The sequence below is a fragment of the Python bivittatus genome, unplaced genomic scaffold (assembly GCF_059951505.1).
Source record: "Python bivittatus isolate LINGU-HERP-01145 unplaced genomic scaffold, Pbiv_v1 ctg000580_np1212, whole genome shotgun sequence".
Taxonomy (NCBI): Eukaryota; Metazoa; Chordata; class Lepidosauria; order Squamata; family Pythonidae; genus Python; species Python bivittatus.
The window spans coordinates 22,690,107-22,762,195 of NW_028277087.1; the positions used below are offsets into that span (position 1 = coordinate 22,690,107).

Sequence of the window (72,089 nt, forward strand, 5' to 3'; positions counted from 1 at the left end):
TTCTCTCACTAGGCTAGCCAAGAGTCAGAAATGGGAAACTGAATTCATCAAAATTTGGAAGCTCTTAAGCTTCTAGTCTAAAGAATTTGAGCTTGCTAAATTCCAATTAAGAGCAGTTCTCCCATGTTATCCCTCTCATTCTCAGAGGTGATTTGAAAGAGATCAATTTGTGCTGGTTGCTACATGGCAAACTTACAGGGAGGTAGCTCCAGACAAAAAGTCCCATTCATGAGACTTTTGAGACTTCAGAGCAATTGATGCTTCTATTCTTGCTTGGTTCATTCAAGCCAGCTAGCTGTCAGAACTCTGGGATGACCAAGAGAATCTGATCTAAGTGAGAGGACTATAGAGAACTAAAATCCATTCAGAAGCAAGTTGTACTGCATTCCCAGAAGTTTATTCTTATTATTCTTTAATATTTATATTAAAGTATTAAGGATTGAAGCTATATTCAAGAAAGTTGAACTTGATTCTGGATTGTTATACCTTTGGGATGTGTGAATATTTATGAGTGTTTGGGGGAGGTGCAATTTTAAGCTGTTTAAAAATGTACTTTAGTCATTGTTGCTGACATGTGGTCTGGGGGATGCTGGAAAATGTAAACAGGGCTAGGCTGTTAACCCAGGAGTGGCAGCAAAACACCAGTGGTAGCAGTGTAGCAAAACAAGCAACTTCGGAAAAAGAAGTTGTGCAATTACAACTGGTGAGTCCTACTTCCAAAGAACAGTTGGAGAATTCCCTCCCCCTGGTGAAATCAGTGAAACAATTTCCTTTTAATATTGCCTGTGGACTAGGAGGAGAAATTTGAGAGACCACTTGTACACTAAGCCTATTGCTGAAAAACAGCCCTTTCTCTTTAATATTTCTTTATAGGCACCCTGGTGCAAAGACACTGGAGAACCATGGTGTGCCATGATAGTTGGGACAGCAAGTTCTTTCTTTCTCGGCAGCCATCTCTCACTTTCCTTTCTACAAGCTGAACAGATAACTCATAACTTCTGAGTGTTCGGAAGCTTCAACTGGTGCAAAATGTGGCAGCACGAGCAGTTATGTGTGCCTCCAAAACAGCATGTTACACCTCTACTCTGCAGGATTGGTTGCCAGTTTGCTTCCGGGTCCAATTCAGGGTGCTAGTTTTGATTTTTAAAGCCCTTCATAGCATGAGGCCAGGGTATTTGAGGGATCGCCTCTTCCTGATTACATCTACATGTCCATCAGGTAAGGCAGGACAGTCCTATCTGATAGGACCCAGGAGATGAGCCTTTTCTGCCATGGCACCTGCCCTTTGGAATATCATCCCCCCTGAGATGAGATTATCCCTGAACCTTTTGGTCTTCTGGAAACTTCTCAAGACATGGTTTTCCAGGAGACCTGGGAATCCCTTGGAAACAGGGAGCCTGCGAGATGGCTTTATTATGTATGAGGTTTTTAACATTGACCGATGATCTATTTATTTGTATGTCTCTCTTGTTTTTAATTACTATTTAAGACGTGTTTTTGTTCATTTTACTGTACACCACCCAGAGTCACATTAGTGAGATGGGTGGCTATATAAATTTAATAAATAAATAAATAAACTTCATTTAATTTTAATATGAGCTGTGGAAGGATGCATTTGAAAGTGAGCAGAAGACACATCCTTTCTACATGCAGGTATCATTTTTAAGAGGGAGGTATCTCTCTTTTGCTTGACTTTCCTGAGTGGAGCATTGAATACCAAGGAATATGATGTAACATGAAAGTTGCCAGGGTTCAAACCTTTGCAAGACTTTCTCTGTGAACATTATTGAAGGGCACTGCTTATGCTCAGCAGCAATCTCATTTTCTGGGCAATACTCAAATAAAGGTTTTAGTAATTATGCATTAGAGAGAGAAATAAGAAGCCAGGAGAAGGAATTCCAAGAATTTTCCCAAGACTGTTAGAAGCAGTGGCATATATATGTTGGGGGAATCCGTCAGAAAGAAAATAAGATACCGCTCAAAAAACAATCCTTAACCCTGGAATGTATAAATTGGTGAGAGAGATACCTTTGCAGTCTTAGGCTATTTGTCTAGCTTAAAGCATCTTCACAGCATCACCCAGCCATAATTTAAATGACATGGAGACTGTCCTCACTGCTGTTATTTTAGCACAGTGATGGTTGGATGACTCTAGAAGATACTGTAAATCATTACCATAGAAGCAACTTATCAGTTCTCAAATAGCTGAAAGAAAAATCTAAGGCATCAAAATGCCTTCCAGGAGTATCTTGAGCAGTACTATCCCATTAATAGATCAATTATGGACTTTTTTAAAAAAATCAGAGTTGTAAAAGCAAAAACTGAATAAAAACAAGGAAGAAATAAAAAAGAGAAGCAAATGAGAAAGGTCTTAAAGCTATTCTCTACTAAAAATATAAGCTGCAATTTCTGAAAACCTTTTTCAAAATACTGTATATTTATTCTAATGTATCAGGATTACAACTCCCAAAATTCCCAGGCATCATGGCTAAAAATCTGGAGGTTAGATCTACATTTTACTATAGGCAATTGATTCTATGCAGTTTGGTTTTGCTCAGCTGCTCATTTTTCAATCCTGAAATTTGTCCCAGGGCAACTCAAGATCAGTTTGCAATTTTCTGACGGAATCAAGATTGTAGCTTAGGAGTGTTATTAGGTCCATTTTTCAAAGGAAGAATAGATTCCTTTGTGGAACAAAGCTGGTGTGATGACTATACTTAGTTAATAACAAGTTAATCTTGTTTTCACTTTTAAATGACTTTGACTGGTTTCCAGTTTATTTCCAATCTCAGTTCAAGAAGCTGGTATTAACCTTTAATATTCTTCATGGCTTAGGACTGTAGTATTTTACCAAACACCTCTTCCCATATGTGCCAACCTCTACCTTTTCAATCTTTCCCTAAGACCCCTTTTCAGCAGTCCTGTCCTTTCTCAGACGTGGTAAATGTATTAATTTATTATATAACATGCAACCCACCAAACTCAAAAGACTCCAGGTGACCTACATGAAAATCACAAACAACAAATACAACCTTAAATAAAAATTGAATTAAAGCAGAACAATTAAAATGAACAATACAATGATTAAAAATTCACAAAAACACTAAAAACAATCAACTAAAGATATTTAAGCCTCGAAGACACAATGGAAATTTAAAGAGGTTTTGCTTTTTTTAAGTGATACGAGTGTGGGGTCCATCTGGACTTTGGGGGACATGCTAGTCCACAGAAGACCCCCCACCTAACTCCTGGCTCCTGTTTCTCACGTCTTGGGAAGCAGGGACCTGAAACATCCCTTCCTGGGCTGAACACACAAATTTTACTCGGTGAAAAGATAATCTGGAACAAAGCCAGAAAGAGTTTATGGATTTAACCAGCACATTGATTTTTCCTTGGAAGCATGTAAACAGCCAATGCAGGCCAACAGACAAAATGGTTTTCAATCTGTCAGCAAGCTGGCTGCTACATTCTGCTGTAACTCAGTTTCATCTTCAAAGGCAGCTCCAAGTAAGGGACTCTGCAGTAGTCCGGCTGGGGTCATGAGTTACTGTGGCCCACATCCTGTAAATAAATGGCTACTCAGGAACGGCCTTTTCAGTAGTAGCATCTTGATTTTGAAATGCTTTCTGCAGCAAGGATTACCTGATGCCAACTTTATTACCTTTGCAACATAAGACGAAGTTTTCTTCCTCCAGACATTTTCATCAATTCATGGCTAAATTTTCATATTTGGTACTTAAAAACTTTAATTGCTACTTTTTAAAAAGTTTGGTTGTTATACATTTGTGTTACTTATTTTATGGCATCTACTGTAATTGTTTAGAATGTCGTTCGGTGATTTGATCTGTGGTAAAATCAGAGAAATTTAGGTTTGAAAGGCTTTGTATCAGTTTAAAAAAATAAATCAATAATTTAAAACAAATACTTGAAAAGTTTGCAACTGTTACATATATAGTGTTTACGTATCACTTTCATTTTGGCAAGTAATTTTCTTCATATACAGTTTTTGTACACCTATTTCCCAATATATGCGTTTTTTGTATATACTTTTTCTTATTGTGCACATTTTTGGCCTGCAGATGCTACTATATAATACTTGGGAAAGTGCGAATATAAATCTGTTTTCCATTAAAATGGGAAAATAATGTTTTTCTCACCTGCCCTTAAAACAGGAGACAATGTCTGAATAGTTAATAGAGTAGATCCAGGCTAAGCCATTTGGACTTAATTCCGAACGAAAGAATATACAGTGTGATCCTAAGCATATTTATTCAGAAGTTCATCCCACTGAGTCCCATATAATGTAGCCCCTACAAAACGTGCTTTGACTTGCTGCGTTAGTCTAGATTACCCTCAGTACGAATGAGTGAGAATGTGTGTATATTTCAATGCAGACCCAAATCAAAACAAATTTATCTCCATCTATTACTGCATTAACTTCAGCCATAAAATCCCGAATATGCTTGCACAACATTTCCAGGCTGACTCGCTTTGCAGAGAGAATGGCTTTCATTTTGCTGAATGCGCACAACGTCCTAATCGTATAAACTGCCCGTTTGCACCCGTAAGAAATGCCTGACTCCCAGCCTGCCTCAGACACAGCAGGAACGGTGTCCCGATCAAAGGGAAGGCTCCATATGGAGATGGGGTTTATGTCTTCTTGTTTTAGAACAACACAAAGGCCAACTGCAGCCTTTTGGGATTGTGGCTCACTTTTTTCAATGCTTATTGATTAGGGCAGAGTTAGTTGGAAGTGGGGTGGAGGGGACACCCCTTTCCATGGATTCCTGTCAGTGGCAAATCTGTAAAGGCCTTTGAGACAGCAGCTGTGTCGTCTCCCCCCCCCCCCCTCTCACCTCCTACTTTAGACCTCTGTATTCTCTGGACACAATAGAGAAGGAGGTGGGAGGGAGCGTAAGATGATGCTTCCTCAGGGAAGGATAAAGTTTCCATATGGCTCGTGCCTCAACAGATGCTCTTTCAGGGTGACCCCATCAACCCCCCTCCCTCCCACTGCCTGCCCCTCAATCACGGCACACTGGATGGGTCTTATTCAGAAACCCGGCTCCAGTGAGTCATTCTCGTGGGCCCCACTGAGCATGACAGAAACTCTCTGGGGAAAGCATGGTGGGACTGGGACTGACAGCAGCATTGGTTCCCCCTGCCTGTGATTCCACATATCTCCCCCATCATTCTTCTACAAGGCTTTTTTGTGGGGTGGTCCTCTTGATGCTGAAGACAAAGGAGAGATGTGACACTTGGAAAGTCCTATTAGTCTTGCTAACGGCTGCTTGCTTCAGATGCTCTCAGCCTTACTTCCTTCAAATTCTTAATGGAAAGTCAGAACCGTGAAAAACAGATGCATTTCTGAAGCCAAAAATTCCTTCAGCTGACCAGTTTTCTGCAAGTTCAAAGTTCTAAAAAAGGACAAGCATCTTTTCACTTTCTTGCTTTCTGTATTCTGGCAGCCAGGCTGATGCAGGGATTGACACAGCACTCTCTCTCCAGGTCAGTTGTGTGTATTTTCATCTCAAATCCTCATTTAAAAAATAAATAAATAAAATTTATATTTATTGACTTCAATAAGTATTTTAATACCATTTTTAGGACAATACACATTTTAACTGTATTTTCTCTTAACACATTTCTTTTCCCACATATTTGGGTACATTTTCTGCAAGATCTGGAGATGATTGAAATCTGGAGGATAATTATATTCTAATCTCCACGTTACACTGGGAGAAAATGGGACCGACCTATAAAGGAATACATTCCTCACCTTTCCATCAGGAGCTCAAGCTAGCATTCTCTTCAGTACTGGGCACTGAAAATCTTCTAACATTTCTTTCTCCAGTACCCATGCAGTTTCATGAAGGAGAATCTACTTCGAATATTTCTTTCACACAGAATCACAGGGTGGGAAGTGATCTTGGAGGCCTTCCAGTCCAACCCCATATTTCATGGGCAAAGTGTGAGGTAACTAATCATGTGCAAAAGCAAGGAAGCCAAGGAATAGATGTACATGTCTGCCAGAAGCGTCTGCAGCATCCTATGCTTTTGTCAAAATGATGACACACATATGTGCCAAACTTCTGCCCCTTTTGTATGTTCATGTGACATCACAACATAAGTATAAAAGGGGCGGAGCTTGCAGAGTAATGGTGCTTTCATCGTTTGCTCCTCCTTGAAACACACTCCCCCCTGCCCCCCGGACACCTCTGTCCCCTGCCTTTCATGGAAGAAACATCTCGGTTTGCAGCCTCTATTCTTCAATTCAATTCCAATGGAAAACGTAATGTGGGAACTCTCCCCATTGGGATTTTTCAGTAGTGGTGCTGCTAAGGAGGGAGTCCTGTCCTTTAGGGCATGGTGGAGGATTTCTCCCTCTACTGGCAACAACTTGGCAACATTTTTTTAAAAGATTCTTCTTTCTTTCTTTTTAAGTGGGAAGTTGGCTTACTTGCAAAGCAAAGCAAAACACTAACTTCAAGCATATTTTGTATTCCAATACATAAACTCTCCAGGCTCTATTGAGACATTTTTAGATAATAAAAAAGCTGGTAGATGTGGCCTACTGCTTGCTTGCTTGCTTGCTTGCTTGCTTGCTTGCTTCCTTCCTTCCTTCCTTCCTTCCTTCCTTCCTTCCTTCCTTCCTTCCTTTCTGTTTTGAGCAGGTGGACTAATTTGAAAAGAAAACTGAGATGGTAGAAAACATCTCTCTCATTTAAAAGGCTTGAGAGAGTGGCAGTGACAACCTCACCCATTTGCCTTCTATTAAATGGGGCTTTGCTACTGGCCACACCCACCAAGGCAGCCATTTTGTGAGAGTGCTCAGAACATGTTTTCAAATTCCGAATACTTCCATTGGTCCAAAAATGCTGGGCAGACCTTACACACTTGTGTAAAATAAAGCCCTTAGATCTGAAAGTCAGGTTCTTGTCCCTCTCTTATCTCTGTTGTCCCACCATTGTTGAATAGCTACAAGACTGTTAGCTTCCTGAGACATAGAGCTGTGCAATACTTCTGATTCCAAGGCACAAAGGTGTTTTGGAGCAGGTATGGGCATGCACACCCTGAAGCACCTGTCTGCAGCTCCTTAAACGAAATGCCCTTTGTCCTCCTGGGTTGCATGGCAGCTGCAGAAGACAATTGTGTTTTCTAAAACATGCACACCAATAGTGCTCAGTACAAAGGTAATATGCGACTGCACTGGTTCAGCTGTACCTCTGCATTATTCAAGATCCTGCAATTCTATTAAGAATCTCCCTAGCAGAACCACAGAGACTTCTATAGGTACTGCTAAATACTGTAAAAGCCCCAGACCTGTTGCAGGAAGCCCTTATGCCTTTCTTGGCACTGCAGCGTACTGGATTATTTGTTTCCTAGATAGTGCCCCAGGTTTTAATTTGGGATGATCATAGTCATTAGGAAGTTCTTCCCTCCCGCTGCCCTTGCCCGCATTTGCATTGGCTTGCATTCCTGTTTTATTCTTTGTCTCCTTTGCTTCCTGATGTTTTTCCTTTGTTTGAATTTCAGGAAGTACAGTTCCAGCAGGGGGCTGTTTGATTTAAATTTTGCAAATTGCCACGTGCATTAAAGGATGCAATATGCATAATTACTAACAATAGCAACAGTTTTCAGATTTTCTTTCTCTGCACTGCACTTGTTTGATGGATTCCTAATTTGTCAGCAAAAAGGGAGGATTAGGGATGAAGAAAGCCAATGCCTACCCAAGCCTAAATCTCAAGAATCACTACACACTCTGAAATAGGAATATGTGGATCCAGTAGATTGTCATTAGTGCACAAATTCATGACCTATTCCATTCAGTCTAATTTCTCAGAAAATCCAGTTTTAAGAAACATTTACAGAAACCACAGTTCCTGCCACATAATCATATGTGTGTATTTTCCACAATTTCCATATTGTTATGCGATTATCCCTAATAGATTCTCCATACTGTTCCTTAATTATATATTTTTTCTACACAATTTGTAACATATGCTGTATTAAAATATGCTAAGCCATGTCATATTTTAATGTCACTTTCCCAACTATAGATTTTTATGTAATTTTGTAGTACATAACTGATATTTATGAACTTTTCTAGGAAAGTACAACAGATAGTAGCGAACTCAATTCATTATTGCTCTTCACAATTCAATATAAAAGAAATCTGTACTGATTTTTTTAATATATCTATAATTCAGGCTACTCTCACCTGATTATTGTAGGGCCAAACAGCAGCTATGTGGAGGGAAGGATAAAGTACATGTCACTTTGACTTCCTCTGAAGATAAGATATTATATGTCATACATGAACACAGAGGAAAAGATTTACTACAAAAGTCTTCCTAATTTAATGTTCTCCAGGAGCACTATAGCTTCCATAATTTCTACTATAAGTAATACCTGTAAAAGAGCTTTGGGAATTATAATTCATCTGCAGAATACCAAAATGTTCTGCAACAGACTGAAGATGTAGTAAATCCCCCTTGATTCTTAACAATAACAGAACCATTGAGTTGGAAGAAGCCACTGCATTCAACCCCCTACTCAGTACATCCTCGAGACAGATGGAAATCTAGTTTCTGCTTGAACACACCCAGTGAAGGAGAACCCACACACCTCCTTGAGCAATTAGTTTCATTGTCAAACAGTTCTTACTGCTCACACATTTTCCTAACATTCAGCTGGAATCTAACTTCCTATAATTCAAATATATTGTTCTACGTCCTCACCTGGAATTAGTCAGATTTTGAACTTCTTCTGTGATATCCTTTCAGGTACTGGAAGAGTGTTATAGTGTTCCCATTAAGAGGTCTTTTCTAAGGCCAGACATACCCCATTCTTGTTACAACAGCCCAGGAACAGAATTTGGATTGGAAAAAGGATGAAATGGTGTATCTGTGGATTTAAACAACAAAAAACAAAACAGCCCAGCAAAAAGCAGTAGCTCAGGAAAAGGAGCATAATATAATTTAAAAAAAAAACACCTATACACATTCTTGCAGAGATTTGAGCCTGGGATCTTCTGCACATAAGGAAAGTGTTATGATCATTATATTAGTAAAGAAGACCTGATACAATAGAACCTGCAGCAGATGTTATTCAGGAAAAACAGGGAAAATGTAATAAGAGGGCATTTCTGCCTCTGCAAACTAGCCAATCAAAATGCAGAGGTTGGTCTAGAAGAAAGTAAAGTGCTGCAAACAGCAGTGTTTGAATTGACAGAAGCAGGAAAACATTACTTTGAAATGGGAGCAGAAAAATGTGCTGGCGACAGGGTCAACCTGGCAGTGCAGATAAGGCCTTAAGTAAAGTACACTTCAACTAGGCAACAACCAATTGCAACAGTAATTGTCATGTTAGCCATTCAACGTGAAATATATTGAAGTCGTTAATAATCAGGATGTACTAGTGTGTCTGTTAAAAAGCTGCATTATTTTAACAACACAGCAAGTCACAACGATGCCATTACAACTGAGATTCTTAAACTCTGCAGTACCATGGCCCCCTAAATTTTCAAATAGGATTGATCTCTCATATGAACTTTATATCACAAATTTAGGAATCTGCTCTAAATGAATTTGCTACAGATCCTTGAGAAATGCAGTGGTTTGGGAATCAAAGATTTCATATTAAAAATTCATTTGAGTTGGATGGCATTTCTTTATAATAAAAAGTCCTGTTTGTTTTACTCAAAGAACTGAAGATATAAGGGAAAATAGCTTAATATCCTTCTTGAGTGTGGATGCTGAAAATATGAGTGCTTGGAGAGAATATCTTTTCCCTAGTATAGCTCCCCCCTTCCTTTTTACATCACTGATATGATACACAGAAAAAATAAAAAATAAACCAATTTAAAAGCTTTATTACTTAAGAGGCATCAACTGCAACCCTAAACTCACTGGTCATACTTCTGTTTAGAACTAGGTTGATGTAATACAGTTTTGTGCCTTAAGTCCCACTTGAATTAAATAGATAAATGGACAGAATACACATGAATATTTGGTAGAAATTTTCATCCATAAACCATTATTGTTATTATTATTTTTATTATTTCTAATTATTTTGATCTATTGCAATGTACTATATGTATCTTATGCTGTAAGCCACTCAGAGTCATATGCTTGAAGTAATAAACATTTGTAATAAACAAAATAAACAGTTATGCATATCAAGTTATATTAAACAGGAATTAATAGAACATAAATTCTTTGTTAGGTGCTGAAGTCTTAGCTTTTCCACTGCAATTGGAGCAGTTAAGCCAAAACCTCTACTTTTCCTGCTCTGCCAGGATAAACTGGCTACCCTGAAACCCCAGAGCACAATCCTGTTCAGTCTATGGTTTTGCCTTTACCTGCAAAGCCCAATCCCGACCCAACAGACTCCAGTCTTTCCTTCCTGCTCTGCCTGGACAAGCAGGAAAAAGTTGTGGAGCTAATCTAAGGCATGCAAACATTTAGCAACTGATTCTCACAAACCCACTGAACTGGCTAACTAACTCCTCTAAAAGTACAGTACCAAAAGTGCTTCATGAAGCAAGGCAGTTCCATCTATTGCTAAGGGTGAGGAAACGTGGTCCAGCCATATTGCTTCCTTTTGCACTGATCTGAAGCTTCCTGCACAGCTTCCATAGTTACCTGCAAGAGCGCCAGTTGGAGCTTCAGGGTGAGATGAAGCGCCTTGTCAAGACCATCATGTTGCCTCTTTGCCTCAGTGAAGTACATCATGTCACTCCTGCAGCACAAATGGCCTTCTTGCACTAAGTCAAAACTGCCTCGCACAGACCTAGAAAACACCAGCATGCAAAGTTTCAAGTAGAAAACATAACAGTGTATCCATTACCGTATGCTATCATCCTACTTGGTTCTGCCATAATATTTTGCAATAGAAATTACAGCTGCAAAAACTATGAGGGTTGAATAAGAAGTCATGCCAACTATGTTCTAAGTCATCAATAGATGGCAGCTCTCATGCACTAGAAGCTCTGATGTTGTTTTTGGCATCTATTATTTCATTTTAATTGGCAACATGTTGCTGTGTGAAAAAGGTTGAATTTTTGGTTGCTGAAGGAGTTCCTCCAACTGAAATTCACCACCAAATGCAGGTTGTTTATGGCGATGACTGTTGACGTGAGTATTGTGCAACACTGGGCCAAAAAATGAAAGATGGTGAACCAGAAAGAGCTTATTTGTGTGATCAAGAACAAAGTGGATGGGATAGCAATTGATGAGTTTCATATGAGAAAGTCTGATAAACTGATTAAGGACAATTAGCAAATCAGTCAAAGGGAAATTGCTGTCAAGCTTGGCATTTTATAGGAACAATTTGGTTGCATTATTGATGTTCTTCAATATCGGAAGGCTTGTGCAAGATGGATTCCTTGCAAGCTGATGGCAGAGATGAAAACTTCAAAAGCTAAAATTTGCCAGCAATTGTCACAATGAGAATGAAAGTGACAATTCTTCATAGCATCCTGACAGCCGATGAAACATGGGCTCATCAATATGTGAATCAGCATCACAAAGCTTCAACTGTAGGGGAGAAAAATCAAAATCCAGGCTTCAGCAGGAAAACGTATGGCTACTTTTTTTTTATGCAGATGGTGTTAATTCATATGGATTTTCTTGAATCTGGCACCACTGTCGACTCTGAGCATTACACTGCAACACTCAAAACTTTGAAACAACAAAGTAGAGTTTGGAAGCACAAGAAGGAAATGTTGCTGTAACATGAGAGTGCTAGGCCTCATACTTCACCAGCTACCCAAGAGGCACTTGTGAAGTTGGATCTCACCATCTTACGCCATCTGCCATACAGTCCAAGCTTGGTACCAGGTGACTTTCATCTTTTCTCAAAAATGAAGGAATACCTTCATGGATATCTGACTCAAATTAAGAAGTGGAATGGACTTTCAGGACTTAATTGAAGAGACAAAGTGTGGAGTTCTTTCATAACAGTTTTAAGAAGCTTGTCAGAAGTATATAGAAGTACCAGTATATTGCTGGCAGAAGTATATAGAAAATGGTGGTGATTATGTGGAGAAGTAAATAAATAAATCAACAAAAGAGCTCATTTCATTGATTATTTCTTTGTTTCATTTATTAAAATATACCTCTTTAAACTAAAATTATGGAAGTGAAGGTATCATTTTTCATTCAATTGTCTCATGAAATGTCACACTGAATACCTTAAGCTCTAAAGAGTATAAGGAAACCCTTACAAAGTACATTGAAAACCCACCCGATATAATTGTTTTTAATCTCCTGCGTAATGTTTAGTGTGAAGCTTGTCTTTCCAAAAAATGAAGGATCAATCATTCCATCCTTCCCTGCCTTCAGTTGTTCTGCCTTTGATTCCTTGATGCTTCCAGGCTAAGACCATATAAGCTGATGGCATCCTTCAAGAAGCCCTTTAATGAATTAATGCCCTTCCAAGTAGATCCTAGCTCATGAAAAGGAGATGTATGCTTGATTCTAAATCACTCCAAATCATTTTATGCAGGCCCTATCGATTTCAAGTGCCAGGAAGCTTCACTGCTTGCTTGCTTCTGATGGATATTGCATTATATAGCCTTCACGGCACACAGTGGGATTTAACAGTGCCAAAAATGTAATTTCAGCATGAACTCCAAAGGTCATTAGGACTTCATTTTTTTTCTTGCGAAATGTATCATCTATGTTTCTGCCTGACAGTCTCTAAAATAATAATAATAATAATAATAATAATAATAATTTAAAAAAATTAAAAAAATCCTTCCTTCCTTCCTTCCTTCCTTCCTTCCTTCCTTCCTTCCTTCCTTCCTTCCTTCCTTCCTTCCAACTATAAGGATATGTACTCCAGGAATTAGTTTAGTGTCTGGGAGCATAAGCAACTAAGGAGGTAAAAGAAATCTGTCTCAGATTTCCATAGAAATTGATCTGTGAATTTCACCAAACTGAGATCACCCATGGCATAGACGACAGTATGAAATGGACTTCGTTAGTATCTATCTTTCTCTAGTCAAAAATCTGCATTAAAATTCTGTTTATGAAAAACAGGCCTTCTGAAAGTTGTGTACAAAAAAGCATACAGGATGGGTTTTTGCATTGTTAAAAAACATACATTGGAAATCTTCAGCAGGTGGCAGCACCTGGCCAAACTTGTCTGGTCTGGAAGTTAAACAAGGTCAGGCTATAGTCAAAAAGCATGCAGAAGACGTCAATGAAAAAACATTACCATAACACTGCCAAAAAAGCTATGTAGGTAGGTCTAGTTAGTTATTAGGATGCAAGCTAAGCTTGAGGGCATCTTTAGTTTTTACGACGGATAAATTTTCTATTATGACCATTTCCCAGCCATCATAAAACAGCAAAGTATATGGGGTAAACAACAGAACTATAAGATAACACATACTCTGTCACTGGTGTAGTCACACTTGATGAATTTTACTGACTATAAAGCAACATTTTGCGATATTTAGGGACACAATGTATTTCTTTCAAGTAAAAACAAATCTGAATTTTGTGAATTTTGTTCCTAAAGGGGTTATGAGATGAAAGGGAATATTCCTGTAAAATAGACAACGTAAAATAAAACATACCTCAGTGTGTTAACAAAACGTGCATTAATTTACATAAAATTGTTTTTAATAATAATTTTTTATTAAAGTTTAAAAATACAGAGATAAAAAACTAATACAAACTAAGAAAATAACAAAAAGAAAAAAGAAAGAATAAAAAGTGCAAAGGAAAAAGAAGAAAAAAAGGAGAGGAAAAAGAGAAAAAAATATATAAAGGAAAAAGAATATATAAAGAAATGACTTCCCCCTTCATCAAGACAAGTACAAACTATTTCAGTAATTTATCATCTTCTCTAACATTTCAACCAAAAATCTCTTCATCCTGTATCTCATCTTTTATCTATTACTAAATAATAAAACCTCATCTTTCAATCTTAACCAGAAAAAGTCCATTAAGAGTTACCAGAAATAACAATATATATAATATTAAACAAGTAAATCAACTTCACTTCCTTTACTTTACACAGCAACTTAACATTTTCTCTAAAAATACAACAAATATCTTCTTCCTATATTTTATCTTATATCTATAAGCAAACCTAAAAGCTCATTAAAAAAAATCCATTGAGCTACCAGAAAATCTTAATCTTTAAACCCTTCAAATAATATTCCACAAATTAATTTCTTATCATTTTCTCTTCGTCTCCTCTCAGAAATTCCTTCACAAATTTGACACTTTCAATTTTAATATCATAACCCATCAGTTTCTCTAATCATACAATAAAAAAATCTCTTCTTCCCATATCTTATTTAATAGCAAACCTTTAAGGTCTCATCATTCAGTCCTGGTCAAGAAAAATCCATTAAAAACTACTAGAAGAAGAAACATTTTTACCTTGATCGAACAAACTGACTTTATAATCCTTTTTGGTTTTAAAAGCCTTGATGTTTATTCCTTTTAAGTAATGTCCCAAAAGCTGGTTTCTTTTTATTCTCTCTTTATCTTTTCTTAGAAACTCCTTCATAAATGTAACACATCTCTTTTCTAAGTCCAAAATAAGAAAGTCATTCTTGTCCAAATCACTCTTCTGCATTGAAATCCACATATCCAAGTCACTCTTCTGATTTATTATTTGTATGTCCCTTTTAGCTATTAAAACATCAGCCGGTTTCATTTGTAAGTCCTGTGTAGCATCTTTGTCAATATTTTTCTTCTATTCTATCATTTTTAAATCCATATCCAAAACAGCCTGATTCTCAGTTGTATCCTCCTCTATCTCCTCTTTAAAACCCATTTTTATAGTAGCAGACAATTTTAAGAGAAAGTTCTGAGTACATACTTGCCAAATATCCTTGAAATCTTCTAGAGTTAAAATACTTTTCTTCATTCTGTATTAGTGGGTCTTCTCCTTTAATTGTAATCTCTAGTTCTTTTTGGCTGCCTCTAATAATCAGCCTTCAAGCTCTCCTTTTCTCGTGTTTTTCTCTAATCCACACGATTTTCCCATGGAAAGATTTCTTACACTTAACTTCTTCATATATTTTAATAGGATTTTAAACAAACCACAGGAAGGATTCTTATAGTTAATTTCAAAATCTTATTTCCAGACAATCTAGCCCCTTAGTCTGTTTATAATTTTCCAAAATCAACATTCTAATCACCCTTTTCCTGCTTATTTCCAAATAATTTTTTTTTCTTTAAGTTCTTAAACTTACATGAAACTTATTTTGTTGAGGATTGAAGGAAAGTCACCCAGTGAAATAAAACATGTCTTTCTGAAGTTTCTTAGTATCCAAACAGCAATTTACAAGCCATTTTCAGAAGTGATTAAGAAAGGAAGTAGGTGAACCCATTGTCTCTTTGAAGGCTCTGAACCATGGCTTGGGCAATCTGACTCTTCCAACTCCCAGAGCTCTAAAACCCACTGGAGACCTCTGTTTTACAGTCTCATTAAGGGGAACCTCTGTAAAGAGCCCTATGGGTAACCCCAAGTCCTCCCCTTTGTCTGGGGAGGAATTTCGAGGTGCTGATCCATTCCTCAGCTCCTTGTTCTGCCGCAGTTGTTGGCTCCGCTGAAAACGAAGCCATCTCCAGTTTGCCATTTTCTCCCTGGAATTTCAATTTACATTAAACATTGTAAGGTAAATATATATGGAAATGGATATATTAGATAAATTATTTAAAATATACATTTAAGAAGGCCTAGTAAAAAAATCCCCATGGATTACAGAAATTCATTGAGGATTGAAGGAAAATCACCCATTATTGATCCAGAAGATCATTACATCACAGAAAATTTCTCAGCTCAGCCAGGTCCCTGCCCAGTCTATAGAATAATTCTTGTAACTGAATTCCATTCTAGTTACTATCCTCTAGAATCTACCATTAAAATAGGTTTTAAAATGTCAGGCCTAACCCAAGGAACTCCTGGAGTCTGTGCAGGTTCAATCAGCAAGGTTTATTAGCTAGAGCTTATTTACAGAATCTTCTCAGACTGACCAGTAGTTCCCAGGGACAAGTCTCTACTATCTTCTGGAATGTTTAGGGATTCGCCAGCTTTCTCCGCTTATCTCCAGAGCGTTGCTCTGGAGACGAGAGCACCGTTTTCACCCCCCTTCCTCCATTCCAGTCCATCACATAAAACTTCCTTTGTACTTGAGTGTCTGAGTTGTCAAAAGTACAGTTGGTTGCAAATAAAATGCTCCTTGAAGAGAGACCTGCATTGTAGAAGGAAAGCTTCTCGCACTGATTGCTGCTTAAAGATTTTTTGCATGGCATTTGGTTCAAAAGGCTTTGAAGATGCTTCATTTTGCACACAGCCCTCCAAGGAGTTTTGGAACTGATACGGATTTAATCCTTGCACCACATCAAGGTCACTGTATTAGTGCTGTGTCATCAGTGTCAGAAAACTTTCTAAGCTTTTGCTCGAGGACAGGATTGAATTAAATAGGATTAAATGATCTTTGGGCTCCATGTGACAGAGTAACATTGACTTCTTTGGAACTTTTCTATTTCTCCTTTTTGTTCCCATCATCCCTAATGTGTAAATGGACCTTTCACAAACAGGGCTTTCAAATATGGAATCCATATTTGCATAAGTTTAACTTTCAAAAGTTGAGTTGTGAAATTTGTAGTTGAAGAACATTTGAAAGCTACCTCAGCCATTGGAATATATAAGAAGCTGCCTTATGCAGAGTCAGACCAATGGATCATCTGGCTTAATAATGTCAAGAAAGACTGGTAGCAGCTCTCCAAGATTTCAGGTAGGAGTTTTCTGGACTGGCTGGGGATTAAGTGCTCTACTGGTGAGCTATGAATTCCACCCCACTTCAATATTATTTACTGTATTTATTTGTTAGATTGCTATCCTGCCTTTTCTCCAGAAGCTCAGTATGGCACAGATAACACCCCTTCCTCCAGTTTCCTTCATTACAACAACCTGTGAGCTAACCTGGGCTACGAGAAAATAACTGGCCAAAGATAGCCACTAAGCTTTCTTGGCTGAAGGTAAGCTTGAACCTGGGTCTCCCAAATCTTAGTCCAACACCTTCACCATTAGACCAATGGATGTCCATGCAGCTGCCAAGATTAGGGGAGTTTTGCCCAATAAATCCTCATTCCAATCCATCTAGCATTCAGGCAAGAGAATGAAAGACCCTAATACAGAGCTACGTTCTTGCTGGGAGCTGCATCGGTTTTTGTATACCAGAAGGGTCCAACTGTACATGAGCGCTCTTGCAGAGTGGGGTTTTCATGCACACTGGCTCATTTTTTACAGTTTTTCAATGCATTAATTGCTTTATCTTTTTAAAAAGCAACTGCATTGGAATTAACTGCAAGTACAATTCTACCAATTTATTTCTTAAAGCATGCAAGGGAATCCTCTTCACAGCTGACTGGTATTGCAAGACAGTTGGGTGCCCAAGTGTGTTGAGAACATAGACTTTCAATAATTAGGTTTGGATGCCTTATCTTTCATGAGAATAACCCTGTGTTCCTCCTGCAAGCCTAATAGGCTGAGTTTGGGCCCCTGAGTGTTAGAATTAGTGTGTCACTGCACTCAGTCAGCTGATACTCCAGAGCAAATCCTTGCCTACTGCTCCTAGCTTCCAAATCTGCTGTTGTAAGAATGTTTTTAAATTTAAATTTTTAAATTTAAATTTTAAAAGAATTTTTTAAATTTAAATTCCTACTGCCATAGTGAAATGCCATCCTAATCAGAGAACAGAAGGAGATGCCAATATCTTATATAGGAAAAAAATGATCCAGAAAGTCCAGAGGAAGGGTATGTTGGGAGTACAGCTGGCCACTAAAGAAAGTGGACAAAAGAAATATAAGCAGTTGTGTGGGTTTTTTGTTTTTGGTTCGGCATAAAAGAAGTTCTTACTCTTCAGATGAATGCCTCAGATTATTTACACAGGATAACAAGATAGCGAAAACACATTGAATATGGTTTCTGGAATTCTTTTCAACCCCTTGATAGCAGCTCCACTCTGGGTCATGCGACCAGGAAGGAAAAGGAGGGGTGGGCTTAAGTATGGAGCAGTTGGCAGTATTCCAAGTCACTGCCCAGCTACTTCTTCCATAGTGTTATATTGGGGAAGATTTTTTCTGGATGTTTTTCTCTGAAGCCCCAGCTAGATCTGAGACATTTTCAGACTCAATCTTTCTTTTATCAGCTTCTCCTCAACACCAAAGTTGGCCCTATACTATTCTGGGAGTTATCCTGCTGACACACAGGCAAGACAGACAGATGGGACTGACAGATGGACACAGTCCTGAGCTCCTTTACATAATTTCTTAACATTCCATTGAATGGGAAAAAAATAAAGATCATGTTTTGCATTCAAAAGATCCCAGGTTCAGTGTCTGGCGTCTCTAAATAGGTTTAGGAAATTCTCTGGCATGTTCCTAATTTGATTCCTTTATGCTTTGCCTACACATCTGCTTCTGTTCCTTCTGGACTTAGGATCCTTGCTTTTGAACATGAGCTCTGTCAATTTTGGATCACTCACCTGCTTTTGCAACTACTGAACACTGAACCTGGTGCTTCTGGATGCAAACTTTGATCTATTCCTGAACTGCCACCCTTCTCCTTGTTGACTTTTTGCAGTAATTCCTGGGGGTCCATGGAAATGATGTCCCTCCTCACCTGAGAACAATTGCTCTAGTGTCTGCGGCTGCTGTTCCTGTGGTGGCTTTCTCTGCTGCAGGATGTAGCTTGAATCCCTGGCTCTTTACCTTCTGGCTTCTAATTAAGCACTATGGCAAAGCTGAGAATTGGAGATTTTTCCCCCCACAGCTAGCAATTAAAAAGCAGAAGGCTTTCAGTAATTTATGAACAAGCCCCATTAAGTCTGGCTTTAATGGGGGCACCTTTCCATGCTCTGTAATTGAAGAGAAAATACCTCTTTTTTTAAGTTAAGACCCATCTTGCTGCTAGGTTTGCCATCCTCTGAAACAGCTGTATGAGTTTTAGTTGACTAATCATTTAAATAACTGAATGTGTTTTGATAAGTCAAGACATGTGAGGAAGAAAAAAGTGTGTATGTTTTGAGCCGAATATGCATCTATGTGTGAATACCAGGCATCATCTTAGAAAAATCTTAGAAGGAAGAATATGTTTTCTCAGAAGGTGCCTAGCTTACCCATACTTCGATTTTGTATTTTTTTTTCTTTGTAAAATAGTTGCATTACAGAGAAAGAGTGGTGTTCTATTAATTGAGGACACTGTTTTTATGAATCAAAAATGTTTGCACCAATTAAACTTAATTCTTGTATTTGATTTATAATACTTACCCAGTTCAGTCGTCTTCAGTTAATTTAACTTTTCCTACTCCCTCAAAGAATGTTGCCCTCTTCCCTTTCCCTTTACTTAGATTTGACATCCCAGAGTTCCTCCATGATGCCAGTGCTCCCACTTCCATCATATCCTTCCTCAGACCAAACAGATAGCTGATTTTATTGAGTGGTCCTCTGAAGGCTTTAGAACAACTGACCAACCTAATCCAATATTTTGTGTCAGTAGTCAGCAACAAGATGTCTTCACCTAGCTCACAGGATGGCATTTCACTGAATTAAAGTTCAATTTAATTTCACGTTAAACATCAGGTACTACACAGAGGAAGAAAGTGGAGTACGGGAAATCACTTATCAGCAAGGCCACAAATGTTCACACACTACACCATTGTAGTGAGATGTACTATATTTCTATTTAAATTATAGGAAGTACTCTAAACCTCCATCACTAAACGAAAATTAACATATCTACATTTTACATAAACTTCTATCCTCTTCTATCCTTTTTTGTAAGGGAGGGGGAATAAAAGTGCCCATCCCACCTTCAAGATACTAGTTCCATCCATTCAGTATCATCAAAGACATAGAATTGGTTCCACGGAAATGTTGATTCTGGAGGATTTTTTGAATCATCATATTCCTCTTTCCCAAGTCATCAGTCCTAGCAGGAGAGAAGATATAGAAGACCCAATATTTACGGTGCACCACCTTAGCTTCATTTTCAGTCACAGGAACATTATCCAGGAATGTTATATGTGAATGTTTTCCCTCCATCTATCTACCTACACTGAAATTTTAAAATTCTATGAGCTTGTATGTTAATGTTTTTACTGTTTTTCATGGACATCACATTCAGTATAGGAAGGTGGAATAGAAATTAATTAGCTAGCTAAACAGTTTGTGTGAATGATGCAATCACAATTATTACTAAATGTGACAAAGAAGTAAATAAATTACTATCAGCTGCAGTACTTTGCTTGGAATCCAAGGATCAGTAAAATCACTTCTGGAGATGCACGCTAGGCTACATCAGCATGTGAGAGACCATCTTTTCACAGTTGTTTTTACCCATCCAATCCTGTCTGGCAGGATGGGCATGCTCTGGATCCCATTGGCCAGGGAATGCTGGTTGCCAGGGCCTAGGGGGCCTGCCTTTTCTGCCGTAGCACCTGCCCTATGGAACATTCTCCCTCCACAGATTAGGACAGCCCTGACCTTGCTGGCCTTTCGTAAGACCTGGTTATGTGTTGGGGACTGGGGCCCCAAGCATGTGAAGGGTCCTGTCTCCAGGTTGTGCCAACAACCATTGATTGTGTCATCCTCCTTGGCCGCTGTGTATTTTAATGTTTGTATTTATGATGGAAATTTGTTTTTAATTTATTTTAAGATTGGTGCCCAGAGTCATTTGCTGAGCTTGGTGGCTGTACAAATTGAATGAATGAATGAATGAATGAATGAATGAATGAATGAATGAATGAATGAATGAGGTGACATCCTATTTTTTTAAAGAGCCAGAAATAAAATGGGCAAAGTATTGGCAGTGAAGAACGTTTGCAAAAGACTTTTTATACGTGAACATGGAGCACTTCAGAGCATGGCCTTGAATCCAAACTTATCTTGCAGAAGGCACTCCTGTGTTTTAATAAGGGGCCCTCTCTCATTAGACTGTCCCATTTTACCATACTGGGCTTCTCACACTTTCCAGCTAATTATTAGCATTATCCAGCTGATTAGTAACTGTAATGAGCTTCTTATATTTTCCTACCCTAACTAATCTTTAGTTTGTAATTATCACCCTAATGAATTAAGATAATCATTTTTAAATATATGTTTGTTTCCTCTTATTAGAAACATAAACTAAAATAAAGTCACACACAGAATATATATGTGAGGGTGGTGTTTCCAAGATCATTAATAATGTAAATTGTTAACTATCAAGGAGAAAAGAGAGGATAAGCATGATTCATTATGCAAGTATAATAACTACAAAAGTGAGTTTTCATGGTAAAGTTATATGTATCCAAATTGGGACTATAAATATTGAATATAAACTTCAATTAAAACATCTAGCTTGGACCCCAATTTAATATTCAAAAGAAATCCGTTTGGTTCAGACCAATTCAGGAGTTATCTGATTCAAATCAGATCCATATTTGAAACAAGAATCAGAAATAGCTATACTTCTGAATGGAGTGAAATTGCAGGCACAGAAACCTTTCTGAATGCATAAAGCTCCCCAAATTTCATATCAATAATGTGTGTTTGTGTGTGTCTGTATATATAAATTAAAAATGATTTTTGGGTTTCCAAAACATCACAGAAAGTCACACAGTGGTGTCCCCACCTGAAAAGCTTGCTGACCCCTAGAGTTAATCCAATGGCTACATTCAGAAGCACTTACAACCCCCTTGTCCAGATAGGAGTTTGGTAGTCAGCTACTGCTGTGCTTTCCATTCCTCTTCCCAGGGTTGCACCTAAGAAAAATGGAGATTTGGGCATAAGTCCTCTTTCTGCACAAAGCCTCCAAGGAGCAAATGTGCGTGCGCGCACACACACACACACACACACACACACAAACAGGCAAGTCATGCTAAGTGAGCCCAACAAGCCATCTTTGCCTAGCACTTTAGTTCCATTTAGGCAGCCAGGGGCAACCATTTGGGAAGTGGGGGAAGGGAGTCAAGAAAATCAAGATGGTGGCTGCAACTGCACAATTGAAGCCCAGTCACTTTTTGACATAGGTTGCATGGGTAACACACGGGCAAGGCTTCAATGGCACAGTCATGGCTATCAACTTAACTTTTTTGACACCTCCTGCAGACCCCATGCAATTCATTTTTCTGTGATCCCCATGGCGCCGGGAGTCAAATGCACATGTACTAGATTTATTCATACTAAACACAATTCCTTGGGTTTAGCTAACTTACCATTTAAGGAATGATGTAGGCTAGCAGCCAGAGTTTTACTTAAAGAAATCCAAACATGCAGGTTGGACTAGTGCAGTGTTTTTGAAACTTGGCAACTTTAAGTTGTGTGAACTTCAACTCCCAGAATGAAGAGTGCTGAGATGAAAGATTGAGTAGCAGCTGCAATTCTTACCAGAAAGATGCTAAGATGAATCTGGTGATGAGAGAAGTAAGAAAGGGTTTACATTAAGTAAAAGCCCCTTTGCTAATCGACCTTCTGCACCCTTTGGATGCAGCTTTCACTTTCAGGCAACCTCTGCACCTCCTTGATGTTGCTTTGTGCACATGAGGAGACCTTCTTCTGCACCTTTTGCCATTCACTCTGCAAGTATTGCCCAGTCAAGCAGCAACATTCACATTTGGAAGCAGCAGCAGCAGCTTTTCCCCGGCAAACCAGCCAGGGTGCTATAGTTAGAGTGGCATTCACCAGTGGTAATTCTGCTCGAGTTCACTACTTTTTTGCACAAGCGAGTTGTTCTTTTTCCACTGATTCTCTACTGATGCTGAAAGAACAGCTTGATTGACTCAGGCACTGACCATGGATATATTATCTGAAGAATTGGAAGGCGTTTCCCTATCCACCTTCATGTTGAGTTTCGCATGGTGACAAATGTTTGCATGGAATAGAATCAGAAGAAACAGCTGGACAGTAACTTCTTTGGAAGGTAAGTTAGTAGGCATGTTGAATGACTTCACCACTTTGGCCAGGGCACACAGCTACCTTGGCTGGGCTAAAATGGGTTGAGTATCTTAGGTTTTAGCATGTTATGGAAGCCCAGTTATTATTTTGGCATGTTGTGTGAAGTGGGCCATTATGTTAAGTCATAATATGTCTTAACTGGGCATAACATGCTATATTAGCACAGCAATTGTGTTTTGTTAGGGTGTAGCTTGCTTTGTGATGCCAACTTTTTAGTTTTGGGAATACTGAGATAAACTCAAAAAGGAAGTGATGCTAATCTTTCATTCTGGGAACTAAGTCTTGGTTTAGAGGGATTTAGAGGGTGGGGAGATTTTTCAGAGGGGATTAGGAGTACTTCCCTTTTCAGATATCTTTTTTTCAGTGCTCCTAGTCAGCCCTTATTTTAGCTTTTGTAAGAAATTCATAATTTAGGCTAGCAAAAATTGCTATTGAATTTTGGTGGTGAAATTGAAGGGATGGGGGTCAGGATGGGAGAAAAGTGCATGGCTTGCAGACTTCCCATCCCTGAATTAAAAACATATACCTGTTTAGAGGGGACACATTAATTGTTGGAAAGTTCATACATAACTTGAGTGAAAGTGTATATAGAAATAGGATAGCATAAGGAATGCAGCCCTGTTGTGACATTGTATTTATATCCAATATAAATGTAATTTTTTTCTAACATCTCCGAGGCAGCATCCATGAGTATCTTCTCTACATTCATCCCAATGCTGAAAAAACATCTATCTTCGACTGAGAAAGAATGATGAGCCCCAAATCACCAAAAGTGCTCCATGGTCTGTGTTTGAATGGAGACTTGAACTGGTTCTTCCTAGTCCAAGTCCAACCCTCTACCCACTATGCTACAGAGAAGCCTCCTTCAGTAAAGGCTTATGGCATTATGCATGTAAGCTTTTCTTCCTCCTGAAGTCCTGAACATGATAGGCAATTCTCATTTCATCTCAAACGTAATAGTTTCTTGTAGCATTAATTCACACGTTCAACTGTCAGCCAAGCATACAATAATGAAGAGATGGTCATGGGTAAATGGATTAAATGGAAGCATAAGTTGATGAACTGTGCAAAGTATTTTAAGTTAGTCTCTTCTTTTAGCTAAATATTTGAGACAATGAAAGGGATCCTATTAAAGTTTCAATAACTCTAGTGATTTTTCTTGGGCAGATCCTGCCTATTCCTTTCTATGGTCCTTAGAAAAGATTAATGCAAAGAGCTTGTCATACTGAGCCACTAATGAAGTCAGTTTCTTATCAGTTCTGGGTAGAGATGCTGCAGATGAAAGAAACACTCCATGCAGTGAGCAAAGATGGTAAAAACTGGAATGAAGAATGTCTTCCAATGTTGCATAATGCAACTTTTGAAATACACTTAGGAGAAACTTCCAAGGAATTCCAAGGAAAATTAATGTTCGGGTAGGATTTGTGAATTCTCTTAGAGTCCACATCTATAGTAACAAACAAACAAACAGTTGTGCAGCAAGGGACAATGCACTTCAAAATATTAAATGCTAGGGGACAAATAACAAGGATGACGTATATAGTCATCCTGTCCTGCTTCCTCCATGCTTTCATTAATTACTGGATTATTGTTCCTCCTTACTTTGATACCCAAACGTAGGCTGTAAAATACCTTCAAAAGATGAGATGGGCAGATGAAGTACCTATCTCTTGGAATGAGCAAGCATCCAGCAAAGACCAAAAGGCTGGCCAATTTTCAGAACAGTAGGGAACAAAGATCACCCTATGGAAAAGGTTTGAATTAGATTTCTAGGTCATTCTTGTGGTTTAGACTTAGCCTTTTGAGAGACTTCAAAGGTGGAGGCCAAGCAGGAAACAGCTGGGGGGGAAACACCCCAAACTAATTATCACTCACAAGGAAGGAGCAGCAGTTTGGGCTTGCCTGTATCTCAGGGATTAAGGTGCCATTGTTTCTCAGTGAATAACTCTTTACTATAGAGGCTTAATTGGAGGGGGTATTGTATACAAGCATTCATTCAATTCAGTTCCCTTTTAATTTCTTAATGCTCCTGTTTCTGAGACCTGGTAGAAGACGGTGGCTTCTTGTGGTCCAGGGCCAAAACAACAGCAAGCACACCAAGGTGGAAACAAGTCTGAATGGCAGTAAGCTTTGGAAGAGTGCCCAATATGTGCTATTGGTGTATGTGCCACACTATACTAAGCGTTATCTGGGCGAGTGAAGGGGAAGAAAATGTTGAAAGAAATTCAGATACAAATGAATTAATAAATCATATCTAAATCTGTCAATCTGGATAGTGAGGAGAGATCAGCAAAGCCCAAAAAACTCTGCACTAAATACCAGGAGCAAGAAAGTCTCTCTCTTTCTCTCTGGCTGTTAGAAAAGAGACCTCGTGATTCTGGCAATCCCAAAAATAAACGAATTCCTAAATAAAAGGGGAGGGGCTGGCTCCATTTAATCCTCGTTCACTATTGATTTTCTATCATAGGAGATGTCTGGCTTCCCAATCCGGTGTCTGACAGGTAGGAAATATACCCCAACCTGGGCAAGAATGGGAGAATCAGAAGGAAATAACGTTCTAGAGAAATGTAATTCCAAATATGAATTAAGTTCTTTTTTTCAATTTCATGTTATGCGTTGATCTGTTTCCTTGCAGTCCTACTTGTATTACATGTTCTGCCTGTATTACATGTCTGGATGTGTATTTGTGCCTGGAAGATTAGTTGTAAGTTAAAAACTCTCCAGGACTCATGTTTTCCTTTGTCCTTTCTCCCAATGGTATTCAGTTCTCAATTAACTTCTTAACCTTAATCTACATAATGAATAGCTTGTATCTTCTTCTGAAATCTTTAACTCAATGCTTTTAACTCAGTGCCTCCAGAGAGAAAGGTGCAGAGAACTTTTTGGAATAAGTAGAGTCTTGAGATGAAAGAGTAGACCGTACCACTTTAGGCAGAAGGGATAACCTACAAAATTTGCTTCCCACTGTAGAAAATTGAACTACCCAAATTGATTCACATTTATAGTAGTCTATCTGCTCAATCGATCAATCAATCAATTCTCTATCTATGTGCTCTCTGGAATTCAAAAACAACTTGGTGGCACATAATCAATCATCAATCAATCTCTTCAACATCTATCATTAAAAAGCACCTTTAGTCTCAATCAGTAAAGTTGAATATAAAGGGAGCACTTAGCACCAACAGCAAAAAGAAACAAGAGTCTTTAAAATCCCTCTCAAATATTTCAATAGCTCCAAGTATCAAATACTCAAGACCGGATGCTCTGAAGCAGTTCCATAGGACAATACTGAAGGAAAAAGCAGTCAAAGTGGCAATAGCAGAAATTGGTACAGACAGTTTAGAGGACAGCAGCAGGCTGTGATTAAACAATCCTTTCTGTCTCCATTTTGAATATATTTATCATATAACAAGCTGTGTCAGACAAGCCCTGGCTGTATCTCAATTGAAAATACAGTAAGGATTCCCATGCCTTTGGAAGAAAAGAATAGATAATTGTGTTAGAATGGTACTGTTGCTCCACGCATGGGATCTTCAACATTCCAAAGAGTTAATATAGGACACCCAGTACACTAACGTGTTTATCTTCACAACATACATAAGTCGCTAATAGACTAATACTTTGGTTCATGTAGGAATCTAATATTCTAATATGTATCTGGGAGACGGTCTCTGGTATTAATTTCTTATCACTAGGCATTTGTTGTTATGCAAAGGTAATATGCTAAACTGTTTGCAGAAATGCAAGCAACAGCCTGGAAGAATGAGGTCATTAAACAAATGTACAATGTAGAACTCATCCTTTCTGTAAGTCACAGTATGATACTACAGAAAGGCCAATTGTCCACCAATACAGAGAGGAATCCTTCCCATGGAGATGCAGAGCTTCTACATGATCCCAGCTCTTACACTATTATGGTTTCAGTTCACTTGGAAACCTTTACACAAACAACACTCCATGTGAGGGTTTCCTCACTAAAATCTCACTGTATTCATAGCTGTCCAAGTCTTCACGGATTTTATAACATGACTTAAAATGTGGAGAGGCTAGTCACTGCAATGCTCCTGTTGAGTTCTACACCTTTTTATATGACCTGTATGGGGCTATCAAAGTAGGGAAAAAGCTTGCTCAGCAAATCAAGCTTCAAAATGGCTTTATGTTCTGTTTTTTATTTTATTTTAATTATTCATTATTTATTCTATTTATATAGCTGCCCATCTCACATATGTGACTCTGGGTGGCTTGCAAGATTAAAACACAAACAATACCAGAAAACCAAAAAAATAATCATACAAGCATTAAAATATTAAAACAATTAAAACCATACTATACAATCAATGGGAGAGCACAGAAACATAACCATTTGATAGGTTCCACACCACCACTACCTGATCCCCAGGCCAGATGGTAAAGCCATGTCTTCAGGTGTTTCTGGAAGGCCAGCAAGGTTGAGGCCAGTCTGACCTCAGAGGGAATGGCCTTCCAAAGGGCAGGTGCAGTGGCTTTCCTCCTTGTCCCATCAGGTGGCACTCTTTTGTGGATGGAACCCACAACATGCCCCTTCTGCCGGACCTGATGGGACAGGTAGATGTAATTGGGGAGAGGCGGTCCCTCAAATAGCCCAGCCTCACACCATGTTTTTTTTCCCATGCATGTGCTACAACTGCTATCATATCTCCCCTCAATTGTCTTTTCTGTGGGCTACCAAGATTCTTCTTGCAGGGCTTGGTTTCCAGATCCCTCTCTTGATAAATCTTCTCTGAACCCATTCCAATTTATCACTGTCCTTTTTGAGATGTGATTCCCAGAACTGGACACACTATTCCAAGTGGGGTATGGCCATGGCAGACTAGAGTGGAAAACTGCCTGGTTTATTAAGTTAGTCAACCAGAATGCCACCTCAATCATGAAAAGAACTCTAGACAGTTTAGGATTAAAACAGAAGAATAAACAAACATAAACCATAAACAATAATACCCAAAGGTGTTCCATTAATGGAATTTTTAAACTATCTGTGGTCTTGTTCCCAATATCTTTCTAACTGTCCCTGAAGTGTAATGCTGAATGTTCTATTAAAAAAAAAAAAAAATCCCCTCTCACCCCTACGGTGGTATGTCCTCCTCAATCTCAGGTCCTCTACCAGAAGCCTGGGAGTTTGAGGGTTCTGGGCAGTATCTTAGCTGTTCCTAGCACTGCACTCTTCTGGACAGAGAGCTCTGATGTTCCTGGGATCTGTTGGAGCCATTTCCCAGCTTAGGAGCCACAGCCCTGAATGCTCCTACCACCACTGGAACCACTTTGGCCTTGACTTTCCACATCCTCTCTAGTTCCTCCTTCAGGCCCTGGTACTTTTCATACTCCTTCTTCCTAATGTTGTTGTCACTTGCCACCACTACATCTATCACCACTGCTGTCTTCTGGTCTACTACCATGAAGTCTGGTTGATTAGCTAGTACCTGCCTGTCCCTCTGGATCTGGAAGTCCCACAGGATCTTAGTCGTTATTCTCCATGACCTTATGTGGAATCTCCCATCTGAACTAGAGAGGGTCTAGTCCATATACTGCGCAGATGTTCCTGTATACAATGCCAGCTATTTGGTTGTGCCGTTCAGTGTATGTGGTTCCTGCCTGCATCTTACACCCTGCCACTATGTCTTGGAGTATCTCTGAGGCCTCTGCACAGTCTGCACCTTGGGTCCTGCCTAGTGTGGTAGACTCCTGCTTCTATGGACGTGGTGCTTAGCACCTGTTCTTGTGCTGCTGTGATCAGTGCTGCTATGAGAGTGCTGTCTTTTAGTCCAGCCCTTTCCAACAACTGATAGGATTTCCCAATGTCAGCCACCTCAGCTGTCACCAACCACATGGTACTTCCCATGCAGGGTCTTGTCCTGCCATGGCACTTCCTCTGCTTGGACTTCCTCCCATGTCTGCTGCCGCCTCAGGCATTCTCTCAGCAGCTCATCTTTGGATGCCATCTTGCTGATGTACTCCTGAATGTTCTGGGTTTCATCTAAGACAATGGCTTTGACACTCACCAGACCCTGGCTGCCCTCTTTCCAGCTGGTGTACAGTCTCTGGGTGTTGGACTTGGGGTGGAAACCTCTGTACATTGTGAGGAGCTTCTGGATCTTCACATCAGCAGCCTCCATGTCCTTCTTTGGCCAACTCACTATACTGACAGGGTATCTGATAACTGGCAGGGCATACATGTTGATGGCGTGGATCTTGTTCTTCCCATTGAGCTGGCTCTTCAGGACCTGTCTTATCCTTTGGTGGTACTTGGATGTTGCTGTCTTCCTTGCCTCCTCCCTTTGGTTTCTATGTGACTGTGGGACACCAAGGTACTTGTAGCTGGTCTGTATGCCTGCTTTGTGGCCCACTGGTAGTTCCACCCCATCAGTCATATATATAAAATTATATATATACACACACATACACACACACACAGTATATGTATAATTTTTAAATTATTAGTATAATATAAGGGAATAAAGGAACAATAATACAAGTTTATAAGAATATAAAAGATAGATAATATAGATTTTAAAACATCTCCAAATATAAACAGTAAAATACAGGTGGATAGCCAACAAAACCTAAAATATCATGCCTAATATACTCAAGAACATCATTTGAGAGCTTATAATACTATATTTTATTTCCTTTTAAATCAAAGCATGTCTCTATTAAATTTTAACAGTACTTGGTTAACATAATTAAATTCATTAAAGAAAAAAATCTAAGTGATAAACAATACATTAAGACAACACTGTAAATTATATGTCAAGTTAGAATATAAACTCTAAAACATGAATTTCATGTTGTTAGCATATGTTCTCATTTGTACAAGTCTATGTATATACACATACCTAAATAACATCTTAGGATCTTTAACCAAAGCTCATTGCATTCTCCAAGAGAAGCTGGACCAAATGGTCACAGGCCACAGATGAGCCAGAATTTTGAGCAACTGTGTATGGTTTTTATAACCAAGTGAAAAAATATATATACTGCACTGCATTGAAAGGGGACCCACAACTAATTAGCTAAACCTATATTTAAATTGGGAAAGAGACAAGAAAGACCAAGAGACATATAAAGCAGCATATTATTGTTTTGAAAAGGCGGGGGGAGTTGAAATATCTAATAAATAAATTGATAATATGTGCAGTGTCCAATTTGAGTGTAAATAGCATTGGTAGCCAGCAAGGATGAAAAAATAGATTGAGAAAAAAACAAATATTATATATCCTTATGTAATAAGGGTAATAGAAGAGGGTTCTTCATGGGTCTCCTGTGAAAATGAAATTTCTCTACAACCAGTCTATAGAACTGCACAAACTGTTCCTTAGAAGGTATGGATGCAAACCATTGAAGCGATATCTCAATCTGATGAAGCTTTATTCAAATCACTCCATTGACACAGATTTGTGAACCAGAGTAGTGATCTATCTTGAAGAGGCTTTTCATAGCTCATGAAACATTTTGCAATTTTGATAGATTTTCTGCTGCTTTTGAGATTATTGCAGTTTCTAAAATAAAATCAAGAGAGGATTTGACATCAGAAGGACATTCATGTCACTGGTTTTCATATGTACAACTTGGATAAAGATTTAAGTTGATAAAAAGAAATATGGTTTTGAATGAAACAAAACTGTTTTTGAAACTGAATTGTGTACTAATGATGAACATCTTATTGCTAAAATGTATAAGCTTTTGTTTACATATAAGTATACATATAAGTTAAAGATTATATGATAAATGGGCTAAAAATTTTGGATATAATATACAAATGGAATAATGGAAAAATATGTGGATGAAAGGGTTAAAATTTACACTGTGTAATAGCTTGAAGGAGAATTTTTATAAAATGATTTATAGATGGTATTTGTCACCGGAAAGATTATCGGAAATGTATAAAGGGGTTTCAAATATATGCTGGAAATGTGAACAACAAGAAGGGACTTTTTACCATTTTTGGTGGAGATGTAATAAAGCTAAAAAATTTTGGACTCAAATACATACAGTATATTAATCCAGAAGATTCTGAAGGCTAATATACAGTCAAAACCAGAGACTTTTCTTTTGGGACAGATGGATAAACAATTGGAAAAAGCCTATGGACCTTTGTTTTTATATATGATAACTGCAGCTAGACTTTTATATACTTAAAGGTGGAAAGATTTGACATTACCTACAATGGAAGAATGGATGGTGAAGTTGATGAAGTTAGCTGAGATGGCGAAATTGACAGCTTTGCTTAGAGAAAAAACATTGATTAACTTTAATGCCAATTGGAAGCCCCTTTTGGACTTTTTGCAGGAGACAGAAAAAAAATGAAATTAAGATATATGGATTTGATGATTAGTTAAATTAATAGATTGTACAAAATATGTGTGTCAAGATGTAGTTTTAGAGTAGGAGGTAATTATACGATTCATTTATATCTGCTGAATAAGAAGTCAGAAGTTATTCTTTTTGTATTTCTTTTTTTCTCTTCTTTTTCTCTATTTTCTACCACTTTTGTTTTCTTTCTCTACTTCTTTCTTGCTTTCTACTTTTCTTCTTCATTATTAGTTGAATTACTTGTTTGCTTTTATCCTTATGTTTTTTATAACTTGACAAAGTTCTTATTAAAAAAAAGAGATTATTGCAGTTTCATTTCCATATAGGAAGAATGTTGAGGAAAGAACTGAATACTGTAGTGTGAAGGGCTGTCTGACATTGGCATGAATCAATGTCTTTGACCCCCTCTGCCTAGCAGAGTTCTTTTGGGGTGGCAAAGTTAACATTACCCTAGGCTTCCTTGCTTCATTCACTTTTCAGCTCTCAGCTGTGCTCAGCCTTATGCTAATGGCATGCCACATTTTGTGCTGGTCCTGCTAAGACAACCAGAAGATCCAATCCCCTCTCAGCACTCTAGGCTATGGGCTAAAGGCTGCTATGGCTAGTAGGCAGTCGTGGCTCAAATGATGCATACATTCTTCATCTCTGAGCAAGTTTCAGTCTTGACAACATGTGAATGGGTGCCAGGGTAACACTTACACACATGGCCCAAATGTTCATTATTGTACCTGGAAAAATAGAGTGGTGACATGGCCAAGAATGGCACTTTCTCTGTGCCACCTTTTTTTTTTTTTTAAATAATCTGCCTATTTCTGGTAGCATATCATTGGGCCAGCCTACTTTTCCTGCTCATGCTAACTAACAGAGAATTGCCAGCAAGTTACACAGACTTGGGTAAATTGTGCCAAATTGCCCTGCCAAGTTGCCCTGCAAAACCAGGCTGTCCACTGAAATCGATGATGAGGTGGTCCTTCCCAGGAGGAGCCAAGCTTGCCAACCAGCTATGCCAATCCTCCTGGCACCCTGAAAAATCCAGCAATCAGAGACAGTGAAGCCACACCAACCCAGAACAGCAAATCAATGTTCATTCTTCTGAAACTTCTCAAAAGAAACTTAGACTTGCAAATTTGTCCTGGCCAGTCTGGCACATCACTCATGAGGCCTTCCTTTCTAGCAAGAGCCATGCTTGCCAGCCAAGTGTGCCAATCTGCTGACATGTCATTAAATTCAATGATCAGAGTCAGCAAAGCTACACCAGCCACAAGGGCAAGTCAATCCACATTCTTCAATGTCATGCCAAGCTGGCCTCCCAAGAAGTGCAAATGGGGAAAAGTTTGTTAAACACTTTTGGAAAGTTTTACTTCTATGTTGGAGTAGAGCATTTTCTGCACTGATTCTGCACAACTTCTTACAGGTTCTTTGCTGGACCATTTGGAAGTTGCTGGGCTCTCCTTTCCTCATTCCTGTTACCGCCTGTTAAAAGAGGTACAGGGGAAATATTTTAACAACTTATTGCTAAAATCTGGCAGGATTTAGTTATTTATTTATTTATTATCAAATTTATATAGCCGCCCATCTCACATATGCGACTCTGGGTGGCGCCCACAATTCAAACAAAACAATTCAAACAGAATAATTAAAAACCATTGAAAGCAATTAAAAACTATAAATATAAACAAAATGACAGGAGAGTGCATTCAAAACCTTACATACAGTATAACCTTTTTGCAGGCTCCTTATTTCCACGGGATCTCCAAGCCTGCTGACGAAACCAAGTTTTAAGGGTTTTCGGGAAGGAAGGATTAAAGGTTCTCTAAAGGGTCCACCAACCCTTCCTTATTTTCATCCAATGCTTCCAGTGTTGATGATTCCTCCATATGGCCTGAGGACTTTTTTCTCAAACAGGATCTTGAAGCAGCTTGAATTGAATCAGTTTCCTCCCAAATCTTGAACTGCAATCCCCAACTTATTCATGCCTTCTTCAAATCCCAAATCTCCAATTCAGATTGAATCAGGTCTGGTTTGCATGAGCCTAGATAAGAAAACATGATGTGGGGAGCCAATTCCTTTGTATGTTCTTGTAAGATCCCTTGAACTATTATAGCACTTAACACTTGATTTCAAAATTATTCTACCATCCAGGAAAAGATTCGGATATACAAACAGTGTCTGTATAAACATAATAAAATGTGTCTAGTTAAAGAAACTGACAGTTTATGGCAGGGAGTGATGACCTTTTTCAGGCCCTGGGCACTGTTACATGAACTAAGGCAATGGGCTTAGCACTCCTCCTTCTGCTAAATTAGTGATTAATTGAAGAAAGATGAGACTCTTGTGAAGTGGGATTCTAAGGTTCACAGTCTTTCCCCCTGTTTGTACAGAATCACGGCATACCAGCATTTTCCAGTGGAACTTGGTGACATACCACAAACTATGCAAATGAAAGGATTTTCTTATGCCAGAAACAGAAAGACTGTTTATTATCCATTGCTCCATTTTAAGTCAAGTTCAATTATTTTCATATGTCACATGTTATTATCATGGATATTTTAATTTCAGGAATTATTTACTGTTATATGTTGTTATTTTAAAACACGGGAAGATTTTGCAGATTATGGCAGTGTATACATTTAATAGACAAACACGTAAGTGACCTTTTTTTTTTTTAATCATTGCAAGGTAAGAAAAATATTTAAACTCGATACTTGCAGTGAAATTCAGCTGCAAATATCAGCAACAATTTAAACAGCCTTGCCTCTGAATTGCACAACCTGTTTTGCCTGCTTAAACATTTCATTCCACTTAAATGGGGATGGCAGCAAAGGTTAAACAGGATAAGAAAAAGACTGTGGAGTAGGGCGGATAAGCCTTGGAGGAAACTGCTGTGTTTGCGTGCTCATGCCTGTGTGCTTGCCACTGTTGGGACCAGAGTCACAAAAGAAAGTACAAGTTATTTATGAGTGCCATTGTCCAACAGACGACATTAGCTTGTCTGAACAACCATTCACTGTCTTTTGAGTATGTTGGAAAGCTTTTTTGCAACCCAGATCTCTTTCTTGAAAAGGGACTGAGAACTTTTCAGAGCTCCTCCTGTGGGTTCCTTGCTCAAATCTTGCTACTTATAGAACTGCCATATGGGGCTGGGGGAAAAACGGCTGCCAAATTTACAGCCAGGCATAAAACGTAATTGAAACACAAATAGACATTTGGTCTGTAACTTTTCTCTTCATAGACTTTTCCTTTGAAGAAGAGAGGTGGTAAGCCTCACCAACAGCTGTGCGATAGATAAGCCTTATTCAGGCATTCAAGAATCCCAGCCATGAAGGGGAGACAGAACATGTGCTCTGATGCAGCCTCCCGCCCCCTCTAGCGCCCTCAGTTGACAGGAAGGGTCTGAAAAAAGGCTGTATTCAGCTGAATGAGAGCTCAATGCTTAATGCTGGCACTTTCTGGAAGGTACAAAGATGAGGTAGGCTGGGCTATTAGAGCTGGGCTGAGGGCTTCATACGGTGAATTGCCTTATCTGTAATTCACCTCAATAGCAAGACTTGAGATGACAACAAAAAACTTGAAGTGATAACAAAAGACTTGAGGTGACAACAAAAGCAAAGTTGTGTTGCGCTAATGGTGATCATGATCTTGGCTCAGTTGCTTTTATAGACAAGAGCTAGGCAAGGTGTAGTCTCATGAAGCACCCAAATCATGAACTCAGACCATAATTATAAAAAATCAGTAGTACATGTTTCTGCTGTTTTGAGGTAGAAACAAGAAAAGTATCATGTGAACCATAAAATAGCCTTAACACAGTTTTAAAAACCCAAAGAGAATAAATTTCTCTTTAAAACTTAGGAAAAACATTGCAGGCCATAATCCCACCTAATTTGAATCAGCTCCTTCCAATGTCGCCCTCAGGTCCCCTAAAAATGTTAATGGCAGCTCCCAGCCACAAAAAGGTGGTCGATTCTTTTTATTATTTATTTCTTTAGGAAATTTCTATGCTGCCCACTCTCTTAATGGCTGTGGGTGGCTTACAAGATACCATTAAAGCATAATAAAAACAACATTAAAACATAACAGATATAAAATACAAATGCTAAACAATATCATTAAAAGCCCTGGGAAATGTAATATGTTCTGAGTCTTCTCTTGAACTGTAATAAAGAGGAAGCTTGCTAGAATTTTAGTGGCAATTTATTCCATAATATGGGTGCAGAAAGTAAAATTGGTTATTAATGTCAAATTATCTTTGGTAGGATCCATAAAAAATGTCCCTTGGATGACCTAAGGTTACAGGGCAGACTGCCCAAGAGTAGGTGGTGCTATAAGTAGCCTAGGCCTAAGATGGGTCAGGTTTTAAACACTACCAAGAGTATGTTGAATTGGGCTTATAAGGAAAATGGCAAGAAGAAATCTCCCACAATCATTTCTAGTAGCACAGGAAGACAGGGATGGTACTTTCAAAACCCGGGTCATCCAAGCCCTGCAACAAAATGCCATGCTCTAGTGGTGTCCTTGCTGAGGGGTGGGGCAGTTGCACTAATGCCATACACATTTACAAAAGGGTAGAGACACAGATTGTGAGACACATTTCCCATTTTGCAGATTGTGAACCCCCGTGAACACATGTCACATTCCACTTCTGAAAGAGCTAAGACTATCAACAAGGCTGCAGTCTCCCTGTCTTTTTCCTGGCACAGTATAGATCATCCATCTTGGTGGCTAAGTCCCTCATCAAGGTGTAAAAGCAAATTGGAAAGGATTAATATAATCTGTTGCGTTTAAGTGACCCTGCAGGTTTAGCACCACCACTTCGCCACTGGCTTGGTTAAATATGGAATATTGGATACCAGCTATGGTTGGTAAAATCACCCAATTCAGTGCTGGCTTCTTAACTAAGGCCTTACCAAGGCCTTCTTTAAGGAGGTGGAGAATTATACCTACAAAAGAGAAGTATTAAAGATAAGAAATATATTTAGCAGGCTGGGGTCCTTATAAGCCTTTATAAGCCAAGCAAGGGAGGGAACTTTATACAGTAAGCCAAGCCAGGGAATATGCAACTAGTGACACCAGGAAATCCAAGAACATTCCTCTGGGTACAAGCAATTTAACTGGTTCAGAAATACGTTAGTAGATGGTCTAGTGGACATCCTAAGTATGGCACTGCTTAAAGTGACTCCAAATCTGGGTGATCTTGTCTATGAAGAATGTCCCAGCCTGCTAAGAGAGATGGTGTCAGGGCACTGGATGGATCCACTGAAGGTTGTATTGTCCACCTGATAGTCCTGAAGAAGTCTTTTGGATTGTTCTATATGAGGACAACCAGAGAGAACATCAATTAATTTTTCTCTCTGATTTAAGTACAAAAGTATCCTTGAAGATGCATAGGCAGGCTTTAAAAGGCTAGATCAATCAAAGACCACTGCCTGGTGTTGCAGCTTCAGTTCCAGCAAATACATGAGCAACAATAAACTGGCAATTATTTGTGACTTTTTGATTTTAAAGCAACTTACAATTCTATTTCAAGAGTCATGTTTTGGGAAAAACTCAAGAACTTTTCCATCAACAAAGAACTACTGCTACTGACTTATAATCATAATTGTGGCAGTCTACAAATATTGTAAATATATAAATAAATAAACTGTAGAACATTTTGGCCCTCCTCACTATGACAATCTTGTTGTATGTAACCAATCATGTTCCTTATGTCCCCCAGGCAGGACCCAAAGGAAATGAGCAGGGAGTTTCCTCATGTAGATAGAAATGGTCCTATAAATATTCTGGCTCCAAATTTAGCAAGTAAATATAGCCTGGCTCTGCCTGTTGAAATTCGCAAGACTTCCAGCTTCAATATCCTAACTTTGTGCATTCCCAAATCTGTTAGACTGGTGTTTCTGGAGAATTCTGGGAGTTGAAATCCACACATCTTAGAGTTGCCAAGGCTAAGAAACACTGTGTTAGACTGTCATTCTCATCATATTCATCTTGCTTACTGAAACCTTAGCAGCCAAAAATATAGTTTACAAAAGAATATTCTTCCTTTTCCATAAGGTCAGAGATATAATCAAGAGATGGCTGTGCTATTTGTCTGCTTTCTTTGTATTCTGAAAAAGGAGATTTCAGAATTCTTAAAAGGCAGGGAGCTGAACTATTTGCATGTGGAAAATGAAACCTACAGCCTGATTCTTAGTTCATGGTAAAAGCAAACTTTGAATCAGGGACTTCTTGACTTATAATTCACCAAATTGTATGGTATTTATTTCTGAGTAAACGTATATAAGATCGCCCCTACTTCTAAGCCCTGTAGTAGCTTAGCTGCTGCTTTGAAAATAAGAAAAAATCCAAATCATAATTCCTTAATAAATAAATCCAATATTTTAGATTTCCCCATCATTTCTGTTTATGACTCATTTTATTCCTCTACTATAACTTTAGGAATTCTGTGTACTTCTTGAGTACCCATTGTTTTGAACAAGGAAAATATAAAACTGTTTTCCAGATCTTTCTGGAGGAAAAAAAAGTGCTATGTTGATAGCTGTAGTAGTCCGAAGTGTAGTTTGTAATTTCTCAAATGAATAATAAAAGAAATGTAACCGGGGCACTGTTATTTATGTCATTGTTCATCCAAAGAGGGAAATCACACTTCAGTTGGCAAAATGCCCAAGCTAACAAAGAGGCATGATAAGAACTGTAGAAACCCTTCCTGGATCTGTCAACTATGGGCCCATTTAATAAAGAGTTCTCAGCTTGAAAATGCATTGAATTCAAAGTGAAAATCAAAGATGAAACATGTAAAAGAACACAAGCATAAATTAGATAAATCTCCAAGGTATTCAGGCTGAGATCAAAGGAAGATAGCAGAACAAATTGTGTAAATGTAGTCAAGCAAAAAAAAAAAAAAGGACTCTTGGTTGGTCTAAAAGAAAGCTGGAACAATACAGTGAATAAAGTGCTATAAGGGGATTAAGATGACCTTCATGCATTGAAAGAAGTAAAAACTGAGCAAAGGCCATTAGAAAGCAATGGGGCTGCCTGAAGTCACTCTAATCATCTGAGAAGGCATCCATCGATGGGATCTTTCTTCAAAGTTCCCATACCAGTAATCTGTAAGGTATTGTAGATTGGGCAGAGAAAGAATGATTGACCCAAAGGAAGGAATCTAAATGTATATTTAGCTAAGTTCAGCACATTGTGATGCATGGACAGCATAGAGATATGGCCACTTGGCTAATGGACAGGACAGGTTTGACAGATGCAATTCCTAAACTCTATTAAGAATGTTGACTTATGGGGAGGAAACTGAACTCACTAAGAATTAGTTGAAGAAGTACTTGGTAGGTATGTTGAATTGGTCTGCTTAGTCCATGTACCATTCTCATATTTATCTTGTCATAGTCTTCATTGATAGTATTTAAATAAAATATAATACATCTCACCATCAGAGGAAATGATCTATCTGCTTGCTCAGTCTTTTGTCATGTTGGATGATAACTTCAAGGCCCTTGCATTTCTTTGATGGATATTTATATTTATATTTGTAATGGACCCAAACCAGACAGTCTTTCAAAGAGAAAATCCCTTCCAATTTATGATTAGGAACAGCATAGTGGAGAAAGCTATGACTGCATTAGGCAAGAACCAGTTTGGTTTAAAATTCAAAACAGCCTGATGTGAAATGGCTCTAGCATTTTATTCTGTTATCAAAACTAAGTCACGGGACATACATAGTTATTTTGGGGGGAGGGGCTTAAAAAACTCAAAATGGTCCACTCTGAGGATGGAACAGCCAACTTTAAGGCTGTTTCATATGACCAGAACATTCCAGATGCTGCTTAAAATGGCCAAGTTCTGTTCATAGGTTAGAGCAAACCTCTAGCTTTGAGCTTGAAAAACATTAAACACTTTGAGCACTCAAAGTGAATTGCACACTCATATCTACGACTAGAGGAGCTACTTGTCTAACACTCTGCCTCTTTGCTATTTGGGTGCTAAGTGTTGATAGGCAAATTCAAGGTGGGTCCCTGCTCTCCTTTCAGATGTTTCTTAACTGGACTTAGTTTCAGACTATTCCCCAACTGGCTGGGGAATTCTGGGAGTTGAAGTATGCATGTCTTAAAGTTGCTAAGGTTGAGAAACACTGGACTATCCTGCATTATGTAGGGCATGTATCACCTATTATTTATATACTTTAAACTGGCAAAACAAGAACAGTTTGCAGATAATCAAGATATGCTGGGAAAGGAGGAATTTCAAAATATCTTTTCAGACTCAAGCTTACGCCTTTTAATGAAATTGATTAGTTTGAAAAGGTGCTATCACATTTCTTCTGATTTTTGTCTTTTCAGACTGAGTATCTGTCATCTGAGTTTCCTGCCCTGGGTGATTCAAACTTCTGAAGCCCATTTAATGACTCACAGAATTAAATGCTTGCAATTCACAAGGAAAACTGTTAGACCCTTTTCAATGATTACTAAGTTGTGTGTGTGTGAGAGAGGGAGAGACTGAGACTGAGAGACAGTTTGTTATATGAGTGCAATGCAGAACACAATATGTTCATGGGAGCCTATAAACCCTTTGACTAAGTAGGTTGTACCTCCTGCTAAGCCACATTAGCAATTCAGCTGTGATAGGAGAGACAATGGAAACTTAACTAAGTTGAGTGCAGGGCAGCAAATAATCATTTTAATGGGGGAGTCAGCTGCTTGAAGCAGATGTTTGACCTGCCCACTGTTCATAGGGGAGGGATAGCTTATAGGAAACATGGCCCCAGTCACATGCTATTAAAGACATGATCTACAGCACTTGTAAGATAAACTTCAACAAAGAGACAATAGAAGTGGAAAGGCCTTAGCTTTGCTGGCATGCTTTGTGGTTGGGTTGCTATGCATCTCACACAGTTTGGGCTTTAGACTTCAAAGCCATGCTGTCCAGGTGAGAACAGGGATCTGATGATTCAGATTTATTGAATGTGGCCTCTTTTGATGATTTCTTGAAAGTGACCATTTTTTGGTTTGGACCATGGAATACTTAAACCACCCGGCTGTCAACAGGTCAGACTTTTCTTTAAGGTTTAGTGGTTTAATGGATTTTTATTTCTTAAATTTTCCTTTAGTGTCTGGTTCAAGAGTTTTCTAAATGTCAGACCAGGATTCCTTTCAGAAAGGTTTGTCTATGTTGAGAAGGTACCTAGATATGCTGATGTAATAGGAATTGTTCACTTTGGTCTAGTGCTTGCTTGTATCATATCTTGGATTTGGCTCTTTCTCCCTAAGTGTACTCGGTCCTGTCCATCCCTACTATTGTCTCTGATCTTTTCTTCCAGATCCAATCAAAACCATCTCCCAGCATATGGAGATTACAATATTGCTCTTACATCTACTCCTTGTTCTACATCTGGCTCACGCACTTAGAAAATGTTGGTGAATCAGACAAAAACAGAATGAAAAAGGAAGAGAAGCAGAACTAGAACAGCTAGTATAGCATTGAGGTTAAGGTGCTGAACCAGGACTGAGAAACCCAGGTTCAGGTCCACCCTCAGCCATGAATCTACCTTTGGGCCAGTCACTGTCTCTCAGTCCTACATACCTGATAGGGTTTACGAGGAATATATAGATAAGCAGTATTTACTGAAGAAAATAAGTCATACCAAAGAGTTTCAACAATGGCTACAATTCAAGAACATGCAATATAATAATGTTGAATGCCTCTTATATTTCATTTTCATTCTTGTCCTACTTGCATCACTTTTTTGAGCAAACTGGTTGTTTCCATCTGTCCTGCTTTTGCAATGGTCACACTTTCTATCATCTTGTTTTTCAAGATAACAATTAACTCTCACACAGAAAATGGGGGGTGGGGGCTGCATGTAGAAGTATGCAAATTCATAGTTGTAGTGGGCTGGGCAAAATCAAAGTGGGTAGGTGCATAATGGCAGCCAGAAAGGCCAGTTTGTTTTCATCTCTTCATCTCTTCATCCATCCATGCATCCTCTTCTTGATATATATATCACCAACTATCACAGCCATATCTCCTCATTTTCTTTTCATCCCATTATCTCCCCTTTCTCTCTTTCTCTTTTCCCTCTCTCTGTCCTTCTCTCCTTGATGAAAATCTCCCTTGCCAACATACACCAAGAAGGCATAGAAAAAGTATCCTCCATTATGGCTTTCTTTACCAATCTACTCTTGAGTGAGGCAGGGGGTGTTGTTGAGGAACAGAGACTGCAGCTGCTAGCCAGATCTAAAGACTCCCTAAGTCAGATCTGGCCAATGGACTGCTGGTTCCCCATCTCTACTTTAAATACAGAATTTCATACTAATAATCTATTCTCGCTCAGGTTTCATGGGCATGATGTCAGTAGGGTGAACTCCTCAGCCATCTATCCCTTTCTAAGGGCACTCAGCCAGTTAGGCAGTCTGAGCATATGGCTTCCTCTCTTGTGGCTGCTGCAGTTCATGTAACAGAACTGGTCAAGCTGGTAGCTCTCCATGATTGCCAGCCCAATATTTCTTCTAATCCAGCTATATGCAAACAGAATGTCCCTATTAGTATACCTCCAAAAATTGGTATTATTGTTTGATCTATATCATTGCCTTACACTTTGGAGCTGTCTTCTCATTCCTTCAGTTCTCCAACATTAAGTGCACCCTGCCCATAAGGAGGTGTTGAGGTTTCCCCATCTCTCATATACAATGAATGAGAATCCAGCTGTTTTCAAGAAACTTCTCTTTGTGCTGCTAGCTGTGCAGTCTGTACTATTCTGTCACCTAGTGATGGAAAATAAGCTTTTACAATGCAGCTTTCAGCTACACACAAATAAGGAAAAAGACCAATCCAGAACGGACGCCACACAAAACAAGAAGTCTGTGCCATCACCTGCATAATTGATTACAGAAAGAAGAACAGATGTTTGACCATAGTCATGTCTAGTATATAGGCTGTGCTGTTTCCCAGGGAAGGTAAATCTGGCCATACTGATTTGTGCCTTTTGTTTTCTGTAAAGGCAGAGATGTCCTTGAATTGTATTAATGCACTTGATTTTTGCAGATAAAGGTGGAAATATAACTACCCAAATCATGAAACACAACCTTTCCAACTATGTTGCCTACACTCTGTCTGAAGAGCAATTCCAAGTCAGAGGGCATCTGGTCAAAATGTAAGAGCATTCTAAAGAGGTATTTGCTATGAATACCACAGCTGAACACAAAACATTGTTCTTTCATCTGTCATCAAACAGGGTACTGATGATTAGATGCTAGGAGATAATCAGTCTGCTTTACTTCTACAGTTCTCTTCACCTGCCTCACAAGTGAATTGGCCTTTACTATCTCTCATTCTGATTTAGTCTGAATAGCTTGGAAGTATCTGCTATTTGTATATATATGCATCTCTGCCTTTTTCCCACAGAAATGCAATATTCAAAAGAAGGAAGAGAGGCTTAGAGAGGTTCTGAGAGAGTGTCCCACTAAGCAATGACCAGTAACTTTGAGAAGTCCAAGCCTAAACTCTGATAGAAAACAGGGATATTATAGATCCTGAAGTGGAAAGGGAGGGACCGATTTGATACTTGGAAATCCAAGGCCTTCCCTTAAAGCAATAATGGAGAATTGGCCCACGAAAGATTTCAAAACAGTAGGCTGGTGTCTGTACTCAAAACCTGCACCACTACTTGGCATATCCCCATATATGCTATAATTTTAAATATATCCTTTATCTAGCCTCCCTTAGGAGAACAAGCGTAGCCCAGTGAAAAGTTTGTGCTTTGCAGTAAGAAAATCTGTTTTAATTCCTAGCATCTCGTGGCAGGGAGAGTGTGGGGAGAGAGAGAAGACCCCTCCCTGAAACACTGGAGAGCTGTTGCCAGTCAAGACAGAGTGTTCTTAATCTGCTGAAGGGAGCTGATGTGTTCTCCAACATATTTGAAGCCCAGTGCAATTGTCTAATACATAAGAAAGTGCTCTGTGGTATTTCAGCCAAGTGGAAGTCTATTTTTAAAAATTTCCATTGAAATATGTAAAATAAAGCAGCTTTAGCAAGGCGATGCTCTAAGTATTTACTTGTTATACACCACAATGCACAATGCCCAGCAATTCTTCTGGCCAGGTGGTGCTTGTAATTGCAATATTAGGTCTGTGACTGTTGCTTTGCCAAAGGGAAAAATACACCCATGGAATCCATCAAACTTTCAAGAAAGGAAAGAAAGAGGATGAGAAAGAATGAAGAATTCAGCATCCTGATTTGCTTATGCAATAATCCAATTTGCATATGCAAATGTCAGTTTTTTACAATCATGCTGGGTGATTGCACATTATTGCCTCCCACCTGCTGTGTCTTCCTTTGAAAATTTGTCTCTTTTATCTGCTTTTTAAAATATACATTACTTGCAACTAGTGTGCAGTTTCTATGTGTTTTGCCTTGATTCAGCACAGCAACAAAGATTATGCTTAAACTGAACAAGGACAGTGAATCTTATGGGAAACTTTTATGCTTGAAAGCTTTGCTAAATCAGCATTTAAGCTTTGTACTCAACAAATCCTTTGGATTTCTTTAGGGTTTTTTTTTTTCTCGAAAGTTTCTAATATTTTCAGTGTTGTCATTATATCCTTATGAGCCTTCTTCTCATATGTTCCCTTTCAAGGACCCTGGAAAGATAGCCATAAAAGCTAGTAAAATGAATCATTATAAAGTGCTATATCTGAAAGTAAACTTTTCTTTGTATAACTTGGGTAAGTTACATACTCTTTGAAAGGGTCTTTAGAGTACTATTTAAATAAGGAACCTCCAGAAATTCCAGCAAGGGCAAACTACTTGTTGCCAAGAAAAGAACATAGACCAGGAGTTGATCTCAACTTGAGAAATATTTGAACTTCTCTCTCTCTTTCCCTTTGGAGACAGACAGTGACAAATGAAGGAAGATGGGATCTTTAAGGTTTCTGTTGAACAGAAAGTAAACCATTCAGGAATTTCAAGTATTTGAATGGAATACCTCACAGACTGGTTGTCTTTAGCTTGGAAAAAAAGTTGATTGGGAGGGAGAACAACAAGACTGAATATATAAACATGTCTGTGGCATGGAAACCATGGACAAGGAGAAGTGTCATCTGCTGAAGCTCAGTGCAAGAAGATTTAGAACAGACAAATTCTTCACACAATATATAATTAACCCACGGAATCCATTACCATATGACATTATAATGACCCCTATCTGGCTTTAAAAAGGTATTAGAGAAATTTATAGAGGGCAGGTCTATCATGGGTAGTAGTCTAGAAGACTCAGTCTTACCTACAGGTTGGGGTATCATTCTTAAAAATACCAGTTGTTGGTAAGGGGTATGTCTCCACTCCTGCTTTGGAGCACCCAATGTAATGGTATGTGGGAATGGTCTTGGGAGAGAGGGCAAAGAGACACAGCCAAGGAAACAGATAAAAGGCAACTTAGCCCACAGCAGGAATGTGGGTGGGGCAAGCAGCTCACAAGGGACCTCCCTAGTTTCTTGGGCTGTAAAGGGGATGAGGGGAGAAATGTATTTTCAGACTTGCAAGGTTCTGTTAATATAGCCTTACAATAAAGTAGAATTAGCCCACCGGGCTGTGTTTCTACCTCACAAGGCTGACATCCAGATACATTTGGTTGCCCACTGTGAGAAACAAAATGCTGGACTCAGATGGGCCTTAGCCTGATCCAGCACAGCTAGAGCTACATTCTTAGGTTCAGAGGTCTGATTACTCAAGCACGGTGATAGCCTTGTGTGAAGCATTCAAAGGAGCCCTGTGCCAACCAACCAAAGTACCCATCCAAGCTGTCAAGGCCCTGAATTTTCTTGGAGGATTAGTACGGCCATTTTGAAGTTCTGCCCACATTATCTAAGTTTTTGAAGTTCTGCCCACATTATCTAAGATTAAGTATCTGCCAGGATTGCTACCAAATGCTTAACACAGCTCTATAACCTGAAAGATAGATATTCAAAATCTTGCCACTGATACAGGTTTGAAGGGAGAGGGATATCCCCTCAAATGGTTAAAATGCATTGAGGCCACCCAGACTGGACTGCCTTTACAGATAATTTGGAAGCTGCAACTGGTACAAAATACAGCAGCCATACTACTGACAAGATAACCTTACCAGTGTAGAATAACACTGATATCAAGGCAGCTGCACTAGTTGCCCATAGGTTTTTGGTTCAGTTCAAAGTGTTGGTCATTATATGGTATGGCATCAGGATACATCAAGGCACTGCCTTACCAAAATTAAATCTGCTGGTTGGATCCAAACATCTGGAAAGGGCCTGTTGTGAGTCCTCCTTCTTAATTCTAGGCTCCATGCTATGGAGCACGCTTCCTTTGGAGATACTCTTAGATCCATCCTTTCTTGCATTTCCCATAGTGTTAAAATTGTGTTTTTCCAGTGATTAGGGCCTGAGCTGGGTGTTATCATAAGTGTGCTTCTAATCTTAGTTAGTTTGTAGATTTTTAAAAATGTTTTGATTGTCCTTATTTCTGCTTGGTTGTGAACTTCGTAGAGTTCTTTGGGACTAGGCAGTCTACAAATGTTGTAAATAAATAAATAAATCCCATATAGTCCCGAACCACAGTGATTATTACTGAGAGTTTTGAAAATGCATTACTTTTGCATCAAATAGTCAAAACCTGAGATGTGAATTGTATCTCAAAATAAGAGGCCAACATACCAACACAATGTAAGCTCAACCATTTGTTGGATATAATATTGGTATGTGAGAATTTGGGGAAAGGGGATTTCAGTAATAGAATGAAGATAAATTGTTTTAAATGATGAATCTCTTTGGTCATGAATGTGCATAGAGAGACATGTAAACACCCTAGAAAAGGAATCTTTGCATTCACATTCATATTTCTTTCTTAATCATTTGGATTGTTTTACATTAATTTTTTTGGACTTTATTTCATCAAGAAGCCCTTTTTAAAGTATTACCTCTATGAATCAAGGTTCTCCCCCCCCCCCCGCAAGGTTTCAATTATCTTTAAGTCTCTTTCTCAAACTGTTAATGTGTGTATGTACAGTATATATGTAAGAGAGAGAGAGAGAATAATAAGGAGAAATTAATTATGCTCATTCTGGCCTACATATATTTTCACATGAACTTTACAAGCTAAGCAGAACAAATGCTATGCTATAAACCTTGCTTGTGATAACCTACATGCATCTTGCTGGAATCCAGAGACACTTGTTACATAAATATAAGCGAGTTTATGATTGTGCCATGCTACTGGCTCCTTTTCTAAAGTCAGGGAACTTGAACTTAAAAGGGATTTTCAGAAGGATGTTGAGAGGAAGAACAGAGTGAGGTAAAATAAAGGTATAAAGACCTAGATGGTGATGGATATTTCTCTATGTATTCTGTTTTGGATCAAGGCAATGAACTGACTGCTTTGCCATTCTGTTGGTAAATGCCAACAAAGAATCTCCCCATCCTCCCCGCCCCCCCCGAAAAGATTTGGCCACCATAAATATCCCAGCTGTCCTAATGGCCAGTTCCCATGGCATAAATTTTGCCAAAGCATTCTCTCCCCACCTCCCCGCCCCCAAAACCCGGCAACTACATTGAGATAAATGCTGTGCTTAAAACCTGATTAATTTTAGCCAAGGGACAAATAGATTTATATCAACTGTAGCTTTGTAACAATTAATGTGACAGGCAGCAGAAGATTAGCTGTACCATGTTTGAACACCATTTATAGAAGCAGGTGCTTTTGCACTCTCCTTCCCTCCCTCTGTATCCCACCCCCTCACCCCTTCCTATTAACGTGGTAGTTATTGTATCACTGTGAAAAGAGCAGCTGCTGCTCCTGAATTTTTTCGTCATCCTCTGTTTCTAACACTGGTGGGGAATTAAGGGTATAATGTTGAGCCTTAATTACCCATAAGCTTCACATCAAAGTGGCAACATTTGGGTACCCTTGGAGAAAACATGTTTAGAATGCAGATTCTTCCTTTTACTTCTGCTCCATCTTGGCAGTGGGGAAGAGATGCCTTTATAATGTTCAAGGAAACCCTGTGGCTTTTGCCAAATTAAATAGAACCCCCCAGATTGACTTCTGGCAGCCTTTGCGGTGCTAAATCAACACAGCATCCTACAGCCAAAACTTTTAAATATAAACAGACACCTATTGCCAAAGAAAGAGAAAAAGAGAGCGAGGCAAATCCTGACAGGGCACGATTTGACACACAGCTCTGCTCTGGCTGCCTATTTGCAATTGTTAAGGAAAATTAGAATTCCTCAAATAGAACCAAGCAAGCCTCCCCCAATCTGGGTTTTGGTTGGTATAATGTTAGGAGCAGCTTGTTGGGCTCAGAAACTTGGAATTCAGATCTGGGTTTGATATGGAGACAGCCTTGATTATCATGATGATGATGATCTATACCTGGAAAAAGACTCTTGGATCTCTCAGTTGCTGTTGAGGCCATTAACTATGATCTTCCGTTGGAGCATTTGGAAAAACTGGGCACAGAAAGTGGTTCCATTCCCATTTCTCTCTCATTTTTCTTCCCCCTCCTCCGAGATTCTGAGGAATTCTGCTGTGTTCTACCTCAGTTTCCACATTATATGGGAAACATCTATATGAAGCCTCTGGGAAGAACCAGTTGCAGGTCTGGAGCTAGTTGTAATTAATCTGCTGATGATACTTCTTTCCTGCAAGCTCATGGTTAGACACCTCCAGGGCCTGTGAATGTCCTCTGGCTGTAAAGGAATTGATATCTATCTTGGGAAAGCACAGATGTCTGTAACTTTTCTTCTTTTTTACTAGCAGAATGCTAGAGGTTTATGAGAAAATGAAGTTTATCAGTGGTCATAGAATTGATGCACTAAACTGCACTTTTCTGAAGTTTTTTCTTTTTTTTTAATAGAAGTATCACTAGAAATATGGTGATTTATATGAATTTTAAGCTAAGCAGAATCAGGCCTGGCTCATACTTGGATGGGAGACTTACAAAGAACACAATGCTATATGCTAAACTGGGAAGTTAAAAAAAAGTTATTGGAAAAATGTACAGGTAGTCCCCGAGTTAAGAATGCCCAGGTTACAGATGACCCATAGTTAAGAACAAAATTCAAGTTAAATACACAATGGTTTGAATTAAATACACAATGGTTTGAGTTAATTACACAACACTATTTATACAGTGCTATGCAATAATGCCATTCCAGCTTACATACAAATTCAACTTAAGGACAGATCTTGGGAACAGAACTCATTCTTAAACTGGGGACTACCTATAACGAAAAACTGCTTCTGCATTGTTGCCAAGAAGATTATATGGATGCCTCCATGAAATCTCCAGGTTCTGAGCTTGAGTCAAAAGAGACTCATTTTTAAAAAACTGCATCCCTTTTTGTTCATAACTTTCCCTAACATGCATGCACGCAAAGAAAAAGAGTGCAGGGTGGATTGGATGACAGGCCAGGCGAGCATAAATGGGTGGTGCTGGTAGAAGTGGGAGCAGCCAAGAGTCCAGTAGGTGGATAGGAGGAGACTGAGTATACATGATAGGTGGGTGGAAGAGAGGAAGTGCATGTGATCAATATATTTGTACACACTGCACACTGTACACTGTCCATTTTAGGAGGAAAAGGGCAGAATACATAATGGGATCTTAAGTAAAAGATGATACTAGACTCTGTTTAATGCAGCCATCCATTAAATGGATTGTCCTTGTAAAGGTGTAGTGAAACAAAATATAATGCAATTTGCCCTTTCTGTGGGAAACACAGACTAGCTAATTGGGGCAGGGGTGCAAAATGAAGGATTGTTCATAAGGAATGTAATACTCCTTCCTGAATGTAGAAGCTGATTGTTGAGGCTGAAGCAGAGATATAAGACACATAAGAGAGTAAGTGCTGATAAATGGAGGGTGTGAAAACAATGATGGTATGCTGATTCTCTGATATAGATTAGTGGCCAAAGTAGACAGTATGCTTGCCACTTGAATAAATAACAGAACTCTCAGATATCACTCAGAATAAGAGAATTATCACCATGAGCTACAGCCAGATAGAGCAAAGAATAAAACTGAAGATCTCTGCTCTCCTACAAACCCTTCATTTGCCAAGATGCTGCAATGGTGAATCAAAGATTGGCTAATAGCAAGGGTTATTCTGATTTTGGGAGCAGACCTATCAGTCACTGAAATCCAGTTCTCCCTTTCCCTCCTCCTCCCACATCACGGACTTTTACAAAAATAACCCTCCATCCAGGGAAATCAACACCCATTCCAAAGTCTTGCTTTCTACTTTAGAATCCTAGACTCAGCTGAATCCAAGGCATAACTCTATTATTTATATTTACTTTTGCATATTTGACAAAAGATAGAGTTGTCAGGAGTCCTGCTCTTAAGAAAAAGTCTCTCCTTGTTTTATTGTTTAGAATGATCAACTCTAAACTTAAACTAATAGCTTGTTGATCATCCAGAAGATGAGAGGGATAAAATAGCTATCACAAGGCATTTATTGCCAATGTCCAGCAGTGTATTGTTTAAAATATAAAAGAGAGAATTGGAAAAAAGTAATTCTTTAAAAACAGGAAGGTCAGTTTTCAGTGTGGAAAATACAGAATCGTTATTTTTCCAATGTGTATTACCCACCCTCATTTGACTGTTATCACTTTGTGATGGTGATTGGCACCAAAGCTTTGTTGCTGGTGTTATTCTCTGCTGCCTACATAAAACCCTTTGGGCTGGGTCTCAGTTCCCTATACACATAAATCTTATCTATATTTAATTCTTTTGCACTGGTCATGGGTAGAGTTTGTACAATGTATATTGTACAATAACAATTGTGGCAAATGAACCTCTGGCACACTGTCTGAAAGCATACCATGCATACAGATATCTACTTACAAACATTCTTAGATACATGAATACACTTGTGCACCTTGCCTTAAGTTGGCCTATTAATAATGCCTACCTGTTGCAGGGAGCTGCTGTTAGCCCAACTGATCTGTGTGCCTGCAAGCTCTCCATAGAAATGAACAATTTTTGCCAAAACATTCAGGCACATAGTTTGCCTCTAACCAATTGTCACCAGTTGCTGCTCAGAGGCTTGACTGACATCACAGGCAGCCAATCAAGCCAAGTACCTTAATGCATCTTTGTACTACTGACCTTCAGAAATGTGCTTCCAAACTGACCTAGCTAGGGCACTATTGCCCCCTAGTCTCCATTTTCTGAACTACAACATGTACATAAATTTACATTTGTCATATCACCCTTTTAGGAATGGAACATCTTCAAACTGGTGTTTGATTCTTAATACTAATTTGCTTTAAAGCCATGAAAGAGCCAGTGATATCTGGTATGGTTGAATGACATGATGTTTTAAGCATCATGATATATATGTTCAGTCTCTGGATCTGAAATACAGGTGGTTGTTCTTTTAAATCAACCTGTAAATTCTTCTTTTCTACCATGGTAGAAAGAGGTTTCCATCCTCTGAACCCACAGATGAATTACAGTGATGGGTAGTGATGGGGAAGATGTGAGTCATTGGGAAAACACTAAATAAGAATCCAAAGCATTTGGAGTTAGATGCGACAAACCATCTTTTACTGGCATACACAACTACAGTGATTGCTGGGCTCCCAGCCAAAAGAATGCAAAAGAGCTCCAAACTAAGAAAGGTTATGGGTTATATACCCCAGAAAAGTGACATGGGAATGATAAAGAAAACACTGTAAATCAAACTGTGACCTTTACAGGCGGAATGGAACATCTGAGAACATTATGGGATGACCCTACTATGGTTATCCCAGCACCTCTACATTTTTCTCTACTCTGACTCACTTTAATTACAGATATTCACACCACGTACCACAGACAGTAGCCTTTATCGGGCCCATATACTGCCTCCCTTCACACCAAAGGAAAGGCAACAGTCTGTTTTCTGTCACCTGTCTCCTCTGTCTCCAAGATCATCAGGTGGTTTGGTTTGCCTGCTCCTTTGTTTTCTGGGACTTTCCATGTACAAGTCATCATACATTTCAACCCTCCATATGGAGCATCAGGGAAGGAATTTCAGCTAGGTGGCATACAATGATCAGTTCAGGAGGCAAAAGAAACTGGACATGACTTGCTCTCCAATTTGAAATGAGACTTCTAAGCATTTGTGGGACGATTATTTCCAGCAGGTGGCAGTGTCTTATGGGCCCTGTCTAGCCTCAGGAGGTAAGTAAGTTTGGGCCTAGTTAGTACTTGGATAAGAAACCTCCAAGAAAAAGCTGGACCCTAGGGACTCTGAACTAGATTGGGAAATCAAAAGAATGTCCTGGAAGAAAGCATTTGCAAGCTCAGTAAGAAGGCATTCGCCCCACTAGGTAGACTAGCCCAGGAATCAACTCCACAAGAAAACTAAAACTACTTTTATTGATTCTACCTAGCAGTATAATGTGTTTCCTCTAAATCGGTGTTTCTCAACCTTGGCAACTTTAAGATGTGTGGACTTCAACTCCCAGAATTCCCCAGCCAGCCTTCTGTTATGGTAATAAAACCTGCTTCACTAATCCCTACTTATGTTATATCCCCCCTCTCAGGAATACTCACATACACCCAGAGAGCAGTTAATCTTCCAACCTTTAACCTTTCTCCTCAATCTTCAGTTGGCCTTATCCTTATCACACGGGTCACTGTAGTGGTTTTCAATGCATAGCCATGTCATGTGTTATTCTGAGGACCTCCATAAATCAGTGGCTGTAGAATGGCTTGTTAGTTGCCAGCTGGAAGAAGGTAGAAAAGAAGGTGCACGAGAGACAGTGCTGAGGGAAGGAATCTCATATGTGAAAGTGATAAGGGAGGAGAAGAACTTCTTCTCACCTCAAGATTTAGTGAGATTTCGTGTTTGTGTGTGTGTGTTTTGGACACAGTAAAAGTATACAAAACAAACAAAAAAGGATCAAAAGCAAGAATAAGAGAAGAAGAAAGGGAATAAAAAGAAAATAAAACATATAATTATGCCTCCCACCCTTCTTTCTATCGAGTAATTATCTTATTCTTTTCCCCATCCTCTTCATCCCTTTTTAATCCCCAAACCCAGAAATAATCAATTTGATTTTTTCTTCTTTCAACAAAAAGTCCATATAAGGTTTCCACTCTTTCAAAAAAAACTTTTTCTCTGACCAAACTGATCAGCTTTGCCATTTCTGCAAGTTCAGTTAATTTTATAATCCAACCTTCCACTGTAGGTATTTCATTGTTTTTTCAACTTTTTGCATGCAATAAATAATTTTGCCACCATTACTATATACAATATTAATTTCCCACATTTCTTTTCTAATTCCTTGTCAATAAAACCCAGCAGGAATAATTCTAGTTTCATCATGATATTAGTCCACAATATCTTTTGCATCATTGCATGGATTTGCACCCAAAATTTCTTTGCTTTTTCACAAGTCCAGCATGCATGATAAAAAATCCCCTCTAAGATTTAGTCTTCTTTATCAGTCCCTCAATAAGTGAAATAATATCCTACCACGTGACTCTCCCTAAGCAGAGACTGCCATTTTTTTCCAGGGAGACTCAGGAAACATGAACGGATTCTACAAGGAAGCAAACCTAGATTACCTATCACTAGAGATTACTATCTACAGCAAGAGCTATTTCCTCTCAAATTTGGGATTGAAGTTATCAATTTTGGTGGGATGAAACATTCATCTGAAAAATACAAAGCATATATTCACCATTCCATTCTGCCACACTATTCCCGAATTATCTGCCTTCCTTTTTCCACTATGGAACTTCTTCCTCTTCCTTCCTGGATCAATCACGTGACTTCATCTAATTAGAGAGAAGTTCATGTATAATGAACAGGCTGAGGTCACAAAGTTACCTAGCTAATTGGATGTACCTGGGTCCCTGAATGTAGGAAATTGAAAAAGAAGATATTCAGAGTAACTATGGCTATGCCAGCTTTTCTCAACCTGATGTCCTGCAGATGAATAAGGATTGCAACTCTCAACTCAAGCCAAGTTGGGAAAAATTGGAGCAAAGTGATATCTCACTCATTCAGCTTATATCCCTCCTATCTTCCAGGATGATGTACGTAGCTATCCTTCCACCATTTTTTCCCACAATAATTCTGTAGGATAGGTTGGGTTAAGGGCCTATCCTGCAGTTAGTAAGCTTCCATAGCTGAGTTTCAATTTCCTTCGTCTTTATCCAACATCTTAATTACTACATCACTCTATAATATGACCAAAAATACCTGGAAAAGGAAGATATTCAGGCACTTCTGACAGTTTCACAGAAAAAACACAGAATTGTTTTTGTTCAGTCTTCCCTGCAACTGAGCAAACAAGCATGCATGCAGAAAATAGGCAGGATTCTATGTTCTGTTCCAGTGCTCTGAAGTTTGAGTAATCCAAATCCCCTAGTGGGTTGCTGATTGTGCCTTCATCTTTCAAGAAGGTCACATTATACAAATCAATTGCTAATTCAATTAGTCATGAAAAAATGTACTAAAATATCCGTCAGAGATGATTTGAATCAGTTACATATAGGTGACTGAGCAAAGAAAGTTGGGTGAGGAACTTTGATTTTTAATCCGTAATGCTGCAGTTCTATCCCTTTAAACTGAAAAACCCCTTGATTTGCAATTTATTTTATAAAGAGTTTTATAGCTGCATTGGCACTGACATGTGCGGCCATGTGTGATATGTGTTCCTTATGCTTGATTAATAAGAAGCTTTAAGTATGATCTAATCACTAAAGGCTCTTGACTATGAAAACTTTTTGGTTAATAGTATCTCCCCTTATTAAAAAGCCAGTAGTCTCAGCATACAATCATGTTGGATAAACTTCCCAGTTCCACCCCTCTCCCCCAATGAAAACAAATCTGAAATGATACCCAGAAATGGCACCCAGAAATGACAATATTAGAAAAGCAACAGGAACATACAGCAATTCCACAGGACACTTTGCCTCAGGATGGCTAGCCTTGGGCAAAGAGCTTATAAAAGCTATCTTCACAGAGAAACAGCTGCACTGGAATGTTTAGGACAATTAGCAGATGGAAATGTTTGGCTGAGCTTATGTGGGCTCAGGAGCCTGGTTGGTACTTGGATGGGAGATTATCAGGAACAGCAGGGTTGCTTGACGCTACCCATAATGGAGGAATGGTTGGTGAAGATGATGGAACTTTCAGAGATGATTAAATTAATGCCCTTGATTACAGAAAAGACAATATCTATATTTATGGCTCACTGGAAACCCCTTATGGACTTTTGGCATGAAACAGGAAAAAAATGCACTTATGACTTGAGGCTTTGATGATTAGAAAAAAATTGGATAATAGAAAAAAGTGAGGTTTTTTTGTAATCATAGAGTGAGAGATAATTTTGCAATCATACTTATATTTACTGCAAAGGAAATTGGAAGCTTCTTCTTTCTATTTCTTTTTTTATTCTTTCTGCACTTTTGTTTTTTGTTTTTTCTTTCTCTTTTTTTCTTTGTTCTCTTTATTTTGTATTGGTTTGCGTTAGCTTTTATCTTCTCTTTAAAACGTTTAATAACATTTATATTTAAAAAAGGAACAGCAGGGTTATAGGTTAGACTAGGAAGTAAAAAAATAAATAAAAAATTTCTAAAGAAAATGGCATGCATGTGTCTGCAAAGTCACCAGGAATCAAGCTCAATTCAGTGGAGACTTGATATTTAACCATATTTCACAAGAATTGAACTGAAACCATTTGTTTTCACACTATGACTATATTCATACAAAACATTTAACTTAGATTAGCCATGAGAGTATGTGATCCCAGGCTATAATGGTTTGATGTTTTGTACAAGCCACCCCTCCCCAGTGGGTTATTTTTTAATGGGGACACAGTGTCTATAGGTTATTCAAGTCACCAGTGCAAGAATGTCTATTTCATACCCAAGAACAGTTTGGTGAATGGCCGTTCCCTATAGAATACTGTCTGAAGCTCCGACATGTCATTTCCTTCTCATCTTCCCTTTTACTGTTTCTGTATCTATAGGTACAGGTACAGGTACAGGCCCTGATACAGAGACTAGCATTCTATTCATCTGATGAAGTGGGCATTAGACAACAAAAATATCAAATAGAAAGCTGAGGAACTTGGCAGTCAGCATTTGTTGCCTATATAAAGAAAGGAGTGGATATGGACAGAAGGTGCTGCTGGTAGCTCAGTGTCTTTTCTTCATGACCTGGGGTTTTTCCAGCTGTGTTCAACTCTGATTAGGACCTAGGAAGGAGCCTAGATATAGTCCTGCAACCAGACTTGCCCCATGCCTGATGCTTTCCCCATCAGCTGGTGGCATGCAGAAGGAGGACAGCAAAACTGAAACACTGAACAACTGCTTTGCCCATCACATGCTGCACACTAATAATTAGGATAGTAGCCTTCATCAGTGAATCAGAACAGATGCAATGGAGGCAGGATAGAGATCAGCAATAGGGGCAGCAAATTTCATGCTTTTATAGGATCCTGCTGACTCAAGGATAAGTGGATAATAGCACTTTAACTCAGCAATGTGGAAGGCTCTTAGTGGCTAGATCACTGGAGCAGTCACAGGGTTGGAAACAGATGAAGTCTCCATCCAAAAGCAGTCCTTTATTTTCTCTCATTTAACTGAATAATTGTCATTCAATATTCCAGGAAAAAAGGATGTAATACGGGGCATAGCTCTGTTAGACCAAATCCTGGAATCTCAGAGAGCCTTGCAATATGGGAGCTGTCTCCATCTTAATACTTTGCTTATTTGCTTATTTCATATCTAAATAATATGTATAGCTAACTTTTTTTAAAATAGAGAAAAACTCAAAGCAGCTTAAAATAAAATGCACAAGGAATGAAAACAAATCCACATAATGCATTAATCATAAGAGAAGATTTCTCTAGTCAACCGAGCACTTTGGACAAATGCCTCAAACCGTTCAGTGCTGAGGCACAGCCCAATTTCAGCTAGGAGGGCATTTCACTGCCTGGTGCCACTACAGACAAGGCTGTGTAGTACTCTCCAAGGTTGAAGCTCTCTGGGGGCCACACAAGGCCCTGGGGCCATAGATTGACTAGAGGAAGCCAAAATTGGATACATATTTTCATAAAGTTTCTATGTGTTAATTTAAATGAATACAGGTAGTCCTCATGTAATGACCACAATAGGGACCAGAAAATTGGTCATTAAGCGGGTGGTCAGTAAGCAAATCACCATGTGACCAGATCCAATTTTACAACCATTTTTACAATGGTCATTAAGCAAATCACCACAGTTGTTAAGCAAGTCATGTGGCCACTAAGCAAATCACGTGTTCATAAAGCAAATCCAGCTTCCCCAATGGATGTTTTTGCTGGAATTCACTTAATGACCATGTGATTCGCTTAACAACTGCAGTTATTCACTTAATGACTAACATAAAAAAGGTTGAAAATTGCAATCACATGACTATAGGGGGTGATGCAACAGATTGTGACAGTCATAAGCACAAGTACAGGTCGTAAAGCACTTTTTTTGTGGCCGTCGTAACTTCAAACAGTCGTTAAATGAACGTTAAGCAAGGACTACCTGTAGATGAAAGCATCTTAATATACTCTGGTGGTATGATCAAACAAAGAGGCAAGGGAAGAGAGGAATAGAAAAAGAAACAACAGAGGAAAGGAATGTACTGTATTGTACTGATTTTCCTTCTAGTCTTTCATTATCTCAGCTTCATCCTTATACATGCGCGCGCACACAAACACACAGAAATCTGGCATTCCTAATTATTCACTTGCTAGATGATCCTTTTAAGAAAAAGCACTGGGGACTACAATGCTACTTCCCCTCCATGTCTCTGTGACAAGAGTCTCCTTGTACTTTGCTTTCTACCCTTGTGTTACTTGTCTGAATAGAAATGAGAAGGGCAAGAGGAGAAATGATGACCCTTGGCACTGGGCTGGTACTCTTTTTCTAGGGCTATCTGAGGAGTCTCTGCAGATCAGGATGAGACTCTCATTTGGATTTTTAACTTCTTTAATTGTTGACATTCTTGGCCAATCCAAAAAGACAAAATACTTTTAGGAATGGAGACAGTGAGAGAAAATATATTTAGAAATATCTTCACTTGTTGGGTGGGGGCATCCACAGGGGGCTCATAATAGTGATCCCAGCCATGTGTTCCAAGCCCCAGCCCTTTTTTACATGCATCATACATGAAAAGCCATTCATTTGATTTTTTACCCCCTCCTGCAGTGGCCCCTGACCCTGAGTGAGTTTGCACTCTCAGCCCATTCTACATCACAATCCTGTTATAGGGATAAAGTATGTACTGCCTTTTGCTCCCAGAAAGAAGATGGGATACAAATGCAATAAATATGCATTTTGTGAGAAAGTGCATTAAAACTTTTCTCACATTTCCATGTGGATTTCTATGTGGATTCCATTTTTAGACAGCTCAGATAAATGAAGAAATAAAACAATTCATGAAAGCAACATCTGATCCATCCATACCGCTGTAACATAGGTCAGGAAATCCAAGCTGCCAGATCTCCAGTTCTCACATTTATGCTAAGCTGTAGTTCTATTGTAAATCTGACTTTTCTCAGTTTTACAGTGGAGAAAAAGAGACCTTTATTCTAACAGTCCTCAAGTTTTTTTTGAAATAACACACATGATTTTCTCCCTCATATTTCCATTTTCTACATCTTAATCATATACAGTAAAAGAATGAAAGTATAAAACTGAAAATAATAGCGAGATTTTCCTCTCTCTTGGGGAAAAAGAGCAAGTCGCACTGTTAATTCCCTTTGATCAAACTGCAAGTCCATTTTCCTTTGAAGCTCCCCTGCCTTGGGAGTTTAATTCAACAAAACTTCCCAAGGTGCGGCATAATGCTAGTCTCCCTGCCCCCCAACAGACACTGATTCTTTAATAGAATCCATCCTGTTTGGTTAAGAGCTGTTTCGATCAAAACAGCCCAAAACTCAATCCACTCTAAAAGGGTTCTCTGCTGGATATTAACTGGTTGTGTAATTTTAACCACTCTCTTTATTGTATCTGCAAAAGCCATCATTGGACTTGTCTGTCTTACAATATCTTATCTGCAGGCATCAGAGAGTCCAGAGAGTCAGAAGCTATCAAGACTGCTGTCCAATTCTTCTGCTAGAAGCACAACTTTCATTAGGAATTAAAGAAAGTTGGTTTAAACTTCATAGTTCCCTCCACCAATTGCTTTGAACTCTGACAAATTGAAGCCCATGATACAGCAAGGCTAATGAAAGTCCACTGCTAGATTGCTGATCTCCTGGGATGTACAAAGACATTGCTTTGAGCACCAAAGGTAAAGGCAGAGAAAGTAAAATAAATACATAAATACGTAGTATTGAACTTTGGGCGCAGTAAAGAATGGGTATTTTGGCTGCCTCAGGTTCACGTTTTATTGAGGAGGAGTTTGGCCCATTTCTAAATCAGCTTGTGGATTTGGAAATTAAACAGAAGTCTGCATAAAAGTTTCTATTCAATTATTTCTCCCTTTTCAGTATGAATAGCTGGAAATTCACATCTCTAGCTTTCCAATTCCGCATGAGGTTGCTGTCAGCTACTGGAGAACTTTTTTAGAGTTTCTATATATCCTAGGATTCTAGGTATGTTGGCAACCTCAAAGTTCTTCCTGGAACTAATGAATAAAACATTTACTCAGCTGAGGATCTGCTGCCTACTTGTCCACCAGCCTACCTCCTGAAAGAACAGGCTAAAGTTTTACCTCTGGCAAACCAATTCCGTCAAGCAAAGAGCTTAACCATCTTACTGGAACCTTTGTTCAGATGCAGAAGTATTGGCTGGAAAAGATTCCAGAATTCTGCCCGATGGAGCCCTGCCCAGCCAGTGTATGTATTCAATTGAGTGTGCAGACGGATTGGCTGGAAAAAAATTGTTTCAGGCCTTCCCACACCTGGGAATGGAGTTAACATCTTTCATTTCCAAAGGGTAATGTTCATTGAAGATTATATCCTAGCATCTCTGATTTTAGAATTGAATGTAATATCCTTAATTGTACTTTCCATTAGAGATAAGTGCACTTTTGATAAGTAACCACACAGCCAGTCATAACTGATCTTAAAACCAGCTATGGGCAACTTGATCTTCAGAACAGGGCGGGTGCTGTGAATGGAAGATTCTGCAGTGTTCCAGAAACGAAGCTGGCATTTTGGATCACAAGCACTCAGTCCCTGCTTTTGTCCGGGAGTTTGAAAGTGGGGTTGTTTATACCACTGATGTTTTCTGTGGTGCACTTGGAATATTTTAGACTACAGATTTAATGGACTTACATGAAGAGAGTACATATCATGCACATAACTTTGCTCTCTCTAAGTCTGCATTACTCCACTTGTCCTAAAGAATGTCAACAGTACTTGCATTACCTCACTATTTCTAAATCTGGAAAATCGTTACTTGAAAAGTATATCAGTACTTGAAGCTGGATTCTGACACTGCCCTGGAATCTTGCATTCGTGACCCTGATCCAGTTGTCCTGAGACTTGGGCTCCTCACCTGCGGAACACAGCCCACCCCCTCAAGAGCCAGTGCACTGCCAATTAGAAATGACAGCAAGGTATTAAATGTCACTATTATTGATGCTATTTGCTGGCAGTTCATTTCTCTCCTTCCTTCCTTCCTTCCTTCCTTCCTTCCTTCCTTCCTTCCTTCCTTCCTTCCTTCCTTCCTTCCTTCCTTCCCTCTCTCCTGCTATTTACGCAAACTCTTGGCACGCCAAGGGGAAGATAAAGCTGCCAGAAATGCTATGGTCCCCTCTGGAGTTTTTTGTTTTGTCAGAGCCTGTCAGAAACCAGGTGCAAGGTATTTACTGGCAGCAGTGCCTTCATTGATGCTCTGCTGAGGGTTTCAGGCAAGCCTTGAAAATAATTTTCCAATAATTAGAGCAGACTAATTGGCTCTCTCCCACTTTATATTTCTTATTTTTTTAGATTGTTATTCCACCTTTATTATTTTTATAAATAACTCAAGGCAGTGAACATACCTAATATTCCTTCCTCCTCCTATTTTCCCCACAACAACAACCCTGTGAGGTGAGCTGGGCTGAGAGAGAGTGACTAGCCTGAAGTCACCCAGCTGGCTTTCATGCCTAAGGCAGGACTAGAACTCACAGTCTCCTGCTTTCTAGCCTGGTGCCTTAACTAGTAGACCAAACTGGTACTCCCTTTGTTTTACTTTCCCTGCCTTTCTCCTTTGGTGTTCAAAGCAACGTTCTTGTACCTCCCAGGAGACCAGGACTTTCATTTCTTTGTTTTTTCACTTATATGCAATCACAGGCTGATTTCATCAAACATAGATGTGCCCTGCAGAGGTGTTGGACTTCAGCTCCCATAATCCCCAGCCAGACTGGAGAAGATCTAGATCAGTGTTTTTCAAACTTGGGAACTTTAAGATGTGTGGACTTCAACACCCAGAAGTCCCAGAATAAGGAACCTATTAAATATACGAGGAGGACATGTTTATTTATTAATTGCTGCTCCCAGATGTGGCGATTTGCCAATTTCACACTATATGGGCTGGAATAGCCTAGTATCACTGATCCTCCTAACTGGATTACTGCAATTGGATACTGGATTACTATCCTGAAGATAGTCCTGAAATTGTAACTGGTTTAGAGCGTAGCTGTGTGATCATTAAATGAGGAAGCTAAAGCATTCACTGGCTGCCTGAGTCACTGGACCCAGTTTAAGGTTTACAACTATAAATCTGAAATAAATCATTATCCAAATAATTAAAAGTTTGAGTTCTACTATCACCCAACCCATTTGCTAAGATCAATGTGGGGGCGGGGGGGGGGGCTTGCTTTTGGTCCCATGGTGGCTCTGGCTCCCTCTGTGGTGGTTAGGAGTAGAGTTTTCTAAGTGGCAAGACCCCAGTTAGTGAAGAACTAAAGCAGTGTTGTCCAAACCTGGCCACTTTAGGATGAATTCCCAGATGGAATTCTGGGAGTTGAAGTCCACTCATCTTAAAGCGGCCAAGTTTGGATAACACTGAACTAAAGAAAGTACATTTTGCTCCCATGCTCCCTTTTAAAAATAAATTTTATTTAATTATTGTATTCTTACTGTTTTATTTGTGTTTTTTTTATGATACAGAAAACCTAATAAAAACATCTAATTGTTTTTATTCAAAAAATGTTACTTTTTATACCCTGCTCTGGCCTCCTTTGGGAGGAAAAGTGGAATATATAAAGATAAATAGAAATAGAAGCATGAATTGGAGGGAAAATCAACTGGTTTACACTGCAATGCCAACTTACCTAATTTTTCATTTCTAAACCAATACATGACCTTCCAAAAAGGTGAATATGTATGTATGTACACACGCACACACACATACATACATATACATATACACACATATAATATATAAAATTGCATTATATTAGATAAAAGTGTAGAAAAATGTGTATATTAAGCAAAACCATACATAAAAAACACAGGGAAGCATCTTTTCCTAGGCCAATCTAAAGAAATGAGAGGAAAGTTTGGAAGCAGGCTGGCTGTGCAGGAAAACAAAGGTCCTTCCAGAGAGTTAAGAAGGACGTAACAGGCAATGTATGGAGCGTGACTTCCATGGATGCTGGAATGGTTACTACTCTGAGGTTACCTGAGGACAGCAAATGAATCTAAGAAACTGGGAGCAGCTGAAGAGCTGATTAACAGCAAATGAATCCTAAGTGACATGGTTCCACTGTAAAGGGATGCGGGTGGGCGGGAGTGCTATTTACAGAGGAGAGCGCCCCACTGCATCTCTGTGTGGCTGTCCTTAATGAAATTAAGGCAGGATGCATAAGGAAGCTGTGGTCGGCAGAGGAAGAGCAATTTGCTCCCTCGCCTCTGCAAATTGCTTTCTCCATTAACACCGTGCAATGAAAAAGTGGCAGTTCACAGTTGCTGTAGAATTAGGTTTACCACTGGAACTACCGATCAGTCTTCCCCATTCTGAGGGCCTCTGGATATGTTGAAACTGCACACCCCAGCATTCCCAGCCAATTTCAGCCATGTTGAGGGCTGTAGTGCCAGCAACCTAGAGCAGTGTTTCTCAACCTTGGCAACTTCAAGCTGTGTGGACTTCAACTCCCATGCTGGCTGGGGAATTCTGGGAGTTGAAGTCCACACAGCTTGAAGTTTGCCGAGGTTGAGAAACACTCCTCTAGAGGATGCTCTGATTTTTTCCCCTGCTCTTTTAACAGCTGACGAATTTAAGAGGAAAATCCTTATGATTTTGTGATGGCTGAAACCCATGGGTTTGTTTCAGGCATTCTGTAAAGAAACCATTTATATCATTTGCCTTTTCCCTCTTTTTTTAACCTCTCAGTCGATTTCTGTTGGAATCAATTATTTGAGTGCTTTTAAAAATATTTAGGGAGACTGGTATTCAGGGACTTCTTCCAAAATTTGAATGCTCAAGTAACTTAGCAACAATGTTAATTTTAAAAAAATTACCCTAAAAAGTATCAATAGATACAATTACCCCCAAGTGGTGGGGTAGATGGAGGGAAGAATAGCAAAGTACTAACATCATAACTGCAAAGAGTTCAACTGTAGGAATACCACACACAAATTGTGGGAGTCTCTATCACCATGGTTGATTTCTACAGCTGTCCAGGTACCATTGGTTTGGTTCATATTACCATTACCTAAGAAAACTCACTGAAACATCCAAGTGGAGCATTCATTTTATTAAAAATTGAACTTACCACTCGATTTCTGACTGAAAATGTCTGTAAAATCTCTTCTGGTTTCTTGACGCGATGATCTAAAACAGAGGCAGTGCTATAAATAGACTAATAAATTGGATCCAATCAAGTCTTTTATCCAGTCTGTGGTTAGCATTCATGTTGTGAAGATTCCTGGTGAGTTCTTGTGATGGTGATTTTTATTGCCATTGTTATAATGTTATTCCTCCACTCATTAGCTCACAAAGAACGTTTTTGCAAAAGGGTTGAGTGGAGATGAAATGAAGAAAAGTATCACCATCACTCACTATGTTTGTGGAGTCCTTGGAGTTCTCTGAGCTTGGTTGTTTGAAGCTCTGAATAACCAAGCTCAGAGAACCCCACGGACTCCACAGTTCAACCCTGAGCTACATATATTCTCTTCTATTAGTCACTACATTTCCCATGTGGTGCAGGAACATCTGAAATAGTGTTCTACTTATACTATCTAGACATGAATAAATAAGATTTTGGCCTTATTCCACAGCATGCTTAACTTGACAAGTGGGGGAGGGATGTGTGTTGTAAGAAAATAAAAAGGTTCCAATAGAAGAGAATTTATGTAGCTCAGGGTTGAACTATGGAGACCTTGGTGCTCTCTGAGCTTGGTTGTTTGCTTGCAGACATTTCATTACCCAACTAGGTAACATCATCAGTGTGAGTAAGTGTGGGTTTGCTCCCTGTTTATATACTGTAGCTTGCCCTGCCAGTAGCTTGCCCTGCTAGAGACATAGAAATAAACCATATTTACACACCATTCAAAGAGACAATAAAAAAGCTAAGAAAGAAACGAAAAGCCTGGAACCCATTCTCTCCAGCAGCCAACACCCAGATAAGCAGGGATTAACACCAGGCAAACAATCAAGCAGAAAACAATACCCTAATCAAGGAACTCCCAAGGACAAAACCACACCCCCACCAACATGTGCAGGGCAAGCTACTGTATATAAACAGGGAACAAACCACTCACTCACTTGCACTGATGATGTTACCTAATCAGGTAATGAAACATCTGCAAACAAACAACCAAGTGCAGAGAGCACCAAGGACTCCAAACTAAAAAGGGTCAGTTGATCTTAGTCACCATGGTGTTAAACGTAACCCAAAACAGCCTCAACCAAGCACACGATTCAATTAACTCCACCCAGTCAGTTGTATTGTGGGCACAACTAACACAGTCAATTCCTCCTTTTCCCAAACCTTGTTGTCCCAGAAAAAGAATTAGGGAAACAGCAACTGGGTTGGCTTGGGGTGGGGAGGGAAGACACCAAGTATGCGGATGCCTAGCCCCTTAGAGGCCTGTCCTCTGCAGTTCTGGAATCCATCAGCCTCTTGGACTTTCTTTTTTCTTTCAGTAATGCTTTGCATAGTTTTCATGTTTTATGTAACTTTATATATATTTATTGTTTTAACAGATTTTGTGAGCCACCCAGAATCCCCCATTAGGGGGAGATGGGCGGAGATAAATCAAATAAATAAATAAATAAACAAACTGAAAAAGCATGGTTCTCCATAGCAAAACCTACTGCCAAGGCCTGAGAACCCAAAATATACTTCCCAAACACTGAATGGCTGTACTGGCCAAGCCATGACTTCTGCCAAAGGCCTGCCCAATATGGAAGGCCCAGTGAGGTACCACTGCCTTGTGTCATCTGGTATAGAGGCTTATGGGATACTAGGCTCTTCCTGGCAGGGATGATTTCCAGATTTATTATTCTTGACACTGTTAGTGTGATTGTGTGCTGCACAATCACTGGTAAGGTTTGACTGGGGCTGTGGTTGATTGCATGCTGCAGGAACAGGACTTCTGAGTGATCAGGAGCCTGCTTTATCAGGGAGTTTTGTCCTGCATAAGCTTCTATTCTTGGTTCAGGCAGTCATGAGTAAAAGGCCCCTTCAGAGTCTTGCCCAACACAAAAAGATTGAGCAGTGATGAGATGGGGATGAAGAGGGAGAGGCTTATTTATGTGTCATGTCCCTCTTCATTTTTAGTCCTTCTGGACCAAAGTAGAATGAAGGGCTCTACTTTTCTGGGGTCCCAAACAAAATACATTTCAGACCAAACACTGGCTGTGTTCACACAGTACTAGTCCATGATTAACCTAACCATTGTTTTTATTTCAATTTACAAAACACAGTGAATGGGTATATGCATTAGATCTATCCAAACTGGGTGGCAAAATCCAAATGACCACTAGATGACATCAAAGAGGAAGAGAGATTTTGGCAACCCAGATCCAGTAGCCCTAAACTTATAACAATAAAAGGCAGTTGTTGTTTTACCATAATGTGTTTGCCCAAAGAAATGAACCATATTATGGCATAACATGATGGCCTGGTTTCCAAAACATGCTATACCCAACACTAGTCTAGCACACTGTGCAGACCCAATCACTGAATCATATTAACTAACCACATTGGCTAGGCTTATACATTGCATTGACCTACCAGTGAACCACTCACATTTTAGCCTAACATGTCATGCAAACCCACCCATAGAATGAAGATGTATTGGATTCCAGTCTATAATGAATCCACGAGGATCAATATCCATTTCTTATATTGAGTGTGTGATTTGGTCCATGTAAGCTCAGTGCTATTTACTTTGATTAGGAACAGCTCTGTAAGTCTAGATCAGAGAAATGTCTTACCTTCAAGGATGAGGTCACTTGAGAAGGTTGCCAAGCGGTACCTGAATGCTGGTTCAGTTTGCCTTCTGTTTCTCCTGCGAAACAGTCAGGCTGACTTCTAGGCTTTGCGGGCTGTATTCCCAGCCTGCCTCTGGATCTAATCAGCTGATCTTCAAGACTGAATCCCTGATGTCAACATGAGTTCCAGAGCAACAGGATATATGATGTTAAATCCTATAATTGGATGGGCAACTTGAGGCTCCAGAGACGCATGTGGTTCAAGAACTCTTCCTGACAGCAGCTGCTGAAGATCATTCACCTTTTTGTAATAGGAGATAGATGATTGATTGATAAACAGATAGACTTAAAGAGGTTTTAAGTCTGCCCCAATTTATGAGAGCTATGATAATATGAACGTTCCCAGTTCCTGTGTAAATGTGTGACAAAGCTCCATCCATTTGGCGTCATTGCCTTACCTTCTGCCACCCAGTAAATACAGTCCCTGGCCATTGAAAACGGGGCATCCCTTTACAAGAAGAGATTTGGAGGACCACAAATAAGGGCTGGCAAGAATCTTACTTTGTTTTTTTAAAAAACTATCTCACCACTATAAATGTATAAAGGGGAGTGGGGAAAAGGTCCCTGAGATTAAGATGATCAGATGTGGGAGACAGTGAAACTGAGATCCATCTAGTTATAAATTATAGTTCTGCCAGAGCAAATATTCCAAGATGGCCCCCAAATCCAGATTATTCCAAAGTGAACACTATTTCTGCCTACATTGCTTGCTGCCTTCTCCTCACCTTTCTCCTTGCTTTACTAAATTCATTTTCCTACTTTTGCTATCAACTTTTCCAAAATTTGCCACCCTCAGCAGGGAAGTGTTATAATTCAGACTGTTATATGGAGTATTGAAACAACTTCCTCAGTTAATTTCCTACCAGGCACTGACGTTCCAGCCATATTTATTGACATACAACATAGCATAATAAAGGGCAGACAGGTAGTTTTTCAAATAAGCTTTGTGATATAGCATCAGATTTCTCTTGGCAACAGCTGTGGGGGTTGCGGGAGAGAAAAAGATATGAATCCTTCAGTATCTGAGATAAATGAAAGATCAAAAAACCTTAGAGAAATAATCAATATTCTCTTATTCCTTTGCTTGAAAAGATGATGCTTCAGAAACAAACTCCTGATGGACTGGAATGTCAACAAGGGTTAACAGCAGCAGTTGCCACCCACGTCTTGCCATTTTTAAGCGGTCAAAGATGAATATGCCTGAAGTTAGACAGGTTGGAAGCAATGAAAATGCAGCGTAATAAGATGATGAGAAACATTTCTATTCCGGACAAACGGCTGATGGAATTAAATGAATTACTGCAGTCAAGAACATCTGCAATGTGAATTATTGCTGAAGTACTTCTCTGGAGAGCTCAACATCTTTTCTTGGACAAGTCTGTGGAAATTAGTTGAATTTACATTTGTGTAATGGTACAACAATGTGCAATGTGATACTGAACAGATTTACTCAGAAATGATTCCTATTAAACTGAAGGAAATTTACCCTCTATTATGTATGCTAAAATATAAAAATATTTTAATCCAGTCCACAGAGGTACTGACGGTTATCCACATAACAATCTTGTAGAGTAGGTTAGACTTGCAGAGAAAGTGCCATTCAGTATATTTCAATGAGATTAGTGGCCAGGAAGAAAAAACTCTCTCTACACTGACAGCGATAACCATTACAAATAGTGCCAGCAGAAAAAGTCTCCTGCTTTTTTTTTTTTTAACCCTCTCATTCCATTTGGTGAAGGAGAATTTACTGTTGAAATACTGTTGAAAGGAGAGTTGAAATGTGGTGAAATCTTCATAGCTGGAGTCTGGTATTCCTTACTTAATTTAATTACAATGTGGCCAAGTTGAGTGTGAATGTCTTGTTTTTTATTGTACAATCATTTTTTGGGATGGGGGAGCTGTGGGCTTCCCATCTTCCCATACTTCAATTAAACTGAAAGGAAGACTCCATGAGGAAAATCTTCCCATTGGACATCTTCAGACTTGAAAGCGTGGGCAGCCAGGAAGTTCCCAGAATAATAGAAGGATGTATAACAAAAAGCCGCAACATTTGCAGTAGTACCCTCCACTTCCTCAATAAATTAAATTAAATTCAGAAATATCACCAGGAGAAATTTGAAAGAAATTCTCAATCACCCTGACAATAAAGTAGAAAAACAAAGGCCTTTTTCACGAAGGAAGAAAACTTGCAAAATTGCAAAGCAGATTTTAGCACAGCAGTAAGAAAAACAATATTCGATCAATCCTCCATTTAGTTCTCTTTTTTAATGAAGAATTCAGATGAGCTTTTTCAATGATTTACAATGAGGAAAAGTAGTGCTTGTGATTGGCCATCACTAAGGTCTGCAAAATCTTCTTCCTCATGGTTTGACACAGCATAGTCTAGCAAACTTCAGTTCTAATGAGGTAGACACAAGTGTCTGTTCAAAACATGCACTTTTTCTGATTGGGAAAGTTTAGGTGCTTTTTACTGTTTTGGAGAAAGATGCTTTATTATGCTTTCTCTCGTCAGTAAGTGTTGCATTGTCACGTTTGCATTGCTAATCACTCTTGAAGCATCTCATGGCAAAGTACTCACTGGGTTTGCATATGGTGCTAAAATGTGATTGAATTTTGGTTTGTCCAATAAACCACAATTGATTTGGTTCATAGATATAAACCAATCAGTGGCAAACCACAATGGGTAGAGTTCACACAACACACTAAGCCAACACCAAACAAAATACATAATGACTTAATGAAGAGGTAAGCAACAAGGTGTCCATGCGGTCCAGTGTGCCCCTAGATACCTGTCTGATACCCACCAGGATTTTTGTCCCACTTTCTTTTAGCTTCTTTTCATGAATAATATCAAAGAGGAACCTGGTGTGCCACAAACAAAGTCTTAGACTCTGACACTGCATTTATTTACAGAGATGGTAGAGAGTAGTCAGGTAGGCTAGTTTGCCTTCTATTTTTGGTTGGGTTTGTAACATGTCACTTTGGCAGTCATTTTGTAAATTAGGCAAATCTCCTATGACAGCAGTTTTGTGGGTGTGCTCACCACATGTTCTCAAAATCCCAAAAGTTTGCCTCTCGCAGGTTTAGTGTGATATGTGAAACCAAATTCTGAGAAGACAGCCTTTGGGGGAAAAAATAGTCAATCATTCTTTTACGTGCTTATGGGGAAGTCTGAAAGAATTAAGAATGCATAGCCATTAGAAGAGAAGATAGAAGGAGGATATGATAGCTCTCTTCAAATACTTGAAAGAAGGTCACAAAGATGGCCAAGATCTGTTCTCCATCATTCCAGAATGCGGGTCACAACATTCTACAGGAAAGCAGATTCCTGTTAAATGATAGGGCCAATCAGCAATCACAGAAAATAACTTCCTAACACTAGCAGCTATGGTGAAATTGGTTACCCCGAGAAGTGGAGTTGCTTTTATTCAATGTCTTTGGATGGAAGCAAGACAACTACCAGTTCGGGATACTTTAATTTGGATTCCTGCACTAAACATATTAGAGATAAGCTGAGAGCAAAAATTTCTCAGGGCAATGACGTCAGTTACAACAACAGCCAGTAACTCTTGGCTTCTAGGCCATGAAGTGTCCCCAGACAAAGAGTCAGCCGAAATATCAGATAGGCAGGAAGAATAAACAATGGGTTTAAACAATGGTGGCCATTCAAGTGGATCTGCATCCTTTTGCTGACAGAGGGCAATCAGCTCTTCAATGAGGCTTCACTATAGCAAAGATTCTTATTTGGCCACATCCTGCCATGTTTCAGAAAGACTTAAGCCAGGTCAGAGCCTAGCAGCCAAGTTAAGCAGACTGAAGTTGGCAGACTGAGGTTTCCTGCTAAGCTGGTCAGGGAAGCCTGACAGAACAGGTGGTTGGACTCAGTGGTGTAAATGGCTCTTTCCAATTCTGTGATTCGATAAAGAAAGACTGGGCCAAGTATGATTGACAACTGCAATAGCAAGATAAGAAGAAGCTCTAAAAGAGCTACCGGTAGAAGTGAACAGGATAAATAGCTCTTGTAAGGAGGGAACTTATTTGGTAGAAACTTCCAGGGAGGAACCACTGGGATGTTTATTTTGTTAAGAATATCCTGATAAATCTCATGTGGATGGCATTTGATTAAAACTTGAACTTTATTATCAGCGGTTAGATTGACACAGCATGGCCAACAGATGTCTCTCTTTTTTATGGGATACAGAAAACCTTCACCAGATGCCATTAATGAAATGACTTGTTTCATGTGGCTAAGTATAAGACATCAACAAGCCACAAGGAAGGCAAGTTCACATGCAGCAAAGCCTCCTCTTTGAAGAAAGAATAAAAAGGAGTATATAAATATCCACAACAAGGCAGACAAAAACTGACTGTATGAAAAGCATCCAAGTCTAGCCAATATTGTGCACCTGCTAAGGGTTGGTTTCCATATGACAAATGCATGCTTTCATCACTCTTCTCATGCTGTTTTTACTCACATATCCTGGTTATGCCTGCTCCGCTTCAGCTACACCATAGATTTCAACTGCTTCAAGGCAAAGGAAAATATTTGCAGATTGATCTTGAAGCTGGAAGTTACATTTTGCATACAACTGAATGCATCAGACTAAATGAACATCTTCAGAGTGCCCTGTCCTCTTTTCACCCAAAGTTATTTCTGCCCCCTTCACTAATAATAAGCATAGCTATGAGAGACACTATAGCTCAATGAGGGAGCACATTTTTTTCAATCCATGGCATGGCTAGAGAAGGGCTGACCACTACTCCATCAGAGTTACAGGAGAGCTGTTTTTTTCACTATGGTCTAAGGTTGCTTTGTTTCCTCAGAAGAACTACTCACTAATGATATCAGGAAATTATGATGGTGGTGGGTCCACCCAAAATAAAAATTGGGCCAATATTGAGACAGATGAAAAACATGTTCTAAGGATAAGGCAGCTTTCCATCCTGTTTATATCAATATTTCTCAGCACCCTGTTTGGCAGTTCTTTTGGACTATATCTCATCAACCGCAGCCAGTCCATCTTCCATCAACCACAGTAATTCAACACATCTGGAAAGTATCCAATTGGAGAATGATCATAAAATGTGCTCAGTTCCATTGTGTGCTATTATTTATTTATTTATTCATTCATTCATTCATTCGACTGTGCTGAGCAATGGCTTCCTACTAGGATAAAATGGATTAAACAAGAGTAAAAGAGATTCATCAATGGCCATTAGCCATGACAGGTTACTGGATCTTCCATGTTAAAAGTCAGCATACTATTGAATAACAGTTCTTGGAGAACAAGAATATTTCATGCCCTGGTTGTAGGCTTCTCAAAGACACCAGAAGGAAACTGGAGATGGAACCAGACAGATCTTCCTAGTGGTTCATATAGAAACTTTTTTATGTCACTTTGATTAATCCTTGCCAATTGCTATCTACCAGTTCGATGGCAGTTTGGACTACCCAGCTCTGTAATGTTGCAAGCCATTTTGCCTAATTTCTGCTGAAATGTCTGTTATAAAATATAATAACCCATGATTAACTGAACAACAGTTTACAGAAGTAATCTAATTGCCTGGGGTTCCATGACACATAGATCATAAAGTAGTCATATAAACTGGGTTCCCATAGCATGCTAGGGTTAAATAAATTAATTAGTTTGTGGTTCAATATATCCTGCCAGCCCAGCCCCAACATTTTCAGCTAACATGCTTTTTGATCATGCTAACAAGGATTCCTTAGCATTGGAGTCCCCAAACTTCTATAACAAACCAAGTAGGGAAAGACTGTTCTAAATCGTAGCATTTATTTTTGTCTAATCTCCAAAAAGTTCTTAGTTCTTAACTTCTTCATGCTCGCTATCTTTGCCATTTCAGAATCCAAGTTACAGTGATAGCGGACAAATTTTTAATGCTTTTTCATGGCAAGCTATTCCTCACAAATTCTCTTTCTCTAAAAGGAGGAAGAAGTATACTGCTGAAGATTATTTTTTTTTAAACAGCTTCCATGGATAGTATGGAATAGTATACTTCAACATTCTGTGTAATATGTAGAACAGTCTTCTCCAACTCACTGCTTTCCAGATACATTAGACTTCAATTCTCACAATCCCTAGCCAGCATGGCCAACATACTTGGAGGGAACCAAGTTTGGGAAGTTTGGTATAGAGCACCTCCTAGCCTGTTACTTGCTGTTTATTAGATTTTCTAAACTCTGTACCTCTAGTCTGCTTATTACCAGTTTATTAGAAGCCACTGTCTCAGATAAGACAAAGTTGAAGACTCACGAATTTGGTCTAGTGGTTAAGGCTCCAGGCTAGAAATCGGAAGACTGTGAG

The 72,089-nt window shown here is 39.1% G+C and overlaps 3 long non-coding RNA genes across 3 annotated transcripts in view; 1 reads left to right on the forward strand and 2 right to left on the reverse strand.

Annotated features, from left to right (window-relative positions):
* Window positions 1–3,870, forward strand: part of LOC148214688 (uncharacterized) — a 4,722-nt gene extending 852 nt beyond the window's left edge. Inside the window, exon 3 of the long non-coding RNA XR_015797703.1 lies at window positions 874–3,870. This is a non-coding gene — a long non-coding RNA (uncharacterized LOC148214688). The remainder of the gene's footprint in view (window positions 1–873) is intronic.
* An 11,271-nt stretch (window positions 3,871–15,141) lies between these two features.
* On the reverse strand, window positions 15,142–21,780 carry LOC148214689 (uncharacterized). The gene is made up of 3 exons (XR_015797704.1): window positions 21,709–21,780; window positions 19,850–19,968; window positions 15,142–15,617 (listed from the first exon to the last, which is right to left on the reverse strand). It is a non-coding gene; the product is annotated as an uncharacterized LOC148214689 (long non-coding RNA).
* Window positions 21,781–27,271: 5,491 nt separating this feature from the next.
* On the reverse strand, window positions 27,272–50,309 carry LOC148214690 (uncharacterized). The gene is made up of 3 exons (XR_015797674.1): window positions 50,258–50,309; window positions 32,732–32,792; window positions 27,272–30,505 (listed from the first exon to the last, which is right to left on the reverse strand). It is a non-coding gene; the product is annotated as an uncharacterized LOC148214690 (long non-coding RNA).
* Window positions 50,310–72,089: the final 21,780 nt, after the last annotated feature.